This window comes from Anomaloglossus baeobatrachus, chromosome 10 (genome assembly GCF_048569485.1).
Source record: "Anomaloglossus baeobatrachus isolate aAnoBae1 chromosome 10, aAnoBae1.hap1, whole genome shotgun sequence".
Classification (NCBI taxonomy): domain Eukaryota; kingdom Metazoa; phylum Chordata; class Amphibia; order Anura; family Aromobatidae; genus Anomaloglossus; species Anomaloglossus baeobatrachus.
Genome location: NC_134362.1, coordinates 68,184,553 through 68,256,641, shown reverse-complemented (window position 1 = coordinate 68,256,641; position 72,089 = coordinate 68,184,553). Strand labels below are relative to the sequence as shown.

General features: G+C 45.1%; 1 protein-coding gene across 1 annotated transcript; it reads right to left on the bottom strand.

The window, feature by feature from the left end:
* Positions 1 to 17,576: 17,576 nt before the first annotated feature.
* On the bottom strand, positions 17,577 to 71,722 carry TH (tyrosine hydroxylase). The gene is made up of 13 exons (XM_075326990.1): positions 71,619 to 71,722; positions 64,061 to 64,264; positions 57,062 to 57,236; positions 43,470 to 43,558; positions 38,069 to 38,136; positions 35,460 to 35,510; positions 34,683 to 34,828; positions 26,563 to 26,698; positions 25,731 to 25,800; positions 22,973 to 23,029; positions 21,577 to 21,672; positions 20,392 to 20,525; positions 17,577 to 18,079 (listed from the first exon to the last, which is right to left on the bottom strand). The coding sequence occupies exons 1-13, from the start codon at positions 71,706 to 71,708 to the stop codon at positions 17,920 to 17,922; spliced, it is 1,476 nt and encodes a 491-aa protein (XP_075183105.1). The 5' UTR covers positions 71,709 to 71,722; the 3' UTR covers positions 17,577 to 17,919.
* Between the last annotated feature and the right edge of the window lie 367 nt (positions 71,723 to 72,089).

The following is a 72,089-nucleotide window of genomic DNA, read 5'->3' as shown; positions in this document are numbered from 1 at the left end:
CTGCATTATATATGGAGGCCTGGAGAGGCTGCTTTATACATGGAGGTCTGAGGAGGTTGCTTTATACATGGAGGTCTGGAGAGGCTGCATTATTATACATGGAGGCTTGGAGAGGCTGCTTTATACATGGAGGCCTGGAGAGGCTGCTTTATACATGGAGGTCTGAGGAGGCTGCATTATTATACATGGTGGCCTGGAGAGGCTGCTTTATACATGGAGGTCTGAGGAGGCTGCATTATATATGGAGGCCTGGAGAGGCTGCTTTATACATGGAGGTCTGAGGAGGTTGCTTTATACATGGAGGCCTGGAGAGGCTTCTTTATACATAGGGGCCTGGAGAGGCTGCTTTATACATGGAGGTCTGGGGAGGCTGCATTATATATGGAGGTCTATGGAGGCTGCATTATTATACATGGAGGCTTGGAGAGGCTGCTTTATACATGGAGGTCTGGGGAAGCTGCATTATTATACATGGAGGTCTGGGGAGGCTGCATTATTATACATGGAGGTCTGGGGGGGCTGCATTATTATACATGGAGGTCTGGGGAGGCTGCATTATTATACATGAAGGCCTGGAGAGGCTGCATTATACAGGGAGGCTTGGAGAGGCTGCATTATACAGGGAGGCCTGGAGATACTGCATTATACATGGAGGCCTGGAGATACTGCATTATACATGGAGGCCCGAGGAGGCTGGGTGCATTCTTATACATGGAGGCCTGGAGAGGCTGGCTGCTACATTATACATGGAGGCCTGAGGAGGCTGGCTGCATTGTTATACATGGAGGCCTGAGGAGGCTGGCTGCATTGTTATACATTGAGGACTGGTGAGGCTGGCTGCATTATTATATATGGAGGTCTGGGGGGCTGCATAATACAAAATGAAGGACACCTTATACATGGAATATAGGGGTGCATTACGCATGGAGGAGTATGGGGCTGCATAATGCAATATGAAGTTTTATGGGGTTGCTTTATAATACATATAGGACTATGGGGGCTACATTATAATATATGGAGGACTATGGAGCCTACCTTATACATGGACTATGGGGGTGCATTATAAAACATTGGGGACTATGTGGTGCAGTATAATATATGGAGAACTATGGGGTGAATTATAATACATAGAGAACTATGAGAAATTCATGATAATAATTGAAGGGCTACTTAATACATGGAAGATTATGGGGGTGGAGTGTATTATAATATATGGATGACAATGTGGTGCAGTATGATATATGTAGTACTATGGGGGGAATTATAATGCATGGAGAACTATGGGAAATGCATTATAATACATGGAGGACTATGGAAGTGTATTCTAATATATGAAGGGTTATGTGGGACCCTTTATACTATTTGGAAGGCTATGTGGGGGCCATTATTGTATTTGGAGAACTATATACAAGGGGGGACAAAGATACAAGCAGGGGATGGGAACGTTTTGTGCTGAGGGAAAAAGGCTCTTTCCCTCAGCACCCAGCTTTCCCATGCTCTGCTATATATCTTCTCTCAGCACCCAGCTTTCCCATGCTCTGCTATACATCATTTCTCAGCACCCAGCTTTCCCATGCTCTGATATGGGAAAGCTGGGTGCTGAGGGAAAGATGTATAGCAGAGCATGGGGAAGCAGTCTGCCGAGGACAAGATGGATATCAGAACATAGGAAAGCTGGGTGCTGATAGAGGGATTTCAGATCATCGGAAACCTGGGTGCGGAGGGTAAAAGCCAAGTGTCAGCATCATTATCTCGTACCCCGAGTGTCAGTGTCATTATCCCGTACCCTAAGTGTCGGTGTACGTGGAGGGGAGGCCCAGGTCTGAACATTGCACCGGGGCCCATCAAACTCTAGTTACGCCACTGAATAGACCTTATATTATACTCACCTGTGGGGTGGTACTGGCCGATGGGTGTTGCTGATCTTGATCCAGCGCCTTCTATCTTTTTGTGATCGCTGTCCTACTTCCCTACTTTGTATGGATGACATGTCCTACATCATCCACACATTGTCCTCCTGCACACGCAGTTCTCTCTGCTTGCTATCACCATCCTACTTCCCTGCTTCGCGTGGATGATGCGTCTTATGTCATCCACACAGTGTCCTCCATTACACTCCTGCACACTTCTCTCTGCCCTGCTGAGGGCAGCGCAAAGAACTATAATGCCCAGGCACGGCTAAAGGTAAAAGAACAACCTGCACATGCGCACTACAGTACTTTGATCTGCTCTCAGCAAAGCAACGAGAAGTGCGCATGCGCATGAGTGTAATGGAGGACACTGTATGGATGACGTAGGACGCGTCATCTACATGGAGCAGGGAAGGAGGATGGCGATTGCAAGTGGAGAGGAGGAGCCTGATCAATGGCACCTATTGGACTGTACCACCCAGAAGGTGAGTATAATAAAAGGTCTTTTTTATATATACTGCTCAAAAAATAAAGGGAACACTAAAATACCATTGTGTTGTTGTTTAAGTGTTCCCTTTATTTTTTTGAGCAGTATATGCAGCACCCCACGGGGAAGGTGGTTAACCTACTCATTGCCGGGCCGTTGAGGGTCGGGTCAGGTGATGTCACAGGTGGCCTTGCCCGCTTCCGTTGTCCTGTGGCGTACAGTAAAAGCAAGGGAAAGTGGGGTGATTGGGAAAGTTTGTCGTGACGCCACCTGTGGTATGTGGCCAGGGAGTAGCCGCTGCTACAGAATTCCTCACCGGCGCAGGAGTTATGGCAGCCGGGATGGTATCGCTCCCCACAGGTGGAGCGGGCCCCGGGTTGGATGACGAATGTTGGCAGTCCCTTGGAAGCGCTGGAGCATGGGGCGACGGCATCGCTAAGCAGAGTCTGAGTCAGCAACTGCAGTTCCAGGTTCTTTCACTCACTGATTTAAAGCTGCACGCAGGTGCTGTTCTCTGCTGTCGTTGGCTCTGGTCAATCCCAAGCAAGTAAGGGGCCACCACCGGTGTTTGAAGAGAGAGTGTCCTTCCATTTCCTAGGATGTCCCCCTCAGCAGTTAGGAACCTGGGCTGAGCTCCCGCTCTAAGCCCCGGACCTAGTGAAGTCCAAGACTTCCAGAAGTGTCTTGTCCGAACTATGGTCCCGACTTGTCTGTCTCGTGTAAGTGTGTTGCGCCTACCTCTACCCCCAATGGTCCCCACCCCCTGGCGGTTGCCCTAGCGACTGGAAAGTCCCATGACTCTATATGTCCACCCCCCATCTGCCCCAAGACAGCTCCCCAGTGGGAAGCACATAACTATATGTGAGATGAAATATGATAACACTTATGGTTAACCCCCTCCCCCTTAAATGAGATGGATACCACACCTTAATTGAGGTGCAGTACCCTGTAGCGACCAGAGCCTCAGGGGTTCCACATATATATTATACACAGCGGCCTGGACTCTTATGTACAGTATTCTGTATATAAGGGCTCACTGGTGGTGACCAAAGTTTATGTGAGAAAAACTTGGTGACAAGTTCCCTTTAAGATCATGTCTTATGGATATAGGCAATGGATTAAAAAAAAGTTAAACTATCCTGGTAAACACTATACTAAAGCAAGATGTCATGAATGTCACATATTTTTTTTTCTTTTTAAGTTACGCATTTGAAAATAAGACATTTATAGCATCTCCGTGCATCTTATCACACACTCTAAAGAATTATCACCCCTTTAGGGGCTCATATGCTTTCTATTTTTGCAGCCGCACATTCTGTCTGAGGCTTACCAGCAATCAGATAGAAATCAATAAACTGGCCAGACCATGAATACCACAAGTCCCGTCTTACTGTGTTGTTCTTTATAAAAGTTTAATCGGCGACTACAATCTTAGTTTGCTTGTGCCAATAGCTATGTACAAACAAGCCTAGCCTTCCTGTCACTTGGCACTAGGCTGGGGTGGGCCTGAAATGAAGTAATGGTGTGGCCTCATTTGGACTTTGTAGAATGTGTCAACTTAACATTGTAGAGTTTACAGCTGCGAATCTACGTAAACCTTCAGCACTTAGGTAACCCTACAAGTCTGTTTAGGTAAATATCCAGCCAAGGCTGCGAGCGATCAGATCCCCGTATAAAATGGCTTGCCAAATGGGAAATCCGTCCATGTTCCCAGACAAAACTTGTTTGCGAGTTTTTTAGCAGAAAAAAAAAATCAAACATTACGATGAACACAAACGTTTCGTAGTTAATCGGAACGTCGAAATATTTAGCTTGTAGAACTGCTCCCCCTAGTGGTCATAAAAATGGCTCTCTAGAGATAATAGGATTTCTCATGGTAGAACAAGCAAATTGTCACACTTGCTTAATAAAATAGTTTCCCAAATAGTGTGGACATCTTATTTCCAGAAAAGAAATCCATGAAACTGTTATGTATGAAATGTAACCCCACTGATTTAGTATAGCTGTCATCATGGTATTTCCGCATTACTATACATACCAAAAATAGCATTAGGGAAAAATCGCTCTTAGATATGCCTGGGAATGTCCCACCCAACCCTAAACCACCCACTTTGCAGCAGTGTTTACCTGAACCGCATTGGTTTAAGACCAAATTTACAAGATCCATATCTGAAAATTTGAGCAAATTTAGAATAGTTGGCACGTACGCTTTACATGGGACTATCAAAACCAGAAAATAGCAATTTACAATCTAGTAAACATAATAAATGCCAATTAAAAGGGACTTTTTCATCAGGTTTTTGCTATCTCATCTGAAAGCAGCATAATGTAGAAAAGGAAACCCTGATTCCAGCGATGTATCACTTAGTTTACTGGGTGCATCAGTTGTGACACAATCAGGGTTTTTGGATGTAGCATGTAGCAGAGCTCAGAAAGATAACCCTGCCCACACCAGGCTCTCTGTTATATTGTCTATTGACAGTGAGCTGCTTAACAGAGGAGTGGGCGGGGTCAGACAACTGCTCATGACCCTTACAGTCCAGGCAGTGATAATCTCATGTTGATGATACCCTCATGGTTTGCAAACAACAGCACACAGCCTAATAAGTGACACATCCCTGAAATCTGTGTCTCGGCCCCTACCTCATGCTGTCTTTAAATTACATAGCAAAAATCTGCTGACAGATTCCCTTTAACAGATTTTCCTCTCCAATAACTTGCTAATTAAAAGGTTTGTCCAGTTTTATGTACATAAAGCTTACTAATTAGGTAATTAATAACTTTCTCCATGCTTTTAGGGGAACCGCGTCACTTTTTACTTGACTTTCTTGCACTTTATTTTGAAACAAATCTATCAAAGGGATTATCAAGATGAATGTTAAATTTAGAGTATTTCAATTTGGCACCCAAAACATAGAAAACAGTTGTTACATTTATAAAAAAAAAACAGCAAATATTGCATGGAAGGACCAGCTGTGATAGGCCTGCGACTGTAGAGTAAATACGGAGTAGGGACCCAGTGTCTCTCTGCTTTGCAATAGTTTTCAGCTGGAGTGGTGTCCCATACCGAGCTCCCTCCTACCCCAAGATCCCGGTCGGGGTCATACCCTCTGCGACTGCATCGTTACTCCCCTGGCCTGTTCCCACTGATCTTGTATTGATGGCCTATCCTAAGGATAATCTATCAATTTTAAAAGGCATATTCTATCCAAATGCATATTTTATAATGGAAAGAAAATGAAAATTTAGAAACCTCATCTTAGGATATCTTGGACATTGCAATAAATAGCCAAAAATCGAATAACAAATGTAACTTCATGTTGAGGAATTTTTCTGGTCTTTTTACGCCACCTAGTGAGTGAAGTGAATTTTTTGCAACATTTCAAAAAGTCACTTTAATACACCAAGGCTAGCGATGAGCAAGAACTAAAATTCTCGAATCGAGCAAATCAGACTGCTAACGAGTATAATGGAAGTCAATGGGAAACTCAAGTGTTTTTCTGGCAGACCCTCCCACGAGGGCTGGGGGGCAGTAAAATCGCTAAAATGGATGGAAAAAGTGCTCAAATTGAATGGGAACAGCATGGGGAAAACACCTGGCCACATCTCTGACTCCCAGGTAGCTGCTGGGAACAATGTTGTCAGAGTATTATGCCACTTTTGCGGTCTGACAATAAATTATACCAAACCGAAGATAACATGTATCTTACAGGAAAAAATGTTAGGAAACATTCTCACCTGTATAGTGACTTGTATATAAGGCAAAATAAAAAAAAGAGAAAAATAGCTTCCTCCACCCCTTAGGTTATGTTCACACATAGCATTTCTGGACAATTATTGCTTTCAATGGTTAAACCAAGCTGCAAAAATTGACATGCTAATTTAAAAAATGCAGTCATTTTTCTATTTCTGTCAGAAAAAAAGGAATTTTGAGCATGATATTTCTCACATTTTTTTCCAATTTGTAAGGCGTGGGACTCCTAGACTGGTGAAGCCTATACACTAAGTGTAAAGCCTATGAAAAATTGAAAGGTGAGATTGCAATACACCCTGGAATACATGTAGAGGATGGCCTCAGAATTTTTTTTTTCACCATTTGGAAGGAGTGGTTCTCCTAGACATGTAAAGCATACGCGCACTATGTGGAAGGGCTTCCAAAAAAATAGAAGAAGGCACTCCAATACACCTTGGAACATACGAAGAGTAGGACTTCAGAAAACATTTACATTTAGGAGTGGGACTTCTGTGGCTCAGGAGAAATCACACAACAAATTGTATAGTGCATATTCTCTTATATCCTTGTAAAAATGCAAAATTTGGGGCTAAAGTAAACAATGGAACTCCCCCACAAGTGACCCCATTTGAAAACTAGCCCTCAAGGAATGTATCTAGATGTTTGGTTAGCACCTTGAACTCCCAGATGCTTCACAGAATTTTATAACTAAGCTTTGAAAATGAAAAAAAAAATTTCTACCACAAAAATTTTCATTTTTACTAGAGTAACAGGAGGTAATGGACCATGCTATTTTTGTGCAATTCACCAATACCCCATAGATGGTCGAAAATTACTTTTGAGGCACAGTACAAAGTGAAGAAGGAAAGGAGCGCCATATTTGAGTTCAGATTTCTCCTGAAAGTGGCAATACCCCACATGTGACTTTACTGATTCTCCACACCGCAGGTCTTGGGAGGGAAGGAGCGCCATTTGATACTTGGAGCACAGATTTTCCTAGAATAGTGTCTGGAATCCATATACAGAATCCTTATGGGAATATGTCACAAGATTTTTGCCACCTAATCTGAGAGGAGCATAACGTAGGGGCAGAGATCCTGATTCCAGCAGTGTTTCACTAACTGGGCTGCTTAGTGTAGTTTTAATAATTCCCTGTTTAATCAGTAGAAGATTATCATTGAAGGACTACTTGGCGTGCTGCCAGGTAGTCCACCATATTCATGAGCTCTGTATAACTGCTAGATCTGCAGCAAAGAAAACATTGATTTTACCAAAATGACAGCAAACAGCTCAGTAAGGGCGGCGTCACACGATACGATCTATCGTGCGATCGCACGAGCGATCGTACCCGCCCCCGTCGTTTGTGCGTCATGGGCAATTAGTTGCCCGTGGCACACAAAGTCGTTAACCCCCTGTCACACGCACATACCTACCGGACGATGTCACTGTGGGCGGCGAACATCCTCTTCCTGAAGGGGAAGGGACATTCGGCGTCACAGCGACGTCACACAGCGGCCGCCCAATAGAAGCGGAGGGGCGGAGATGAGCGGGATGTAACATCCCACCCACCTCCTTCCTTATGCATTGCCGGAGGGACACAGGTAAGCTGTGTTCGTCGTTCCCGGGGTGTCACATGGAGCGATGCGTGCTGCCTCGGGAACGATGAACAACCAGAGCACAGAAGGAGCAACGACATTATGAAAATGAACGACGTGTCAACGAGCAACAATAAGGTGAGTATTTTTGCTCGTTCACAGTCGCTCGTAGCTGTCACACGCTATGATATGTCTAACGATGCGGAATTCGTGACCCCGACGACATTACGCCCGATATATCATACCGTGTGACGCCGCCTTTAGTGACACATTTCTGGAATCAGGGTCTCTGTCTCTACATTATGTTGCTCTCAGATGGGGTAGCTAAAACCTGGTGACAGATTCCCTTTAAGTTAAGTTACTACTCATCACCGGGCCGGTGATGTCTGGTCAGGGGATATCACGGGTGGTACTTGCCTGCCTTCGTGTCCCCAAGGTGTACAATAAAAGGGGATGGATGAAATGGAGGATGGATAGTGGATGGGATGATGAGGGTAGTTCTGAATTTGTCTCATGACGCCACATGCGGTACGCAGCCAGGGAATTAGCCGCCACTGCTGTCACTGTCCTCCGGGGCAGATGGTTATAGCAGCCAAGAAAGTTCTGCTCCCCACAGGAGGAGCGGGCAAAGGGGAGAATGATGGGGATGATAGTCGGCCGCTGCCGCCGGAGCGCGGGGCGTTGGCACCGGTAATGAAAGACTGAAGCAGCAGGTGCGGATCAAGATCTATTTACTCACAGTTCTGGTGCTGAACTCAGGGTTCCAGTCTCCGCCGTGATGGGCCCCAGCCGATCCCTGCTGTGAACCGAGAGACCTTCCTCCTTGCGCTTGGTGTTGGATCCCCGTGGCCTGAAGCTACTTGGGGACCCCAGTTCTTGTAACTCAGCTTCCGTCCCGTATGCAGGTGATGCAGGTCCACTGTGGGGCCTGACCATAATCCCGACCCCAGGCCCTATGTGCCACTGTGCTCCGGGAATTGGTGGTGGACAGAGGGACGTACAATTCCCTTGTCCTGCAGATTCTGGTAGTCCAACATGGAGTATGTTCAACCCTAGGGCTCTGCACCCTGCTCTGTGCCGATTCCGAGGGAGAAATGAAGCTCTCCCCTCAGCAACCATGTTTCTCCTTTGTCGCTCTCGCTCACCCGGTCGTCTCCTGACTCTTCCAGTCGGGCCAGGCCTAGCTGGAGAAGTTCTTAAGCACTCTCTCCAGCGACTATTCTGAAGTGATCTGCTGTGTGTTCTGTATCTTCCCCAGTGCTGCCCCACCTTCCAGGCCATTACCCTAGTAAACGGGAATTTGCTAGGCTGGCTGACTTCCCGAGTTGTGTAACTGACTGGCTCACTAACCGGGTGTTTGTGTGAATGTTGTATAAGTGCTAAACACCAGCGATTAACCTTTTTATTACCCTGGATAAGTACTGCACCTTAAGTGAGATGCAGTACCCTGTGGCAACTGAAGTCTCAGGGGCGCCACACTTACACTAGAATTTCCATCTACATCTCCAAAATACGTAGCTCAGGTGAAACCCCGGACAGATCCATTCACTATAATGAGGCAATAGAGTTAATCCGGACTCGGTTTGGCTACAGTTCAGCTGTTTTAGGGTATTTTCCCCCAATCCGGATGACTCTGTGTTGTAGACGCTGTGTCATCCCTCCTGCGGAGACGTGAGTGCTCTCCGGAGGGGGATGCAGCATCCATGCCCACAATCAGGGTCTGGGCACTGCAGACTTTTGCTGTGTTCTCCCCACTGAAAACACTTGCGTCTCCGCAAGCATAAATTGACATGCTGCGGCTCGGGAAGCCATGCCACATGTTAGTTTGTACTTCAGAAAGAAGAAGCACAGTGGGCATGGGATTTCTATAAATCCCATCCACTGTGCTTGTACTGTACAATCATAAATAAACAAAAACGCAAGTCTGGAAACATATATGCGGCAATCTTGTGACCGCACAGAGCACGTCCTTAAAATACAATCTATTGAGCACAAAAGAAAAAAGGACTCGGCGTGCAAGGAGACTCGCTTTCCGCTCGCGCTCGGTCTCTATGCGACCTTCTAGAATAAAAGTATGATATGATTCTATCCGGCCCAGCCTTCTCTTTTTACAATCGGATATTGATTTATTCTCCCTAGTATATGGTGTTTTTAATGATTCTTTCCCTTCATGTTTCCTTATTTGTTGTTTGTGTGCACTGTTTTTAATTCATGTTTTTCTTGGATTATTTATAGGTTCCATTGATTTCTATATTTGCCAGTTGTGAGGCACTTTTTGGTCTAGAACCAGTCCAGTTATACATCAAATCAAGCCCATCTCTACAACACAATCTTCTGGCTACTATTATGTATCTTGGAGAGACTCTAGTGGTTGTTCTAATTGTGGGATATTTTTTGGAGTTATGCACGAACTGTATATTTGTACGTTGGGAGGATTGATGGTCGTATGGCCTCCCTCTCTCTCCTGGTATGAACATGTATGCGCAGAGATATATGTATTACTGTCTATCCTCCACTATTGTTCTTTGCCATTCCTTTTATTTGTTGTTCTCTCCTTTGGGCATATCTCCTTATTGTTAATTTTTATGTACATCCATATAATTCTATATTGAGACATGTCATATATAGAGCCCTGTCCAGCAATACGGTTATGTTATTTTTTTGTCATTAAGATGATCGTTGGAGTGGTTGATTACGCAAATGTGCATGCGCTCATCCATTCCCTCGTTACTTCTATGACGTGACGTTGTCCTGTGCACGCTTTCGTATTTTTCCTTCCCTGCGCCCGCTCCCGATGGCCTCCTTAACACTGACAACTTATGTCATTGCTGGAGTGCCGGAAGTGATGCGGGCGGGGGCGGAGACATGAACACGCGCGCTGTCATCTGGACATAAGTGACATTTCGGTTCACCTATTAGCTGGAGTGCTGGAAATGATGCGGGCGTGGGCGGGTTGCTGAGCACTCGCATCATAACCTGGGCTTGATTGATAGTTCCATTCACCTATCAGCTCTGGCGATCTGATTTAAAAGCCTCACCTGGCTAGGTAATTTTCACTGGCACTTTTTCCTTTACACATCCCCCTTATGAAGCTTTAGGCGAGACGCGTAGGGGCACACGACTCTGCGACCTGGCTGGCACATTTTGATATATGGGTAAGTGTGACTTGGCTGATTAGATGTATTTGAAATATATTCCATTTGTTATCCTTGTCTTTTGGTGGGTTCATTACCTTGAATATATGATCTGATACACGGAGCCCCCACCTGCATGGATGAGACGAACTCCATTTTTTGGTTCATCTAAGCTGCCTAGTCTATCTTGCCCTCCCCATGGGACATCGCTCTGATTGTTATATGAGTAATTTTGATGTCCCATTTGTGATTTGATGACCAGCCCTTTTTCCATGATTTGGTTAATGTGCTGCTTATCCTTGTCCTCATTTTTCATAATGATAATCCAACCTATCTTTTATCTGATCTTATAAATAAAGATAATTTTTATATGCAGTATTTGAGGTTGTGGTCTTGATGGTTTATATTATTTCCTTGCACGCCGAGTCCTTTTTTCTTTTGTGCTCAATAGATTGTATTTTAAGGACGTGCTCTGTGCGGTCACAAGATTGCCGCATATATGTTTCCAGACTTGCGTTTTTGTTTATTTATGCTTGTTTTTCTGTGTGTATTCACAGCTTCTACAGCAAGGATGGATCACAAAGCCCGTGAATCCACGTGGCAGAATAAACTTGATCAAGTTTTTAATGAGGACATGGAAGTAATTTTAGATGCACCGACTAGGGATAACAACATTTTGATTGATAAATTGAAATTATTGCTTAATCGCAAAACTAGGCTCTGGTGGAATAAGGCCTTTCTCGAAAGATATCTGGAGAGGGGTCTTATTCCAAGAGGTCTCAGAGTCAGGGTCTTCCCTTCCTATGTCGTAGAAGACGACGATTTTAAGAAAAAATGGGAGGATTTTTCCAATTCCTGCTCCAAGGGCCATATGGGCCTTTTAATACAGGCCAATCTTAAATCTCTCTCGGAGATTGAAGGAGATATTAATAATATTCAAGAACAACTTACCGGCTTACTGTCAGGGGAGGCCATGTCCAAGCTCATGGAGGAGCTCGATAAAGAGTATCAAAAATGGGAGAAAGAAATCATTGCCACGAAAACAAAGAAATACAAGAGGGATTTGAATGATTCTAAGAGCGGCATGGTATATAGGTGGAAGTCCTTTGGGCAAACTAGGAAGAGGCGAAACTCCAAGTTGCGCTCTATGTCATTTTCATCATTGTCATCTATGGAGGAGGGAGTACAGAGGTGCACCGACCCCCACGCATCTTTTAGCGGTTTGATTGGATTATCCTAGAAACAACCTAACCAGGGCGGTGTAAAACGCACCATCACACCACCCCAGATGGTAGAAAAGAAAAAGACCAAAGGACGCAACTTGGAGGTGATTAACCTCTCTGATTTGGTGCTAACCAAATCTCAGATTGAGGTTCTGAGTTTGGGTTTGAGCTTTGTACCTAATTATGATTTTAATTTGTTTACAGCAATAAAGGACTTACACCTATTCTCACGAAAACTTGTGCTGAAAAAATTACATGCGAAAAAGAGTTTGGACGTATCCCCCTGACGGATACCGAAATAGAGGCCATTTCTATTCTTGAGGAGCTGGATGAATCCCCCACGCAAACGGTAGGAAGCCCAGAGACTCATTTTCCCACCTCAATATACCCCCGTTCCACCACCTTCCCCCCCTTTCTCAATTTGCCCTGAGGTTGAGATTTTTTGCAAATTAGTCTCTGAGGACTTTAAAAATCTAAAGAAGGGACATGCAAAGGATAATCTCACCTCTGAGCAACGTAGGGCTTTAAAAGAATTGAGAAAGCTGGACGATGTTATCATAAAACTGGCCGATAAAGGGGGGAACGTGGTGGTATGGCCACGTCACATGTATGAAAAAGAAGCGGGCCGCCAACTCCGTGATCGTCATACATACATCCCCCTGACCTATAACCCACTCGGGGAGTTCATGGTAGAGTTATATGACATCCTTGATAAGGCCTTTAGACTAGGTATCATTACGAAGAAGGTACTGGATGGCTTGACTACCAGATGCCCTGTAATACCAACCTTCTATTTACTCCCCAAAGTCCACAAGGACCCAGTCTGCCCCCCGGGGCGTCCGATTGTCTCGGGCATTGGAGGGATGTGCGACCCAGTATGTAGGTTTGTGGAACACTATTTACATCCACTGGTGGAAACACTGCCCTCCTATGCCCGGGACACTCTTGACATCCTACGGCGGGTAGATGGTCTCTTTGTGGACGATGGGACCCTCCTCGCAACCATCGACGTGGAGTCATTGTATACGTGCATTGACCATCAGCACGGACTGAGGGCTGTAAACTTTTTCCTGAACATGAGTCGTCTGGATGCACAAATGTGCCAATTGATTCATGACTTATTGGAATTTATTCTGACGCACAACCTTTTCACGTTCAGGGATAAGTTCTTCTTGCAGAAACGGGGGACCGAGATGGGGGCAGCCTATGCGCCCTCCTACGCTAACCTCTTCCTGGGGTACTGGGAGAGGGAGATGTTTGGAGGTGATGCACAGACCGACGCCCCCATACAACAATGTATAAGGTATATTGATGACGTGCTGATTCTGTGGAGGGGCACCACACATGAGTTGGAGAGTTACATCTGTTCCCTCAACAAGAATCAGTACGGCATCAGGCTTACCTATAAGTGTCACCCGACAGAGATGGACTTCCTGGACGTGAAACTGGTGGTGCATCCGGACCGCTCATTACAGGCGGATATGTTCAGGAAGGAGACCTCAGTTAATGCGCTTCTCCATGCCACCTCCTGTCACCAGGCCTCTACGATACGAGTGATACCGGTGGGACAATATCTCCGTGCTCGGAGGATATGTTCGACAGAACAGTATTTTGAAGACCAAGCCATGGATCTGAGGATCAGATTCCGCGAGCGGGGATATTCCCACCGGTCCATTAAAAACGGGTATAATCACGCTAAAAATGCTAAGAGGCCTGAGTTGCTTATGGGAGGTAGGAAGAGAGAACAAGAGGAGGGTTCCTTAAGGTTTATTACCACCTTTAATAATCAATGGGATGACATTAGAAAAATCCTTAATAAACACTGGGCTGTGTTGAAAACCGATAATGTGCTGGGTCCTAAATTGTCAAATGCACCCTTAATGACATCTAGAAGGGGGGAAAACTTGAAGGACCAGTTGCTACAGAGCCACTACGTACCCAAAATTCAACCTCTTTTCAACATGCCCAGGACTAACTGGGGCTCCTTTCCTTGCGGGTCGTGCTTAGCCTGCCGTAATATGACACGGGCCAATACTTTTACATCATCAGACGGAAGCAAGACATTCGAGGTGAGAAATTATATTTCTTGCCGAACCTCGAATGTCATTTATTACGCTAGATGCACATGTCATCTCGTCTACATTGGACTCACATCGCGTGAGTTTCGTAGACGTATAAGAGAACACGTCAGGGATATTGTAGCGGCTCGTGAGGAAACAAACATCCATCTCCTCAAGACCATACCTCGCCACTTTAAAATCCATCATAGGTGTAACCCCGATGAGTTGAGGTTTATGGGGATTGATGTCGTACATCTGGGGATACGAGGTGGGGACTATAAGAGGGCGCTGGCAAGACGCGAGTGCGAGTGGATAGTGAGATTGGACACGGTCTCTCCTCGTGGATTCAATGAGAAGCTTAGCTTCTCTTTTTTATAGAGACTCGCTTTCCGCTCACGCTCGGTCTCTATGCGACCTTCTAGAATAAAAATATGATATGATTCTATCCGGCCCAGCCTTCTCTTTTTACAATCGGATATTGATTTATTCTCCCTAGTATATGGTGTTTTTAATGATTCTTTCCCTTCATGTTTCCTTATTTGTTGTTTGTGTGCACTGTTTTTAATTCATGTTTTTCTTGGATTATTTATAGGTTCCATTGATTTCTATATTTGCCAGTTGTGAGGCACTTTTTGGTCTAGAACCAGTCCAGTTATACATCAAATCAAGCCCATCTCTACAACACAATCTTCTGGCTACTATTATGTATCTTGGAGAGACTCTAGTGGTTGTTCTAATTGTGGGATATTTTTTGGAGTTATGCACGAACTGTATATTTGTACGTTGGGAGGATTGATGGTCGTATGGCCTCCCTCTCTCTCCTGGTATGAACATGTATGCGCAGAGATATATGTATTACTGTCTATCCTCCACTATTGTTCTTTGCCATTCCTTTTATTTGTTGTTCTCTCCTTTGGGCATATCTCCTTATTGTTAATTTTTATGTACATCCATATAATTCTATATTGAGACATGTCATATATAGAGCCCTGTCCAGCAATACGGTTATGTTATTTTTTTGTCATTAAGATGATCGTTGGAGTGGTTGATTACGCAAATGCGCATGCGCTCATCCACTCCCTCGTTACTTCTATGACGTGACGTTGTCCTGTGCACGCGCTTTCGTTTTTTTCCTTCCCTGCGCCCGCTCCCGATGGCCTCCTTAACACTGACAACTTATGTCATTGCTGGAGTGCCGGAAGTGATGCGGGCGGGGGCGGAGACATGAACACGCGCGCTGTCATCTGGACATAAGTGACATTTCGGTTCACCTATTAGCTGGAGTGCCGGAAATGATGCGGGCGTGGGCGGGTTGCTGAGCACTCGCATCATAACCTGGGCTTGATTGATAGGTGAATGGAACTATCAGCTCTGGCGATCTGATTTAAAAGCCTCACCTGGCTAGGTAATTTTCACTGGCACTTTTTCCTTTACACATCCCCCTTATGAAGCTTTAGGCGAGACGCGTAGGGGCACACGACTCTGCGACCTGGCTGGCACATTTTGATATATGGGTAAGTGTGACTTGGCTGATTAGATGTATTTGAAATATATTCCATTTGTTATCCTTGTCTTTTGGTGGGTTCATTACCTTGAATATATGATCTGATACACGGAGCCCCCACCTGCATGGATGAGACTAACTCCATTTTTTGGTTCATCTAAGCTGCCTAGTCTATCTTGCCCTCCCCATGGGACATCGCTCTGATTGTTATATGAGTAATTTTGATGTCCCATTTGTGATTTGATGACCAACCCTTTTTCCATGATTGGGTTAATGTGCTGCTTATCCTTGTCCTCATTTTTCTCTATGATCCTTATACATATATTTTTTGTAACTAAATTATAATAATGATAATCCAATCTGTCTTTTATCTGATCGCATAAATAAAGATCATTTTTATATGCAGTATTTGAGGTTGTGGTCTTGACGGTTTATATTATTTCCTTGCACGCCGAGTCCTTTTTTCTTTTGTGCTCAATAGATTGTACTGTACAATGCAGCATTTTGGAAGCAGAGAAAACACGCGTCCAAAACGCAGAAGACACTAAGGCTATGTGCGCACGTTGCGTACAAGCCCTGCAGAAATTTCTGCAGCGATCTGAAGAGCACATGTGCGCTTTAGATCGCTGCAGAAATGTCCGTAGTGAGCGCCGATTCCATGCGCTCTGCCTGCAGCTCCTGCCATAGACAGAGCAGGAGCTGCCGGCAAAGCGCAGGAAAGAAGTGACATGTCACTTCTTTTTGCGCAGCGCTTCGGCAGTAGCCGAAGCGCTGCGCTCTTAAACGCCACGTGCGCACGGCCCCTGCACAGTCTCCATAGACTGTGCAGGGGACGCAGGACGCATGCAGTTACGCTGCGCTACAAAGCGCAGCGTAACTGCATGTTTTTACGCGACGTGCGCACATAGCCTAATAGTGTGGACATACCTTTATACTACATTGCAGAGGATTGTAAATGTTTACCTTTAACTTGTAAGCAAGGAAGAGTTCAGAAAGCAAAGAGAAGGAGAAGAGGCTCCTGTAGCTGCTGTTGAAGGCAGATGCCAGCTGCATAGTACAGATGGCACCTACCATTTATGTAGTGGGATACACCCGCACTTTTTGAAAAGAGCTTAAAAGGTACTCTGTCAGCAGATTTCTGCAATGTAAACTGAAATAGCATGTTGCAAGTGTTAAAACAGAGATTTCAGCCCTTTCTCTGTTAACTTAGGGGTACTTCTCACATAGCGAGATCGCTGCTGAGTCACAGGTTTTGTGACTTACCAGTGACCTCATCAGTGATCTCGCTGTGTGTGACACTAAGCAGCGACCTGGCCCCTGCTGTGAAATTGCTGATCATTACATACTGTTCTGGTTCATTTTTTGCTCGTTGGTTTCCCACTGAGCATCATGCATCGCCGTGTTTGACGGCGGGAGACCAATGAGCACCGACTCTGTGTAAGCAGCGTACGCTGGTAACCATGGTAAATATCGGCTAAGTAAAGTGCTTTGCTTGGTTACCCGATATTTACCCTGGTTACCAGCGTACGCTGGTTACAGGTTGCCAGCGCTGGCTCCCTGCACACGTAGCCAGAGTAAATGTCGGGTAACTAAGCAAAGCGCTTTGCTTAGTAACCCGATGTGTACCCTAGCTACGTATACAGGGAGTCAGCACGGGCAGCCTGTAAGCGGTGTACGCATGCAAAATCTGAAATCTTTCACTGTGTCAGAACAGCTGCAGCCACTAATCTAAGTTATACATCATTGAACTCAAGGCCTCTTTATTTACATCATGCTGAGATGAGGTAGCAAAAAACCTGCTGATAGATTCCCTTTAACACCAGTAGTGGAGCGCCATGATATTTGTAAAAGCCCTAAAATTTACTTTAAGCTGGCATTAAGTGATATGATGAAAATAAAAAAAAATCCTATAATTTTCTTATAAGTTGTATATTACTATTTATTGCATCTTTTAAAACAATATAGACACACAATAAATATATTCAAGAACAGAAAGTGAGGAGCAAAAGTGAGCAGGATGTCATGCACAATAGCGTTTCCAGACCATAAAGCATGATTTGCGGATATGTATAAGCCATAACATATCCAGTATATACTCATATTATTTATCAATTTATTCAAAATGCAGATTGATTCATATTTATACATAATGGTGAACTGAATGATTCCCAGACAAAAAGATGAGCTGACCACAACGAAGAAACTGAGATGGTGAAGACCGGAAATCACGCAGGGCGCCCAGGAAGCCTCCGGAGGGTAATAGATGTCGCCCGCTAGGAGAGAATGTTGAGGGCAGTAGTCAGCGTCTGTAGCTCATCTCTCAGCTCTTCAAGGGAGCTTTGAATTCGGCTGGGTGAATCCAGAACCTCGATGCTCAAAGTGTAGGGGTCGTACCGCACAGCAAAGGGCCTCTTTATATGAGACGCGTAAGTCCTGTGAGATTGAATGTAGGAACATATTATGGGATATCTCATGTAAACTATTAGGAGTAAGTACACCCCTCTCATTTTTGTAAATATTTTATTATAGCTTTTCATGGGACAACACTGAAGATATGACTCTTTGATGCAATGTACAGTGTCAGTGTGCAGCTTGTATAACAGTGTAAATTTGGTCTCCTCTAAACAACTCAACACACAGCAATTAATGACAAAACCGCTGGCAACAAAACTGAGTACACCCCTAAGTGAAAATGGCCAAATTGTGGCCAAAGTGTCAATATTTTGTATGGCCGTCATTATGTTCAAGCACGGTCTTAACTCTCTTGGGCATGGTGGTCACTAGAGCTTCACAGGAGCCGCTGGATCCTCTTCCATCCTCCATGACGACATCACAAAGCTGGTGGATGTTACAGACCTTGCGCTCCTCCAACTTCCGATTGAGGAGGCCCCACAGATGCTCAATAGGGTTTAGGTCTGGAGGCATAGCTTTACCCTCAGTTTCTTAAGCAAGGCAGTGGTCCTTTTGGAGGTGTGTTTTAGGGTCGATATCATGTTGGAATACTGTCCTACAGCCCAGTTTCTAAAGGGAAGGGATCATGCTCTGATTCAGTATATTACAGTACATTTGAAATTCATGGTTCCTACAGTGAACTGTAGCTTCCCACAGCCGGTAGCACTCATGCAGCCCCAAACCATGACACTCCTACCACCATACTTGACTGTAGGCACACTTGTCTTTGTGCTCCTCACCTGGTTGCCGCCACACAGGGAGCAAAAATGACTAATTGGGCACAATTTGGCCATTTTTACTTAAGGGTGTGTTGACTTTTGTTTCCAGCAGTTTAGACATTAATGGATGTGTGTTGAGTTATTTAGAGGACATCAAATTTACAGTGTTATACAAGCTGCACACTGACTACTGTACATTGTATCTCAGTGTCAGATCTTCAGTGTTATCCCATGACAAAATATAATTAAATATTTACAAAAAATATGAGTGATATACTCACTTTTGTGATGTACTGTAATGATTCAATTCCTTTTCTAATCTCTACATCTATAAAGTTATAGCAACATGATTTTTCTAACTTTTATTTAATATATACCAGGACTAAGGACCCCCATATACAACATGCGGCACCGCAGAGTGCTCCTATGTTCTCTTTCAGTGATCCAGGGCCAGAGTCATATATCAGCAGCTAGTTTTCAGGGAGACAAAAAACATGGCCCACTGGACATCAACACACTAGAAGCTTCTCTCTATATATCATCTGTCCAGGTAGAATCAGGAGGATTATGCACCTATTGACTCCCTCCTCTCGGTAATTTTGCTTTGCTGCCCCATCTGTGCCCTATATATGTTACCAGACTCTGCGTGTAGAGATATTTTTTTGTGTGACTTTTGTGTCTGTGATATTTTTATTGAATATCTAGTAAATTCACAAGATTTTTGTGAAAATTTTGTCTTGGAATTCTAGAGTCAGGAGGACCCCATACACATTGGACTGTTGGCTGATTTTGGCTGCTTTGGGCAAATTTAGTCTAAAATCCATGGGGGCCTTTATATTATACAGATATTTGTGATGAAAGAAGGCCAAAAGGTCCCTTTCTTAACTTATGTTGAGCTGATGTAACTCTGTGGTCTTGTTCAATGTGTAGGTCGGGAGCTTTTCCCAATGTGATGTGAATATAGACAAATATCTAAATACTGTGACCCCCAATGGAGTGAGCACATTCAGCTGTTTCCGATTTATCAGTTTGCATTTTCATCTTCTTACATGAATTGTGATGACTCGCGAACTCATTTAACAAGTATGGCCAAGACTCTGGAGAATGTGTATTGGCTGCTACTGGTATGATCAAAGTCTCAAGTAGAGAATGAAAGAGAACCAAGGAGCTCAAAAGGCAATGCAAAATGATTTTACCACTTCACCTGCTTTATACAATCAGGTATTATAATTTTCAGTGGTCAACATTAAAATCCTATCCTGGACCGTGGTCATTTCCTCTTTAGAAATCACAATGTGTTGAGTTGATGGCATTGGAAAACACCACTGTAAAGAGGGAATAAAAATGAACTAAGGAGACCAAAGCGGAGGAAAGGGCAAGAGTCACTGAAAGCAAAACCTACACTCATTCCTTCGGTCATCATGGCACATTTTAGCAAAACCTTTAAAACTTATGACTTACAAAATATTATCCTGGTATTGCATTATAGCCTAATTCGAGTTTTTTGGGTAAGGACCCATCCTTTCAATCCAGTACTTGTACAGTATGTATTTTTGGGGTTCTTATTTGTCATACCTTAGCTTTTCTTTAGCATCTGTGAAACTTTCTGATACAAAATATACAGACTGGTAATTCTGGTCCTGATACGGCTGAATTGCTGCTTCATCTGGATCAAAGGGTCGAATTTCTGGCTCGGCAGACAAAGAGTGCTTACAAAAAAAATGAGAAACGCATGAAGCATACAATAATAAATGATCTTTGATGGACATCAGCACTTTTTTTTCCGTAAAGTATGGTGTAAAAATTTCAGCACCAAATCTGCATCTCTTGGCAAAAAACCCCAGTTTTCTGCCAGGAGATGCAGGTCTGTGAACTCAGTGAGAGTTCATTGAGATCAGCTTTAATCAGGTTAGCTGCAATCACAGGTGGAGGACCGAGGGAACCTCCAGATAAAACCGCAACTAACCTGAGTGGTGTCACCGCTAATCGCATGGGTCACTCATTCTCTGCCTGAACCTCACAGCGGGCGGTCATGCTCTATGGTGCTCGCTGTGAGCTTTAGATGTAGCCAAGCTGAATCATCGTGGACCTTGTGTAGATTACATCGGACCTGCAGGGGTACTTTAGGGGTCAATAAAGTGATGAAAGCTGCTGTTTTTAGGCTAGGGGGCTCCCAATAATCATGGCTCTCCCCAGCCTGAGAATACCAGCCCCCAGCTGTCGGGTTTTATCATGGCTGCATATCAAAATTGGGGGGACGGCATGCTGTTTTATTTTTTTAAATAATTAAAAAAAATAGCCAAATTCTTTTATTTCTTTATTTTTACTGTTAATTAGACGCACATAGCGCCTTTGATTGGAAGCAGTAAAACGCTGTCACTCAGAGTGGGGGCGCATCTGAGTGCAACCAATCACAGACGCCAGTGGACGGGGAGCCGCTTGCAGTGTGTGAATGGCGCACACTGGGGGTAACAACAGCGTGATTGGATGTAGTGTGTTAAAAAAAATGAAAAAACCCTGCCTACTCGCCCCCAGAAGTGATCTGTTTATGGCTGGCTGAATGTGGGTAGAGACCCAAACTGCCCAATAAGTGACTTCCATTGGGGTTCAAGTCAAGTCCTGGTCTCAAACCAAACTTTATCTAAAGTCCAGCTGAACCTGTTGAACCGAATTTACACGGATCCACTCATCTCTAATTACAACCCCTGCACCCCCAATATTTCACTCATGTTACTTTTCCAATGGTAGAATAATCCATACCAGCAATTCGCCATATGACGATAGTAGTCCGGCACCGTAGGCTTTCAGTTCTCCATCCTGCTTGCAAAGACCAAACTCCACGGTAAACCAATAGAGCTGTAACAACATACAGGAGAAAACAAAAGGTTAAAACAATAAGCTTTATTTCTAGAACACCAACATATTCCGCAGCACTTTACACTTCAGATGTTCATATACAAACAAATATAAGTAACAGTTATAGGAGATACAATATTAAAGCAAAAATAAAGACAACCCTGCTCGTAAGAGTCTACAATGGAGTGAGATGGGGGTGATATAAGGTTCAAGTGCTTATTTATAATGACGGTCCGGCCATCTCCAAAAAATGGTGGGATAGGTAAAGGCTGCATGAGCCAATCATCAGCCAATTTTTGTGACACTTTGGGTGCAGTGGCATTTGAGGGAGAATTATGTTCTGAGAAATAGTGGAGGGCATATATATGAATTAACTTTGATTAAGGAGTATGATAGGCCACCCTAAAAAGATGTGTTTTAGGAAGTGTTTGAAGCTGTGTGAGTTGTGGTTCATCCTAGTTTGTTGGGGTAGAGCATTCCAGAGGATTGGTGCAGCTCGGGAGAAGTCTTGGATTCGGGAGTTGGAGATTTTGATTGTTGTGGCTGTTAGTCGAAAGTCGTTTGCGGAGCGTAGAGAATGGGTAGGGTGATAGACAGAGATGAGGGTGGAGATGTAGGGGGGCGCCATGTTGTGAAAAACTTTCAGGGTGAGAACAAGCAATTTTAATTGGATCCTATAAAACAATATCTCTTCCTATACAAATTATAGACAATTGCTTCATACGAGTTAGACAGGGCATACTATTCAAATATTCCTTCGGATGGGCAATCTCTCAGACCAAGGTCCCTGCGGATGAGGAGTTTCTGGACATTAATCCAGTACTTCACTTTATACTCACAGTTGGTTATCAACTAATTAAATCAATTAAAGCAGACAGTTCCAATAATTTGCCTGTGAACATCGTATCTACGTATCATTTTTTATCAATTATGAAGGTACACATAAAAATTTGTTTTGCGTATTATCAACTGAAATAGATTTATGCTATATTTACACGTTGCATTTTTGCAGCTTTTTTTGCAAATTAAACAAGAAAGCAGTAAAGCAGTATATAGCAAGTTTCCTCTACTGGTGATTACAAGCCACAAATGTATCATTGGTGATAAGTGTCTGATTGGAGAAGGTCCCACCCACTGGGAGCCACAATGATCCTCCCACGCCCAATGAAATATAGTCCATTGGTGAATACCTGGATAAATGTATATAGTAACCACTTGAGGGTTGGATAGCAGCAGCTTAATTTCTTGCCAATGGTTATACCACTGTTACAGATCATATACATCCTTTATTGGTTCTTACCGTGGCCAGTTTCTCTATTTCTTCATCTGTTGCTCCAAGCGATGCCAAGCCAATGTCCTTCATAAAACATATAGACTCATTAATAAAAAGGCTTATATATCTGAATTTTTTTTTCATATGCTGCCAGTATACATACAGTCATGTACATCTGTTTATATCTCTTCTATATCCATCCAGATGAGAACATGAATACAGTGTATGTCTTTTCACCATGACTCCTGGCACTAAATTCAATAGTTTCTACCATATGATGCCTCTTGACGAATGTTCATACAAGGTTTTTTCTCAGTGGGTCTAAAACATCTGCTTTTCTAGTTCTTTTTTTTCTCTAGCATTTTGTAGGCTTGAATTGTCTTTTTTATTTTTGGGGGGTCATTTCCTGAACTTTTTTTATGTTTTTTGACCTCCAACAGGTTTTTTAGGGCTTTTCCAGACTTTTTTAAATTCTATTCAGCAATGAAAACCTTGTTAGCAGTCTGTGAAGCAATAACGCTGACAAAATGATCATTAAGACATTTGGGCATCTTCTGAGCCTTCCCATTGATTTGCATTATAGAGTGCAGAGCAGAACATTCCCTGAAGAATAGTCCGCTCACTTCATTTATCTGCTTGGCCACTTTGGAAATTGGAAGAGGTTAAAAGACACTCAAAAGCCTGAACATATGAACAGCAAGTCGTTATCACATATAAATATATAATTTATATATATACTGTATATGTTCAGTTTTTTTGAGCGAATTTTAGCCGCTTCCAAAAATACACCAGCCGGTTAGAGTAGTGAGTGTTCCATTCTTCAAACATCTACTGCTTGCTCTATACTTTACGATACAAGTCAATGCAAATGTTGAAAACATGTCTGCAAGACACCCGAGCATGTTTTTGAGCATCTATGTGTTTGCTTGAAAAACTACTAGTAGTTTCTTCATTGGTAAGAGGAGTTTAAGAAAAGTTCTGGAAAACAGCAGTAAAAACGAATACCCAAAAAACTGAAAAGACAGAAAAATATTGGAAAAGTGCTCAGGAGATGACTACGGATGAGTGAACCAAAACGGTAAAGTACAGGGGTTCGTAACGGACACTGGGTGTTTGGGGCACAAACTCAAACACTGACTTTTAAAAAACGTCTGTACCCGAGTTCAGAGATCTGATAGTGTTTGTAAGTGTGACGCCCTGGACCCCAGGGGTCACAGTAGAACAACACACACACACACCCCCTCCCCTGGTAGGGAACACCCGTCAACCTAAAAATCCTTGTTGCCTCCCTCCAGGGGCTAATGTCCACACCAGGTGGGGCGGAGCCAGGTGGTTGGCCACGCCCACCGAGGAGTTCACAGGCCTGGAGGCGGGAAAAGCCAGTTAGTCTAGTTTTGGAGGTTGAAGTGGAGAGACTGTGTGTGTCTGGGTCGGAGCCCAGGCACCATCAGCAAGGTTGGCAGACGGTGGTGGCCGTCTGCAGGAGTTAGCGGACGTCTGCGGAACCGTAGGACCAGGGTCCGGGAGCGGAGTGAAGCTAAGCAGCAAGGCAGGGTACTCAGACCCCGACTAGGCTTGGAAGCCGTCGTAAAAGTCGAATTCTCTGATTGCGGTCTGGACCTCAGGGGTTCATTCCCACCCAAGTCCCGTTAGAAGGCAACCGTCCAACCAGTCCGGATAAGAGCCACCGCCAATGGTCAGAGATCCAAGAGCCAACGCCTGCGGGCAAAACGGGCTCTCCTGACACGTACAAGCCGGGGAGCGGACCACCCGTGGGAATCCATAGGGGTCAAACACATACAAACAGGTGCAGGGAAAGACAGCCGCCACCAACCCGCCCGGGAAAAAAGAAGACACAGCAGCCAGCTGCGGGTCCCGTCCATCCAGCTGTTTGGTTTACCAGAGACTCTGTTATTGACTATCTGAGTGAGTACACCAGTGCCATCCGGCACAACGCTGCACCGTAACGCTGACCCCGCTGCCGCGCGGCCTCCCCGCATCGGCACCTGCACCTATCCCCTACCCACCGGCTCCCAACTCCTCCCCAACTTGGGCCCCGGGACCAACAGCCCCTACCCACAGAGGGGCCAACACCTCAGCTGCTCCCCGCCATCGCTCCCGGGAACCCCTGTCACCAGCAGCAGTGGTGCCCACCATCACCACAACCCCGTGGGTGGCGTCACAACCGACATCCCACCACCAAACCTCCCCTTTTCACTCGTGGGCGAGGAGGCGCTGCTCGAGCCCCAGGTCCGGCCCCACTCGAGCCACCCAGCGGAAGCACCGGACCCGAGCGCCAGCGAATCCCCCGAGGCGAGCGGCGTTCCCGAAGAACCCCTCTCCGCCCGCGACATATGCTCATAATATGTGGTGAATCAATCCGCTAATCAGCAAACTTTATTGCATGCTGAAGATGTCTGTACGCTTCTGTGAACTGTAAAGATTAAAAAAAAATAACGCGGGCTCCCGCCTTTTTTAATTGCAGGGTAGACTGTCAATTGCAGGGGGGCTGCCAATTATGTGGAAAGCTGGCGATTGTATGGAGAGCTTGTGGGGTTGTAGGGAGGGCTGGCGATTGCACAAAAAGTTGGCATTTGCAGGGAAGGCTGGCAATTGCGGGTACACAGGAGACGCCCAACAGAGACCAGTGACACCCATCAGACCAGACCATGATAGTTTTATATGGAAAACCTGGTGACCGGTTCCCTTTAAGGAAATTAGCTGCACAACTCCATTTGTTGGATTCAGATCAGTGTTAATTTTTAGTAAAACTCTTGAAACGTACCTGTGAAAACTGAGCAAATGTTTTATCAGCCAACATAGGAACATGTCCGAGCAGCTCATGACAGCAATCCCTGCAGAGAAGGGTGTGAGAAGTGAAGTTGGATATCATATTCTGGTTATGCTTATATATGGACTCACACCGTCACACACTGAGTATTGACTTCATCTTTATCTGGTAACTCAATTGATGAAACCTTTTACAGTTATGGTAGACATAACCTAATTACACCGGTCAGATATTAGATCTTCATTGATTGTACTGCCATCGTTAATGTAATGTAAATACCTACAATGATGCCCCTGCCGAGCACAGCGATCGACTGAAGGAAATGACCATTAGATCTTAGCTTCACAAATCTTCTATGTAAAGTGGATTCTAGAGACGGACGACTGGATATATATCTATATGTACTGACAAAATACATTATAGCCAAATATTTGGTCTTACCTAATTCTCCATTGACTTTAAAGGACATATCATGACCTTGTTCCCCCAGGAATATGGACTTGGTGCTTACAGAGACCTCCACTCCTAATGATTTCAACTGTACTCTTTTGGCAAAATGGCTCATTGTTGCTAAGGGCTCTTTCTGACATCTGTGCAATTCGGTTCAATGTCAGATGGCAATGAGTGGACTGGTCGTGGCTCTCCAGACCTGAGTGTGACAGCTTCATATACTTTGATCAGGCTGTCATGGTTGGATCGGGAGAGCCACAGACACTGTGTGCATTGCGATCCAATATTGGACCAAATTGCACAAACTTCTGAAAGACCCATAAAACTAGTGCCAAAAATCTGTCAATTATGGTACCAACATTTATTTTTTACATACGGCTCTGGAGAGTGCATGGGAGACGAGGCATGTCGAATATACTGGGTGCACTGGAAAACACGAAAAGCCAAACTAGAGAGGAAGTCACGGGCAGATAGAAGGCCGGCCACCGGACGTAGCTGGAACCCAGTCTGTTCTGTGAGAAGGAGACAAGACACAAATCAGGATCGGTCCCGGTGGAATCAGTTCATTTATAAGGGTTTGCAAAACAGAAAGAAAATAACATCACCTAAGGCTGCATTCACACATCTGTGTGTTACTATCATAGAGAATGGAAAGATATTCATTTCAGGTATTCAACTGCCTAGTTGTATCCATTATTTTTTTTTCACTGAAGCAGGTAGATTGCCTGAACTTATTAAATGGATCAGTAAAAAACGTATGAAACACGGATGGAAAACTGAAATGCAAAGTACATCTTCATTGTGTCATCCATTCTATATTATTATTATTATTTATTATTATAGCGACATTTATTCCATGGCGCTTTTCAAGTGAATATATGAAACCCTATATTCCTAGTCTGATCTGCAAAAAGGATGAGACTAGCACATGCTCCCAATATCACAGACCAGACATAGATACAATTTTAAAACTAGTGTGAGTATGGATCAATGAAAGTCTATGCGTCGGTGAGCTGTCTGTGAATAAAAAGGGACAGTACACAGATGTTTTATTGTAGCTATGATGAGTGAGCACTACCATGCTCGGGTGCTCGATACCCATAACTAGTGATGAGAGAACACTACCATGTTCGGGTGCTCTGTACTCGTAACTAGTGATCAGCGAACACTACTGTCGCGGGCGGAGGAGGGGGCGCTGCGCTCACCCACTGCTCGGGTCCGGCTGCTGCTGCTGCTGCTCGGTGGATCGAGCGATGGGCCGTATCCCGGGGACTCGAGCGGCGTTCCTCGCCCATGAGTGAAAAGGGGAATGGTTTTGGGGATTGATTGTCCGTGACGCCACCCACGGTTGTGGTGATATTGGAGACACCACCGCTGCTCTGAACGGGGATCCCGGGAGCGATGACGGGGAGCAGCTTGGATGTTGGTTCTTCCCTCCATGGGTACGGGGATAGGTTGTCCCGGGGCCCGGTGAGGAGTAGGGATGTTTGGCAGGCGGGCTACGGAGCCTGGTGAGGTGCAGGGTCGCGGGGGCAGCGCTGTGCCGCACGGCACGGTGGTACTCACTCAGCCAGTAACGAATACACAGTCTCCGGTAAAACAAACAGCTGGATGGATGGGTCCCACAGATGGCTGCGGTATTTCTCCTCCCGGCAGGTTGATGGTGACTGCCTTTCCCTGCACCTGTGTAGTGTGTACGGTTCCAATGGGTTCCCACCGGTAACCCGCTCCCCAGCTTGGATGGGTGTTGAAGGAGCCCCTTTTGCCCGCAGGCTCTGGCCCTGGAAACTTTAGCCTTGGCGGTGACTGTGTTTCCCTTTTCGGTTTGAGCTGTCGCCTTCTATCGGGACTTGGCTGCTGGGAAACCCAGGAGGTTCCCTTCGCTAACGGATTTGACAAATTCAACGGCGACTCATAGCCTTGTCGGGGTCCGTAAGCCCTGCCGGATGGTGCTGGCTTCTCTTTGTTCACCGGTCCGGTACCGCCGGGCCACCGCCCGTCCACGGTCCTTACGGTTCACTCCAATCGGCCTCTCCTGCAGACGGTCACCACCGTCTGCCAACCTTGCTGTACCGTCCGGGCCACACACCCGGACCACTTTCTGTCTGCTCTCTTGCCACTTCACTCCTCTCCTTTCCACTTCAAACTCTATCTCAGGGCCGGCTCCAGGTTTTTGTGGGCCCCGGGCGGAAGAGTCCCGGTGGGCCCCATCCACACGCAGACACACACATACGTACACATACATATACATATTTAAAGACAAACTCACAAAAATACGTATAGAACTGACATATCTATACAGTCATATACACTGACATACATAGATACACATCATACATGCATACAGACACACACACACAGCTCTGCTGGATACATACATACAGACACACACAGCTCTGCTGGATACATACAGACATAGCTCTGCTACATACATACACACATAGCTCTGCTACATACACTCATAGCTCTGCTACATACACACACAGCTCTGCTGGATACATACACACATAGCTCTACTACATACATACACACATAGCTCTGCTACATACACACACAGCTCTGCCACATACACACACAGCTCTGCTGGATACATACACACATAGCTCTACTACATACATACACACATAGCTCTGCTACATACACACACAGCTCTGCTGGATACATACACACATAGCTCTGCTACATACATACACACATAGCTCTGCTACATACACTCATAGCTCTGCTACATACACACACAGCTCTGCTGGATACATACACACATAGCTCTGCTACATACATACACACATAGCTCTGCTACATACACTCATAGCTCTGCTACATACACTCATAGCTCTGCTACATACACACACAGCTCTGCTGGATACATACACACATAGCTCTACTACATACATACACACATAGCTCTGCTACATACACACACAGCTCTGCTGGATACATACACACATAGCTCTGCTACATACATACACAGCTCTGCTGAATACATACACACATAGCTCTGCTACATACATACACACATAGCTCTGCTACATACATACACACATAGCTCTGCTACATACATAGCTCTGCTACATACATAGCTCTGCTACATACATACATATAGCTCTGCTACATACATACATGAATCTGCTACATACATACACACATAGCTCTGCTACATACATACACACATAGCTCTGCTACATACATACACACATAGCTCTGCTACATACATACACACATAGCTCTGCTACATACATACACACATAGCTCTGCTACATACATACACACATAGCTCTGCTACATACATACACACATAGCTCTGCTACATACATACACACATAGCTCTGCTACATACATACACAGCTCTGCTGGATACATACACACATAGCTCTGCTACATACATACACACATAGCTCTGCTACATACATAGCTCTGCTACATACATAGCTCTGCTACATACATACATATAGCTCTGCTACATACATACATGAATCTGCTACATACATACACACATAGCTCTGCTACATACATACACACATAGCTCTGCTACATACATACACACATAGCTCTGCTACATACATACACACAGCTCTGCTACATACATACATGAATCTGCTACATACATACACACATAGCTCTGCTACATACATACACACATAGCTCTGCTGCATACATACACACATAGCTCTGCTACACACATACATACACATAGCTCTGCTACATACATACATGAATCTGCTACATACATACACACATAGCTCTGCTACATACATACACACATAGCTCTGCTACATACATACACACACACATAGCTCTGCTACATACATAGCTCTGCTACATACATACATGAATCTGCTACATACATACACACATAGCTCTGCTACATACATACACAGCTCTGCTACATACATACACACATAGCTCTGCTACATACATACACAGCTCTGCTACATACATACACACATAGCTCTGCTACATACATACATGAATCTGCTACATACATACACACATAGCTCTGCTACATACATACACAGCTCTGCTACATACATACACACATAGCTCTGCTACATACATACACAGCTCTGCTACATACATACACACATAGCTCTGCTACATACATACATGAATCTGCTACATACATACATAGCTCTGCTACATACATACATGAATCTGCTACATACATACACATATAGTTCTGCTACATACATACAGACATAGCTCTGCTACATACATACAGACACACACGTAGCTCTGTGGGGCCCACACACACAGCTCCAGGGGCCAGCACATACAGCACCGGGGGGCAGGGCATACACCTAAGGGGGGAGAAGCCCATACAGCTCCCCAGGGCCCATAAATCGGGGGCGGGGAGGGCACATACCTCTCAGGTCACGGTGGAGAGGGGGCCCACAAAGCGCCGGAGAGGGGGCCCACACAGCGCCGGAGAGGGGGCCCACACAGCGCCGGAGAGGGGGCCCACACAGCGCCGGAGAGGGGGCCCACACAGCGCCGGAGAGGGGGCCCACACAGCGCCGGAGAGGGGGCCCACACAGCGCCGGAGAGAAGAGCTGTGCTGGGGGTCGCTGGCTGGCACTGCAACTCCTTCATCTGTGGGACTGAGCAGGCCGGTCGGTAGCTCCGCCCACAGATGAAGTTCAAACCAGGAAGTCTGCGCGCCTTAAAGGGACGGCGCTGCAGATTCCTGCCGAGGACTGCGGAACTCGGCCCGGGGGCAGCAGAACTAAGGCGAGGGGGCCCCGGCCAAGGGGCACCAGAACTGACGAGGCCGAGTGGGCCCCCCCGGCTCTCCAGGGCCCCGGCATTTGCCCAGGTATGCCGCGTGCTGACGCCGGCCCTGCTCTATCTGTCCTCTTTCCTTTTTCCGCCTCCAGGACTGTGAACTCCTCGGTGGGCGGGACAAACCGCCTGGCCCACCCCCGGGTGTGGACATCAGCCCCTGGAGGAAGGCAACAAGGGTTTTGTGTTTGGCTTTGGTGTGCCTAACCAGGGTGTGGGGTGTGTTGGTGTTGTTCTGTGATGACCTGACTTGTCCAGGGCGTCACACTACCATGCTCAGGTGCTCAGTACTGGTAACTAGTGATCAGCGAACACTACCATACTCGGGTGTTCTGTACTCGTAACTAGTGATCAGCGGGCACTACCATGCTCGGGTGCTCAGTACTCATAACCAGTGATGAGTGATCACTACCATGCTCGGGTGCTCGATACCCATAACTAGTGATATGAGAACTACCATGCTCGGGTGCTCGGTACTCTTAACTAGTGATGAGCGGGCACTACCATGCTCGGGTCCTCTGTACTCGTAACTAGTGATGAGCAAGCACTACCATGCTCGGGTGCTCGATACTCATATCTAGTGATGAGTGAGCACTACCATGCTCGGGTGCTCAGTACTCACAACTAGTGATGAGTGAGCACTACCATGCTCGGGTGCTCGGTACTCCTAACTAGTGATGAGTGAGCACTACCATGCTCAGGTACTCGGTACTCGTAACTAGTGATGAGCGAACACTACCATGCTCGGGTGCTCGGTACTCGTAACTAGTGACGAGCGTCTTTCAGACAGATGGTGAAAGAGACAGACGGTGAAAGAGACAGTCAGAGACAGACCTGGAAAGAGACAGACATGGAAAGAGACAGACCTGGAATGAGACAGACCTGGAAAGAGACAGACCTGGAAAGAGACAGACAGACAGGGACAGAGACAGGCAGACAGGGAAGAGGAGACAGACAAAAATAGATGGGGAAAGAGATAGACCTTGATAGAGACAGACGGGGAAAGAGACAGAGAAATAGAGACAGAGAAGGAAAGAGACAGACAGAGACAGGCAGACAGGGAAAGAGACAGACAGGAAAAGACAGACAAAGAGATGGACAAAGACAGACAGGGAAAGAGACAGGAAAAGCGACAGACAGGGAAAGAGACAGACGGGGAAAGAGACAGACGGGGAAAGAGACAGACGGGGAAAGAGACAGACAGGGAAAGAGACAGACGGGGAAAGAGACATATGGGGAAAAAGACAGACGGGGAAAGAGACAGACAGGGAAAGAGACAGACAGGGAAAGAGACAGACAGGGAAAGAGACAGACGGGGAAAGAGACAGAAGGGGAAAGAGACAGACAGAGAAAGAGATGGAAGGGGAAAGAAACAGTTCTCGAAAGAGACAGATCTGGAAAGAAACAGACCTCGAAAGAGACAGACAGAGAGACAGACAAAAACAGACAAGGAAAGATACAGACTGGGAAAGAGACAGACCTTGAAAGAGGCAGACCTGGAAAGAGGCAGACCTGGAAAGAGATAGACCTGGAAAGAAACAGACAGAGAGAGGTGGGGAAAGAGATAGACCGGAAAAGAGACAGACCTGGAAAGAGACAGACGGGGAAAGAGACAGACGGGGAAAGAGACAGACGGGGAAAGAGACAGACGGGGAAAGAGACAGACGGGGAAAGAGACAGACGAGGAAAGAGACAGACCTGGAAAGAGACAGACCTGGAAAGAGACAGACCTGGAAAGAGACAGATAGACAGACACAGAGATAGAGAGACAGATAGACACAGAGATGGAGACAGATAGACTGATACAGAGACAGACAGAGATAGAAATAGACAGACAGATACATAGACACAGGCAGACAAGGAAAGAGACAGACAGTGACACACAGACAGAGACTGGGGGAGAGACAGAGAGACAGTTACTATCCCGGGCAAAGTCCGGGTACTACAGCTAGTTGTAGCCTAAAGATGGAATAATCCTAGATCTTGACTGCTGTATTTTTCTTCTAATATGTGCAAAAAAGATAACAGAATAATTTCAATAACACAGACATCACCAGCAAAGAAGATTAAGCCAACGTATTTGGAATAAAATAAATAGAATGATGCAAAAAAAGAATAATAACTTCATATCTCATAATATCACTGTGTTATATTTAAATGTATAGGAAAATGCCTGCATCATATATGCCATGCTATTTTTCCTTTACAATATTGGTTGCACTATGCTTTTTTAAAGCTAACCCAGATCAATCATACTACAGTACATAATTGACAATTGCAGTTTACAATATTACCAGCAGGTGGTGCCATATTCCAGTTTATAAGCGGTACATGCCGCTTTGAAAAAAAATTGAAAACTGAGGGATAAAAAAACTTTCTTCTAGTCTCTAAATCCAACTATATCCACTGATTACAACATGCATCAAACACAACAATAATTAGTTGTTTTTTTTTTTATTGGACCGAAGCTTTATCAGGTTACATTTCAATAAAATCACAGCAACCACAAAGACACGTTTTTAGTAAACCCAATGAAATACATGACAGGTCATAAGATGAAAGAAGACATTAAAAAGTTGTATATTATTTTATATAAAACATGTCAAGAAGAAAATATAATCTTTAAAAGAGCAAATTTAAAAGATTATCTTCTTCCCTGAAATGTTTTGACATTTGACAAAATGCAGAAATGAATAATGACAAATAAATAAAAAAGTACAGTGGTCAATGGCAAATAAAAAGAGTTCACCCAGCAATATACACTTATATGTGTTGTGGGTGAGACACATGGTAATCATAGGTGTTTGTTTATTCACTATTTCATGGATGTGCATTTTCTCATTTTCTTGACATTGCTGGGGGGTTTTTTATCTACAGATGTAGCAAACATTAACCTTACACTCAAACCTAAACTTGGTATTTTAAAAGCAAAAAAAGGTTACAGTCAACACTGAAATGCCAAAATTGTCAACTTTCAAAACACATCTAATAATTGTTTTTTAGATGTTTAGCATTTGAAAAATGGCCATTTTACATGCCTGCCCAGTAGCCACGTCAAGGCAACCTAATTATACTGAGTCCTACTCTTTCTTTCTGCCTCTAATTGGGTTTTTGTTTAAAAAAAACTACTAAATGTTTGGGCAAAGATGGACCCACTACTAAATGTTAAAAACCTTTTTTTGCTTCTGTATTTTATGAACAGATATGCACCTGTTCACATGGAGTGCTGTAAGTCTTGTTTTTTTCTTGTATTCATATGGAACCATGTCCATTAGACTGAATATGACCCAATCCCCCTCCCCCATTAGCCACAGGTGCTTTTATTATTTAGTAGTGGGTCTATCTTCACCCAAACATGTAGATTTTTTTTTAAACCCAGTCAGACGCAAAAAAGTACAAAGAGTAAGACCCTGTATAATGAAATTGCCTTGACGTGGCTACTGGGCAGGTATGTAAAATGGCCATTTTTCATATACTAAACATCTAAAAAAATTATCTGTTGTGAAAGTTGAAAATGTTGACATTTCAGTGTGCGGCTGTAACCTTTTTTTGCTTTTCTATGACATGAACAGATATGCACCTTTTTACATTGAGTGCTGTAAGTCCTGTGTTTTTCTTATCTATCTATCTATCTATCTTTTACTGTTCTAGAAGAGCAGGGATGCATGGACAATCAGCTGAAAACTCATTATATTACATATTTCCCATCTATATCACCTTTTAGAAAGCAGGACACGTCCTGTAGCTGTGGGATGTTGTCCTCGCTGTATCCGCTATGGGTCTCTAGCAGATGAAAAGCTTGTAGGTGCTCCTTACATGCATGTGTTGGGTAAAGACTTTTCAGCGTAGAGTACACCTCCTTCCTGCCAATATTAGAAGAAGAAACATAACTAATTCCCAACGTATTGTTACCCCTCTATAAATCACTTGTAAGGCCACATCTGGAATATGGGATCCAGTTTTGGGCTCCACATTTTAGAAAGGACATTCAGAAGTTAGAGTCAGTTCAAAGGTGGGTAACTAGATTATTACAAGGAATAGAAGGCCTCCGATATGATGACAGGTTGGAAAGTTAGGCTTCACGTTTCACAGGAGATATCATTTATATGCATAAATTCATGTGTGGTCAATATAAAGGACTGGCACATGACTTATTCCTTCCAAAGACAATACTAAGGAGCAGGGGGCATTCACTGCGAGTGGAAGAAAGGCAATTCCGGCAGCTAAATAGGAAAGGGTTCTTTACAGTTAGAGCAGTCAGACTGTGGAATACACTACCACAAGAGGTAGTAATGGCAGATACTATAACAGCTTTTAAAAAAGGGCTGGATGATTTCCTCAGTACATACAACATTGTTGGTTATAAATGACTTAGTGACAAAATATATAGTTGGTGGAGGAAGGTTGAACTAGATGGACCTAGGTCTTTTTTTCAACCTTATGTAACTTATTCCACAGCAATGGAATATATTTATAAATGTATTTTCAGCTTACCAAGTTGCAATTTCCTCCGGCAGGTACTCCACCCGTTCTATGGGATCACCACTGTAATGATAAAACACATGCATAGATGAAATACCTACAGAGATGTACAGTTATGTGTAAGGACTTAAATCGCATGCAACTAACATCAGGGTTATACAAAGAGGTCAGGGGGAGCCATGAGAAATCTATAACCGCAACCCCTGGTCACATGCATCCTAACTTTTCATCTTCCACTTTTAGCGCCACTTCAAAGAATAAAAGACTGGAAACAAGTAGCATTTTGCAGAGAAAGGAAAGGATTAGTCCCAGTATATAGCAATAGCTCTAATTCATGTGCTGATTAGCTGCTGTGCAAACTGCAAATCAGTCTCCGATTTTAGCCCTTCTAGAGTGATTCATCTAGATTAAGGGAGTGTGAGTATATATATGTGCCGCCCCCGTGGCAGCAGCCGAGCTGCTCGGATCCGGGTTCGCTGTGGCTCGAGGGTCTCCGGACCCGGGGTCATGCGGCAACTCAAATGAAAAGGGAATATTTACAGGTGAGTTGATGTATAGTTCGTGACGCCACCCATGGTGTACGGTAATTTGGGGAGTACCGCCGCTGCCGTTGGGAGTACCCGGGGTGATTAAGTGGGGCAGCAAGGTGTCGTAGCCCTCCACGGGTAGGGAGGATGCCCCAGGACTCGGTGAGGGGTGCCGTGGTGATGCAGGGGTCACTCTCATACTCACTCAGTTCATAAGTAGACACTGAAAACCGGGTAAACCAAGTCTCTGGGTACTGGTGCCGCTGAGGGGAGCTCTTCCGGGTCCCATTCCCTATAGTGTTGCCTGGTGATCCGTGACCTGCCTCCTGGCACTAAGTTTGACTTCAACTTAGTGGCCCAGTAGTATGGAACTGGCTGGGCCCCGCTCCCCACTATGGCTAAGTGTGGGAGCTTGCTCTCAGGGCTCACGCTTGGGATTTTCTGGACCGTTTGGATTGGAAAGTCCTATCCCCCTCGTTGCGCTAATGCCCCGATTCTGGAGCGGGTGGGAAAGAATCATAAAGGCTTCGTTCTCCTCAGGTGAATTGTCGGGTTGCCTGAAGCTACTCCCCGACCTAGGGTCCATGCACACCGTCGTGCCTTGGTGCCCAGACCAGTGCCAGTGCTAGGCTGCCGGCTGTCCTCCTCGACAAGTCCAGACACCTTACCACGATCCCCTGCAACCGGGAGTCCGACTCCTCTAGGCCCAGACCACCGTCTGCAACCTAGACAGTTTCTCTAGGAGCCACCGCTCCCGACTTCCTCTGAGCTCCTCACAGCTCGAGGGCTACTTCCCAACTCTCTCTCAACTCACTCACTGACTACACTCCTCACCTCCCCTCCCTGACCCCCCAAGTGGGCAACTCTATTCCACTCAAGCCGTCCGCTGGTGTGTCTGGTGGGTGTGGTGTAGGGTGTATCTAGAATTTGATTTTCTGTTGGAGGCAACACTATTAGATAGGGACCCAGAACCAAGAGGGAGGTGGATACTGCACGGGAGGGCAGCTTGTGCAGTACCCTGTGACAACCTGATAGTCCAGGGGCATCACATTTATTTACACACATATATATATATATATATATATATATATATATACAGTACAGAGCAAAAGCTTGGACACACCTTCTCATCTCTAGAACAACTGTTAAGAGGAGACTTTGTGCAGCAGGCCTTCATGGTAAAATAGCTGCTGGGAAACCACTGCTAAGTACAGGCAACAAGCAAAGGAGACTTGTTTGGGCTAACGAACACAAGAAATGGTCATTAGACCAGTGGAAATCTGTGCTTTGGTCTGATGAGTCCAAATTTGAGATCTTTGGATCCAATCACCGTGTCTTTGTAGAAAAGGTGAACGGATGGACTCTACATGCCTGGTTCCCACCATGAAGCATGGAGGAGGAGGTGTGATGGTGTGGAGGTGCTTTGCTGGTTAAACTGTTGGGGATTTATTCAAAATTGAAGGCATACAGAACCAGCATGCCTACCACAGCATCTTGCAGCGGCGTACTATTCCATCCGGTTTGCGTTTAGTTGGACCATCATTTATTTTTCAACAGGACAATGACCCCAAACAAACCTCCAGGCTGTGTAAGGGCTATTTGACTAAGAAGTTGAGTGATGGCGTGCTACGCCAGATGACCTGGCCTCCACAGTCACCAGACCTGAACCCAATTGAGATGGTTTGGGGTGAGCTGGACCGCAGAGTGAAGGCAAAAGGGCCAACAAGTGCTAAGCATCTCTGGGAACTCCTTCAAGACTGTTGGAAAACCATTTCCGGTGACTACCTCTTGAAGCTCATCAAGAGAATGCCAAGAGTGTTCAAAGCAGTAATCAAAGCAAAAGGTGGCTACTTTGAAGAACCCAGAATATAAGACATATTTTCAGTTGTTTCACACTTTAAGTATTTCATTTCACATGTTTTAATTCATAGTTTTGATGCCTTCAATGTGAATCTACAATTTTCAGTCATGAAAATAAAGAAAACTCATTGAATGAGAAGGTGTGTCCAAACTTTTAGTCTGTACTGTATATATCTATCCATGATCTGTATACAATTTCATATCAAATGTGTCCACTCAGTTTAATCATCTTACTGCCTGTAGGAGAAGGCTATGTCAGCAATCATCTTCCTCCTTTTCCGGTACTCTTGGTCAGAGAAACCCTGAAAAAGGGAGACAAGGAACTGATATAATCAATATTATTAAACGTCTAAAGGAAAAAGGTTTTGCAGAGGGTCTAGCCTCTCTACTGACTGAGGAAATTCTTAGAATACTTTGAAGAAAAATGAAACTGTTTAAGTAGAATTAAATATTTTCTTATAATTGGGTTGCTCTATGAGGACATATACAGGGGAGTAATGACTGCGGTTGCAGAGAACGTGATTGTGACTGAGCCCAGGCTGGAGGGGGGCCCACTGACCCCAACACCTACTTCAGGTGGATGTGCGTCAAAACGCATTCAGCTGAAGTGTATTGCGGTGCAGAGACCCATTTTGTCCCTGCTCCACAATACACGCCACTGGCCAACTAGAGGCCAAAAAATGACATTGGCATGCCAAGCATTAGCGTTGCATGGTAGTGATATCATGTGTTACCATAGCAGGCACGCCAATGACAGCTATCGGCTTGTGCGCTGGCCAAAGGGGAGGATGCTACGCGTCATGGGAGCAGAGTAAGGTGAGTAGAATGTTTTGTTTTTTTTTAATGTGTGAAAGAAGAGCAGCATAATGGATATACCAGGATGGAAGCCATATATACCAGGAAGAGGCCCAGGATGGAGGACATATATACCAGGATTAGGGATATATATACCCAGATGGAGGACATATATACCAGGATTAGGGATATATATACCCAGATGGAGGACATATATACCAAGATGGGAGCCATATATACCAGGAAGGTAAGAAGCTGCCACCAGGAAGAAATTTTCTTTGATGGGACACTTAATTTTAACATAAAACAAAGTGAAGTGAAATGAAATAAAAGACACAGAAAAGGACACACATATATCTGAAATGCATTGTGTCAGGAATGAACTTATTTTAAGCATTAGAGACAGAACAGGGGCTATATATACCAGGAAGGGGCCCAGGATGGGGACATACATACCAGGATCAGGACATGTATACCAGGATGGGGACATATATATCAGGAAGGGGCTGAGGATGGGCGCATATATACTGGAATGGACCCAGGAGGGGCCATGTATACCAGAAAGGGGCCTAGGATGGGGCAGATATACCAGGATGGGGACATATATATCAGGATGAAGGCATATATACCAAAATGAAGACATACAGTATGTTCTCTGTTCTGCCTCTCCATAAACACTCTACTCACCTTGTTTCGCTCCACCACCACTTGGTGAGTGTCCTTTTCTACATCCAGCACATGAGCCAGCAGCTTACATGGGAGCGCACACCATGGCGCAAGACGTCATTGCCATGCACCCCTAGTCACGGCACGACCACATCAGCTGCCAGTCACTCAGTGACTATATCACGATGCAGGGACCTGACAGGTCTCTGCACTTCTATACACTTCAGCTGAATGTGAGTCCCCAGATGCATATCCAGCTGGAGTAAGCAGTTGGGTCAAAGGACCCCCTCCAACCCTGGACTCGATCATGGTCGCGATCTCTGCAACTACGATCATTACGCCCCTAGACTCTAGGTTCATGATTACACCAAGAATTCTTTTTGAATCCCCAAAAAAACAGTATTCAGATAGAACCCCTGACAAAGCCATTGAGTACATTGAGGCAAAACTGCAATTTTGGACTCCAGTATCCCCTCATTCCTGACAGAAACTACATTTTTATGCAGACACACTATCATAGTCTCTACAGCACTTTGCCTCTTTGCATGTAAAGGATTTGTTGGGATGTTTTTAAGGATTCAGATGGAATCCCTGATGGAGTGTTGAACATGTAGCAGATATGTGTGTAAATCCAGCCTAATCCTTTTTGGGAATACAGTATATAACAAAAGTGAATACACTCACAAAAATGTGAGTATTTTATTACATTGTTTCATGGGACAACCTGAACATATGATATTTTGATGCAATGTACAGTAGTCAGTTTGCTGCTTGTATAATAGTGTAAATTTGGTGTCCTCTAAATAAATCAACATACAGTAAATAATATCTAAACCGCTGGCAACAAACGTGAGTACACCCCTAAGTGAAATGGCCAAATTGTGCCCAAAGTGTCAATATTGTGTGGCCACCATTATTGTCAAGCAGTTCCTTAAGTCGTTTGGGCATGGAGTTCACTAGAGCTTCACTGGAGCAACTGGAATCCTCTTCCATCCTCCATGACAAACATCACGGAGCTGTGGATGTTAGAGACCTTGCGCTCATCCAACTTATGTTTGAAGATGCCTCACAGATGCTCAATAGGGTTTAGGTCTGGAGACGCTTGGCCAGTCCAGCACCTTTACGTGAAGTTTCGTTAGCAAGGCAGTGGTAGTTTTGGAGGTGTGTTTGCTGTCGTTATCATGTTGGAATACTGCCCTGCGGCCCAGTTTCCAAAGGGGATAGGATTATTCTCTTCTTCAGTATGTCACAGTACATGTTGGCATTCATGGTTCCCTCAGTGATCTGTAACTCCCCACAGCCGGCAGCATTCATGCAGCCCCAAACCATGACACTTCCCCACCATGCCTGACTTTATGCAGGACCCACTTGTCTTTGTTTTCTGCATCTGGTTGCCACCACATACACTTGACACGAACGAAAGATTATCTTGGTCTTATCAGACGACAGGACATGGCTCCAGTAATCCATGTCCTTAGTCTGCTTGTCTTTAGCAAACTATTAGCGGGCTTTCTTGTGCATCAACATTAGAAGATGCTTCCTTCTGGGACAACAGCCATCCAGACCAATTTGATGTAGTGTTCTGCATATGGTTCGAGCACTGACCGACTGCCCCCCCATCCCCGTAAACGTCTGCAGCAATACTGACAGCACTCATGTATCTATTTTGAGAAGATGACCTCTGGATATGATGCTGAGCACGTTCACTCAACTTCTTTGGTCGACCATGGAGAGGCCTGTTCTGTCTGGAACCTGTCTTTGTTAAACCGCTGTATGGTCTTGGCCACCGTGCTGCAACTCAGTTTCAGGGTGTTGCCATTCTTCTTATACCCTCGGACATCTTTATGTAGAGCAACAATTCTTTTTTTCAGATCCTCAGAGAATTCTTTGCCATGAGTAGCCATGTTGAACTTCCAGTGAGCAGTATGGTGGAGAGTTTGCGAGCAATAACTTCAAATTTAACACCCCTCCTCCCCATTTACACCTACTTTGGCACAATTTGGCTATTTTCACTTAGAGGTGTACTCACGTTTGTTGCCAGTGGTTATGACATTAATGGCTGTGTGTTGAGTTATTTAGAGGGCACCACATTTACACTGTTATACAAGCTGCACACTGACTACTATACATTTTATCAATGTGTCAGATATTCAGTGTTAATCAATCAAGAAATAATGTCTAGAACTCCATTCTGAGTGTGAACTGGGTGCAAAAACCTAAAAAATCTACACTATATGGAGAGAAGGTATGCACACCAGTGACTATGCAAGGGGAATAGATGAAAAGCAGAAACTGCTGTGTGAATACTGACATGAAAAATCCAATAGCTATATGTAAGAATGAAATGGGAAAAATGGAATCTGCATTACTGCCATGAATATATGAATTAAGAGAAATTTAGCTACTGAATTGATCAATGCAATAGAGCCCCAACACTACGCCAAAGTATTTCTCTACGTTGGGGTCCCTAGCTAATGTGTGTCCTCTCATGCAGTTAAAAAACTTACCGTGTATGGGAAGCTGAGACCCAGGCTATATATACGTATAATGTGGACTGGCAATAGGTGTGAGTGGGGAGGGTTCACAAACAAAAGACTACAAATCAATCAAGAAATAACGTCTGGAACTCCATTCTGAGTCTGAACTGGGTGCAAAAGCTAGAGACCCCAACGTAGAGAAATACTTTGGCGTAGTGTTGGGGCTCTGTTGTATTGATCAATTCAATAGCTAAATTTGTCTTTATTCATATGTTCATGGCAGTAATGCAGATTCCATTTTTCACATTTTCATTCTTACATATAGCTATTGGATTTTTTATGTCAGTATTCACACAGCAGTTTCTGCTTTTCATATATTCCCCTTACATAGCCACTGGTGTGCAGATCTTCAGTGTTGTCCCATGAAAGATATAATAAAATATTTACAAAACTGTGAGGGGTTTATTCACTTTTGTGATTTACTTTGTATGCTCGATCTCCACCCACCTGACCTTACTGATAGCTCTTCAGGGTCCTTCCATGCTGCGGAGATCCCTCACTGCTCAGTATAAGCTGCAGTTATCAGTTAGATTGGGAGGGTAGAGGTTGAGTACACTTGGACTCATGAGTTCTTTCTTTGCTCCTAAAATATTATTTTTAATATCAGGATTATTAAGTCATTGTGACAAAGGTTTTCAAACCATGTACACCAACTCTATCAGTTCTAATAGATTTATTTACCAATTTATAGAGTTTGTATTTTTAAATTTAACAGATCTGCTTTAATTTAAACATTCTATCTTAGATTTAGAAAAGTATATTTTCCAATAAAAGCTTTGGTGGTGGAAAAAAAATACCCGGTGTCCTAGCTTGATTATATAGATGGTATTATTATGGAACCTAACCATTAACTATCACCTTTTTCATATATTTTGAGTTCAAATTCATGTAGCATAAAAGTGATCTTTCTATAGATTTTGTTACGTCACCACCAGAGTCCGTTCTAGCGGCTTCTACTTCAATTACCAGGCGATGCCGTGTCCCTGCTGTGGATAGTGCTGGTGATAGGAGAGGAGTCGATGCCAGCGGCGCTGGTGGGCGCAGGCTCCGCTCATCCACTGGGCTGGGTTTCCTTGGGATCTGCAGTACCACTGGCTGACTGTAGCTGGCGCGTGTCTTCCAGCTGAGGTTGCCATCATTCAGCTACAGCCAATTGGAAGACACCACACCCTTCTTAATTCCCCTCACGTCTGATGACCACTGCCAGAGATAGTTCTGTTTTCATGTTACCTGGCTCCCTCCCTGTTTTGCTTACTGACCCCTGTGTTTGGACTTCTGCTTGTTTTCTGACTACCCTACTGCCTGCCGTTTCTGTACCTTGCCGCCAGTCCCGGATTTGACCTCTGCTTGGTTTCCTGATAACGTCCTTGCCTGCCTGATTCTGTCCCTGTTCTGAAATTCCTGGTTTGACCCTGCTTGACTTTTACTCTTTCAGACTGCAGCCTTCCACAGGTAGTGATCTCCAGGGTCCTGTGTAATTCCAAATCCCTGTATAGGGGTTAAAGGGTTTCAAGGTCCTAGGGGTCCTGCTTGGTGAGTGGCTTCCCTCTAGCCTGTCCATTACAGCCAGTCTGAGTCTGTGGATCCAGGCAGGCATTATAGATTAATAATTTAAACAAAACAGATATCTCACTTACCGGATGTTCCAAGTCTAGATCTGGATCGAACTTAGTGACCAAATGATGACATTTGTCTAGGTCCGCAATTTTAGTAGGAAACCAGTGAACTGTATATGTCAAAAGAAAGACCTTTATTTAGTTGAGCGATTCAGAGTAGGAGATGTGTTACCTATGGGTCATATCATCCTCCTGCCCAAACAACTTTTACACATGCATGTCAGACAGGGTTATCAACTTTCTTTTTCTTTTTTTCCTGGATAAACTTATGAAAAGCCAACATTTTTATGGACACATTGTAAAATGATAATAAACCCTTAAAGGGATGTTCTGAAGGCCAAAGTACAGTAATTTTTATTCTAAATCCCTATATATTTAGTGCCATAATCAAAACTATTTTCTAATATACTTGCATTAAAAATTCTCTATCCTTCTCGAACTACACTATCTGACTGGTATTCCATTTTTTCCCCTACTTCCTGTTATTCACTCGTAGTAACTCACCCGGGAAACTAGAGCTCTGAACTGACACACCTGACCCAACCACTTCCTGTACAGACTAAAGTTCCTTGTGGCGCAGTCCCTAGGGGACTCTACGAAGATTGAAATAACCCTAATGGCAAGACTAGGAGTTGACCTCTCTGACCTGGCCTCCTAATCGGTTGTCAAGTGTAAGGCTGTGTGCACACGTTGCGTTTTTTACCGCGGAAACGCTGCATTTAGAACCGCAGCGTTTCAGTGGCAAATTGCATGCGTTCAGCTTTCCCAGCAAAGTGTATGAGAAAGCCGAAAAATCAGTGCACACGCTGCGTTTCTAAACGCAGCGTTTTGGATGCCAAAAATCGGTGCGGAAAGAAAAGCAGCATGTCACTTCTTTTGTGCGTTGTGGCTGCGTTCTCTCCCCCATTGAAATCAATGATGCGGGTCAGAACGAAGCTACAACGCAGTGAACTGCTTTTTTGTTGCGGTCCGCGGGCTTTGTCGGCATGCCAGAACGCAGGCATTTACCTGGAAAATGCCCCCCAGGCCCTGCCAGGTCACCCCCTATTCCCCCCGGTATTCCCCCTTACCTGTCCGGTCGCAGCGCTGATCCCCCGTGGCCCCCTCCTCCTTCACTGCAGACGCCGGTCAGTGCAGTCACATGTGCAGATCAGCTGACAGCCAGCACTGTGTTCAGAGAGCTGTGCTGGCTGCTCGGCAGTCTGCAGCTGTGTCTTGGGGAGAGTGGTTGCAGATTTTTGGCACCCACTCTCCTCAAATGGAGGGTCTGCCCTCCTAGAAAATGGGGGATACATTCCCTGAACGTGCCCCCATATTCTAGAAGTTCCAGAGCCGACGTGGGATGTCCAAATGGATTTCTGCGGACCCATTTTTTAAAAAAATTTTGATTAAATTGGTGAACGAGGGAATGATTTGGGGAGTGTTTTTTCTAATAAAAATTTTTTTGTTGTCATTCTTTTTTGCTTTTGTTTACTGTCAATTAGTTATGTCTGGTATCAAATAGACGCCGTGACATCACTAATTGCTGGGCTTGATGCCAGGTGACATTACACATCTGGTATCAACCCATTTATTACCCCGTTTGCCACCGCACCAGGGCAACGGGATGAGTTGGGGCGAAGCGCCAGGATTGGCGCATCTAATGGATGCGCCACTTCTGGGGCGGCTGCGGCTTGCTATTTTTAGGTTTGGAAGAGTCGAATAACCATGGCTCTTCCCACCCTGAGAATACCAGACCCCAGCTGTCAGCTTCACCTTGGCTGGTGATCTAATTTGGGGGGACCCCACGTTATTTTTTTTTTAATTCTTTATTTATAAATAAAAAAAAAAGCCTGGGGAGCCCTCCAAATTCATCACCAAACAAGATGAAGCTGCCAGCTGTGGTTTGCAGGCTACAGCTGTCTGCTTTACCCTAGCTGCCTATCAAAATAGGGGGGACCCCACACCATTTTTTTCATTGTTTTTTGGGGTTTTTTTTGGGATAAATACTAGGCTAGGCACCCTTTAGTGCCACATGAAAGGTACTAAAGGTGCCAGCTTAGAATATGCAGGGGGGGTGGGACGTTATATATATATTTGACATCCATTCATCCATTGACGCTTTTTGGCTGTGTGCCCACAATTAGGTTTTGCAGTGGTTTGGAGGCTGAGTGTTTTCCCTGCGTCCATAACGCTGCGTTGTGCAGTAGAAGCACAGTGGAAGGATTTTTGGAGATCCCATGCCCACTGTGCTTCTTTTCTCCGCAGCATAAACTGACCGGTGGTGTGGCTTCCCGAGCCTCTGCATGTCAATTTATGCTGTGGAGACGAGAGTGCTCTCTGCAGGTAGAATAGAGCTAAAGTCCACAGCAGCCTGAACCCAAATCGTGGGCATGGGCAGCTGCGTTCTCCCGTGGACAACACTCACATCTCTGCAGGAAGGCTGACACTGTGTACTAGATGCCGTGTTGCTGGATCACGGCCACATAGCCCAACAGTGAGAATATTGTTGCTACAGCAACATTTTGGGTGAAGTAGCTGTGGATTCAAAATGCTTAATATACTCCTGAATAAAATCCTTGAGGGGTGCAGATTCCAAAATGGGGTCACTTGTGGGGGTTTTCTGATGTATAGGTACCCAAGAGGCATGGTGCACGAAGTTTATTTCAACTTTTCCAAAATTCAAATGGTGCTCCTTCCATTCCAAAGGTTTTTTTTCCAAAGGTCTGTGTTCAACCAACTTTATTAACACTGAAAAGTCTTAAAAAATGCACCTAAAAAACGCATGAAAAACGCATGAAAAACGCATGCGTTTTTGATGCGTTTTTTTTTTCAAAAAGCATTGTTTACAATTCTCCCTTCTGCCAGAGGGTGTGTTTTTTTCCGCGCTGAAAAAAACGCAACGTGTGCACATAGCCTTACTCATTTCTCCTAAAGAACTGTGGAAAGAGATAAAAAAAAAATCCCATAGTGAGAAAACATAAACCACGAAAACAGAGTGAAATAGTAAAGTACTACTGCTAAAAATAAATACATCCTACTTCTTAGCTAATGATAGCAGAAAGGAGTAGGATAGAAAGAAGAAACAGCAAAGATAAATAACCTAAGTGATCTCTATCTTACTGTCAGAAATTTAAAACAGGAAAGATCAGCAAAGGAAAGCTTAAAATAGCCGTATCTGCAATGTGTTGAGCAGTCAAAATTAATAAATGAAAACACCTGGTGTCTAAAAAAGAAAGAAACAAGAGCAAAAAGTTAGTTAGCACCTAGGCAGAGACTGAATCAGCTGTGAAGAAGGAAGCCAATCCCTGAAGATGGAATCGCAGGATGGAATCCTAAGGCATGACAGTACTTTCCCTTCCACTAGACCCAACGAGATCAGCATATTCTGACGTCAATGATAGACCTCTCTTACCAGATGATCCACATGCAGATTTTTCACATGAAACCAGGAGTTGTCCTCTGGACCATAACCTTTTAATTAAATCAGGTAATGCAGACGGCATCTGACACCCTAAACTCGCTCTACATCATACCTCAAATCCTTCACTAAATCTACCTCAATTATGTCCCAAGGAGCAGGTATCCCTTAAAATATTTTAAGAAGAGAGGAATGAAAGCAATTATTGATCATCCATGCCATTGCGAGTTGGAGTTGACCGCTACAGAATTAAGAATCTTAAATACCTTATACGGACCAAAACATTTTGGGGAAAAATTTTTAAATGGCACTTTGAGATGTACATTTTTTGAGGACAACCAGATAAATTGTCCTACCCTAAAGACAGGTGACTCCTACATTTGCAGTTCACAGTTCTCTCAGCCCAGTCACAAGTTACCAAAAGACCTTTTTCAACCTCCCTCCAGACCCTAAGCAAAGGGTAAGAAAATGTCTCATCCTCTGGAACACCACCACCCACACTACGGTATCAGTGATGAAGTCCATGTTCAAGTAATTCCTAGGCTGACACAAGACCTCGTTAGGCAATTAAGCAAGAGGAAACCCACCGGGGTTTGGTGAGATTCTTTTGCCCTGGCACAAACTCTGCATTTAATGACATATTTATCAACATTGGACAATGTGAGGACCTAGAAATAGCTTTCCTTGTGGCAAAAGAACCTTGAGCCCTGGCCAACACAGAATCATGCACTTCGTTAAGAAAATCTATGCATAAAGAGGATGGTACAAAAAGCTTGTTCTGGTGCACTATTCTGAGTATCCTGAATGCACTGTCTTAAATCAATCCCCAGAGCACCCACCGCTACCACTATCCCTTCACTAAGAATTTTGACAGGATTTTCATCTCTCAACTCCAGAATAAAGCTATGTGACAGCACATCAGCCTTAGCATTCTTAGATCCAGGGAGATAAGCCACAGAAAAATTAAACCGAGCAAGGAACAGGACCCACTGGGCATGTCTAGTATTTCAGCATTTAGCTGTGTCAATATACAGTAGATTTTTATAATTGGTAGAGACCGTTACCTTATGTTTAACCCCCTGCAACCAATGCTTCCACTGCTCAAATGCTCTAGTTCTCGGTCACCTCGGTCAACTTTTGAAAACGTCGGAGAGAAAAAGGCACAAGGATGACGGTAACCATGTTTCTTTTGTGAAAAGACAGCACCCATCCACAAAGACCACAAAATGCAAATCGACTTAAGGGTTGATTGAGGACCGAAACCTTAGAGAAGGCTGTCTTGAGAGCAGCAAAAGCATTAACAGCCTTATTAGACCAGGAGGAAAAGTCAGTACCCTTCTTGATCATATTAGTAAGAGACTTAACTATGACGGAGAAGTTCTTCATGAACTTTTGATAGTAATTTGCAAAGCCTAAGAATTTCTGCAATCTTTTAAAATTAATAGGTTGCACTCAATCAAGGACGGCTTGTACCTACTGATGCAGGACAGCCGGCGGCTTTGCACCATCACCGGGCTGGGACCAGGGCACGACGGGGTACGTGGACCCTAGGTCAGGGAGTAGCTTCAGGCAACCTGACAATTCACCCGACGAGACAGAGCCTTCAAGATCCGTTCTCCACTCGCTCAAGAATCGGGGTACTAGCGCAACGAGGGGGATAGGACTTTCCACCAAAACGTTCCAGAAAATCCCAAGCATGAACCCTGAGAGCAAGCCCCTCGAGCCTCTGTGGATCCGGATCCAAGCAGCCCGCCTGCTGACGTGGGGGCGGCACAACATCACAAAGTTTAATCTGCCCAAATTCTAGAGTAAGGTAATCTTCTCTGATGAGCCTAATTTTCAGCTTTGCCCAATAGTTGGTTGTCTAATGGTTAGACGGAGACCTGGAGAGGCATACAAGCCACAGTATCTTGCTCCCACTGTGTAATTTGGTGGAGGATCGGTGATGATCTGGGGATGCTTCAGCAAGGCTGGAATTGGCCTCATGTAAGGTAATCCTGGAAAAACAGTTGCTTCCTTCGGTACTCCACCTTACCACACACCACGGGTGGCGTCACGAACTTTAACTATGCAACCCCCCTGTAAATACATTCCCCCCCCCTTTAATTGGAGTGGCCTCACGTCCCCCGAGCCGGACGCCCCTTGAGCCGCCGCGGATCCAGATCCGAGCAGCCCGGCTGCTGACTCGGGGGTGTCACATATGCATGAGAAATAATTTCAGATTCTTAGAACCTTTGGTCACTACACTTTAAAATCCTTTTTTTTTCTTTTAGAAATGAATTCTTATACTTGAAACGCTGAATGATAACAGGACCAGAACGACTACAGTACAAGCAAAAGCAAGCAGATGCGCCAAGTTCAGTTCTCTCATTGGATGGACTCTCTACAGACTCCCATTTGCATAGGCTCACCTGTGTTCACTGAATGAGAGGAAGAAGTCACTGGAACATCTTTAAATGTTTCTTTATCCTTTAAACGTCTGTACAAATGAACAGCCAATGACATAGCTTCCTCTAGAGACATCGGGGAGGTACTGTAAGCCATCATGTCTTTAATCTGGCTAGAAAGTCCCAGGAAAAACTGACTCCGGAGAACTGGGTCATTCCAGGAGATTTCCACTGTCCAACGTCTGAATTGAGAGCAGTAGTCCTCCACTTTATGATTTCCCTGAACCAACAAGCAGATCATAGACTCAGCAACTGCAACCTTATCGGGGTCATCATAAATAAGACAAAGTGTAGAAGAAAAAATCAAAATGCCCATGCCTGAAGATCCCCATGGAGCAAAGACCGAACAATATACGCACGCTGACATTCTCCTCCAGAGGAAACAGGACAAAGGCGAAAATACAGTATACAAGAGGAAAGAAAACTTGAAAAGTTACTTGGTTCCTCATCAAAGCAGTCTGGTAATTTGACCTTAGGCTCAGAAGAGTCCTTCGGTTTGCTGAATTCTCTGTAGCAGTGGAAGGTGCATGTTGTTGATGTAGCAGCACCTCCCCCATCTTCAAAGATTATGACCGTAGATACACGGCCAAGACGTCCACAGAAGCCATAATGACTTCTCATCACAAACAAAATGGAGTGGGCTTGTTAAAATGTTATGCACTGGTAGTAATTTACCTGGGAAACTAGGGCCTATCTCTGAACTGACACACCTGACCTAACCAGTTCCAAGACTGACTAAAGTTCCTCGCTGTGTAGTCCCTAAGGTCCCCTGCATGGGCTGGAATAACCCTAACCACGAGACTAGGAGATGACATCTCGGATCTTGCTTCCTAATCGGCCATTGAGTGTTCATCGTACCACCTAAGGAGCCATGGACATTGGCAGAGCATTATAACCTTAAATCCAGAAGGAGTGTAGAGATAGAAAAGATCCCTTAGTGAGAAAACATAAACCACAAAAATAAAGTGAAATAGTGAAGTACTACTGCTAGAAAGAAAAGCCTCCTACTGCTTAGCTAAAAGTAGCAGAAAGGGATAGGATAGACAGAAGAAACAGCAAAGATAAATAACCTATAGCCGCACCCACAATGTGTAAGGGCAGACTAAATTAACAAATGAAAACATCTGCTGTCCAAAAAAGAATGAAAGAGAAGTAAAAGATAGTCAGCACCCAGACAAACTGATCGAATCTTGAGGCATGACATTTCCTTTTTGATGATGTTTTGGTTGAGAATCCTAGTACATGTGTGACGCCCCTGGACTACCAGGTCATCACAGGGTTCTGCACAAACTGCCCTTCCATGCAGTATTCAAGTCGCTCGTGGTTCTGGGTCCCTATCTTAAAGTGTTGCCTCCAACAGCAAATCAAATCCCAGATACACACTGCACCACACCCACCAGGCACACCAGTGGATGGCTTGAACGGAATATAGTTGCCCACCTGGGGGGTCAGGGAGGAGAGGTGAGGAGTGTAATCAGTGAGTGAAGTGAAGGAGTGGAGAAATGAAGTAGCCCTCGAGCTGAGAGGAGGTTGGGAGTGGTGACTCCCAGGAGAAGCTGTCTAGGTTGCAGACGGTGGTCTGGACCTAGAGGAGTTGGACCTACGGTCGCAGGGGATTGCGGCTAGGTTCCTGGACCTGTCAAGGAGGATCGTCAGCAGCCTGGTCCTATCAGCGGTCCGGGACCGAAGGCACGGCGAGGTACATGGACCCTAGATCAGAGAGAAGCTTCAGGCAACCCGGCAATTAACCTGAGGAGAACACAGCCTTTATGATCTGTTCCCACCTGTTCCAGAATCGGGGCACTAGCGCAACGAGGGGGATAGAGCCTTTCGAACAAGTAACCCAAGAAAATCCCAAGCGTGAGCCCTAAGAGCATGCTTCTACACTTAGCCACAGCGGGGAGCGGGGCCCGGCAAGTTTCAGGCTACTGGGCCACTACATTGAAGTTTTGTGAACTTTGTGCCAGGAGACAGGTCTCGGATCACCAGGCAACACTGTAGGGGACTGGACCCGGACGAGCTCCCCTCTGAGAGACAACGGCAGTCAGAGACTTGGTTTACCCGGTTGTCAGCGTCTGCTTAATGACTGAGTGAGTACCTGAGTGACCCCTGCATCCCACGGCATCCCACTGAGTCCCAGGGCCTTCCACTACCCGTGGAGGGCAACGACACCTTGCTGCCCCACTCCACCACCCTGGGTACTCCCATCGGCAGTGACAGTATCCCTTCATTACCGTACACCATGGGTGGCGTCACGAACTATAACTCCCCTGTAAATAACTCCCCCCTTACATTTAGAGTGGCCCAAAGCCCCCGGGTCAGGAGACCCTCGAGCCACAAGTAATCACACGGATCCGAATGGTTCGATCCGCTGCAGGGCTGGCACACATGCTGCGATACTCAAACAAAGCGTCATCAAAGCAGTGTCAGAATACCCAATGTGCAGAGACCAGTGATGCTAGTCTCTGCATGTCGTGAAGTATTCTCAGATCGCTCTGTCGATACGCTCTGCTCTGATGCCCTCTCATTATTGGTGATATGAGCCAGCAACAGAGAGAACACTGTCATTGTGCACATTGCACATGAACAGAGCAGGGACCAGACCAGACCCTGAAACTAGCGTCACGTAATGATGCTTCATTTCAGAGAGGTGGCAGAGGCTGCTGTAGAAATCGCAACCTCTGCCCCCTGATGATGCTTTGTTTGAGTATCCCAGCATGCCCCGGGATTCTCAACAAAGCATCATCAATAAGTTAGATACTGTAGTGAGGGAAGGATAAGGAAGTTTTAATTCTAGAATACTAGAAAATAGTTTAGATTATGACACTAAATAAATAAACTTACATTGCCTTCGGACACCCTTTACAGGTTTACTTGATACATGTCCACAGTTAATAATTCTGATTGAAGAATTTTACTAAATTCACTATGAACTGTAAAATGATGATACAGTCATAATAATATGTACAACCTACACTAGCTTAAAAATAATCACAAACACATAAAAAGAAAAATTACATATAAATATAGTATATTATTTTTACTTACCGAGTGGGAATTTCTGGATGGTTGACAACCCTGATATAAGGATTGCATGCCGGTTTACGCTTAATCCCTGTAACAATGGCCCCTAACCTTTAGCTTTCCAGCTGCTGGAAAACTATTACTCCCAACATTCAACGACAGCCTGTGCTGCGTGTGAGTTAAGGGGCACCTACACAATAATAGAATAAAAAAAAAAAACAACAACAACAATATTCAGGGAAGCAGTAGGACTAAAACGACAGCAAAAACTGGCCACTTTTGACCTGGTGACAGGTCCTCTTTAAAGAAGAAAGTTCACAAAGTTTTCATGTTGAACTGCACACGTGATGTAATAGTGGCTGCTGAGCAGATTGAAACGTTTTGGTTTTTTTTAATTTAGCCTCTCCTTTGTAATTATTAGCAATCAATGTATTTGGCATCTAATCAGTTCATTTTCATTAACCCCGAGTGGATGTTATCAGATAGTTTTGTTTTTTTGGGGGGGAGTGGACAGACAGCAACACACAGGAACAAAAGAACACACCCCATCACAGCTTAGAGCTGTTTTCTTAGTATGTGAGATATAAGGATAGAGCCATGGTCTCCTGGGCTAACCTCCTGCATGATTAGAAAGCGATGGCAGTAGAGCACAGATAAGGTCCCAGCTGTCAGTATAAAGGTAGGGGCAGCACAGCTGAATTTAGCTATGTCACATTGTAAAAACCTCTATCAGTTCTCCTCCTTTTATTCCACTCGGCAGCCACTTTTAAATCGTGTGCACATCAACATGAAAAATTTGGTCAAAGGTTCTCTTTAACTACTTCATGACATGTGATGTACAGTTATGTCACATGTCGTGTCCCTGACTATGATGTGGGCTCGCTCCGCCTGTGGCTATTATACTGTTAATTTCTGCTATCAATTTCTCTAACAGCAGCAATTACCATGTGCCGGGAGGATGATGCATCATAGGCATGCCTCCACGTGATTATGGGGCTCTGATTGTTTGTCAAGACAATCAGGGGTTTGCTAAAGTGAAGACCCCCATGCATGCCGTTATGCTACTCCTGCGAAAGTCAGCCTGTAGCTGGTGTTCATAGGAGACCATGATTTTTGCCATACATACACAGCTATGTATAGCACAAACAATCAGATGATCTCAAGTTCAAGTCCCCTAAGATGACTAACAAACATCGAAGAAAGTGAAAAATAATTTCTAAAAAACACAAAAGATCAAATCACCCTCTTTCTCCCCCACTAAAAGTAAAGCAATTAAAAAAAAACAACAGACAAATATTTAATATCACTGTGTTTGTAAAAGTCTGAGCTATCAAAATATAACATGAAATAATTTGATCGGTAAACGGCGAAGTGAGAAAACAAAATCAAAAAGCCAGAATTACTTTTTTGGCTGCTGCAATAAAAAGCAATAAGAGGTGAACAAACATCAAATCTACCCCAAAATGGTATCAGAGAAAACATTGTCTCAGGGCACAAGAAACAAGCCCTCCCGAAAATTGAAAACATTATCGAACTTGGAAAATGGTGACACAAGTGTGACGCCCTGGCCGGGCCAGGTAGTCACAGATAGGCCCCTGCACTACAACTGTCCCTCACAGGTGACATCAGCCAACCTTTAAAACCCTAGTCACCCCCATCAGGGTTAGATGGACACACCAGGGGGTGGAACAAGGCGGTTGGAAGACACCCACCAAGAAGTCTAGACAGCCGGGGGGTGGGAAAGTAGTCAGTTCAGTTTAGAGTTCAAGTTGGAGAGGAGTGTGGGCTGGAGCTGTGTGCAGCTCCAGCAGAGGTGAATACCCCAAATTGAACGGCACCAGGGTAGGAGCCCTGGTGCCTTTGGCTAGGAGGCAGACGGCGGTCTCCGTCTGCAGGAGCCGGGAAGATGGCTCGGTGGAACCGAGGTGGACCAGGAAAGGATAGTGGCCCGCCGGTACCGACCCGGGGAACCGACTCGTAAACCGGAGTACACAGGGGGTACTCGGACCCTGAAGCCAAGTCCAGAAGCTACTGGAACTGGTTAATTCACCGATTGAGGCCAGGACTAGAGGTCCTGTCCCACCCAAAGTCCCTATTAAAAGACAACAGCCCACCGAGGGGGATAAAAGGCCACCGCCAGGGCTCAGAGATCCCACGGGCCAGCATCTGCGGGCAAGGGCTCCTTAGGCCACATCCAGCCGGGAGCGGACTCCTGAAGTTGCAAGCACAGGCAGTCCACAATTACACAAAGGTGCAGGAGAAAGAAAGAGACCACCAGCCGGGTGGGGGACCAGAACGCAGCCGGCTGCGGGCACCGACCACCATCACCTTGGTTTACCAGAGACTCGTGTGTTTCCTTCAATAGTGAGTACACCAGTACCCTGCGGTCGCCCACCTCCCTGCACCAATCCCCAACGGGTCCCGGGGTCACCATCCCTGCCCATGAAGGGGTTAACAACTTGCTGCATAACATCTCCCACGGGTGCCCCGTCACTGCAGCGGTGGTGTCCAACCTCACCACATACCGTGGGTAGTATTACGAACTTAATACGGCTCAGCCCGTACATATACGTCCTACATCCACCACTACAAACCCCCCCCCCCTTTTGATCGAAGTGACCGCGAGACCCCTGGGGCCGGAGATCCTCGAGCCACCCACAGAAGGTCCGGAATATTTTTTCACCACTTAAATTAAAAATACTATACATGTTTGGTATCTGCGTACTTGTACTGACCTGGACAATCATATTACCAGGTTAGTTGCACCATAGAGTGAACATGGTAAACAAAAAACCCAAAAAAACGAATGCGGAATTACACCTTTTTGGGAATTCCAATTCACTTGGATTTTTTTTTCACATTTTTTTTGTACATCACATGACAAAATGAATGATGTAATTAAAACGTACAAATTGTTTCACAAAAAAAACAAGCCCCCATATGGCTATGTGGATAGAAAAATAAAAAAGTTATGGCTCATGATAAAAGGTGATTAAAAAAAATTACAAAAATGGAAATTTGACCGGTCGTAAAGGGGTTAAGTAAAAGAAATGCTAAGAAGTTAGTTCAACTTTTTAAATACTTTAAATGTTATTTACAATATACTCACAACATCCTACCCCCCCCCCCCCATCCCCGGGTCAGTATTAAGCGTGTAACCAGCATTATATAACATGTAGTTGCACTATATAGTTATCATTATGTGGCACTGCTGACACTTTACAGGTATGGTGTTTAGACTACTGTATGGAAGTGTTATTTGATAAAGTCGTTTGGTCACTATGCTGGATGATGTTAATATATAAGCACTAAGGTATTGATCAAGGCCAGGCATAATCAACAAAGGAAAGTTTCTAAAAACAGCATATGATTCCCTAGCTCTGTAGCTCCCATCATAGAACATCTCCAAAAATGGTTTAATTTCTCTAAGGCTGGAGTCACACACAACGGTATTGTGTCTCACATGAGGATCGCATCTTGCTGTCCGGACTGGCCGGCGGCTCTCCTGATCCGAGCTTGACAGCCTCATATATTTCTATGCAGCTCTCGCTCTCAGGTCAGGAGAGCCGCCGGCCAGTTCAGGCAGTGCAATGCAATCCTTGCGCGAGTCATATAACCGTGTGACCCCAGCCAAATTACACCAGTAATTGTGAGCTATACAATTAAAGCCCGCTTTACACACTACAATATATCTTACAATGTGTCGGCGGGGTCACGTCGTAAGTGACGCACATCCGGCATCGTAAGGTACATTGCAGTGTGTAACAGCTACGTGTGATTGCGATTGAACGGTAAAACGTTCATCGCATGCACGTCGTTCATTTCTCATGAATTGAACGTCAGATTGTTCATCGTACCCGGGGTAGCACACATCGCAGTATGTGACACCCCAGGAACGATGAACAGATCTTACCTACGTCCTGCGGCTCCCGGCCAGCAATGCGGAAGGAAGGAGGTGGGCGGGATGTTTACGTCCCGCTCAGCTCCGCCCCTCCGCTTCTATTGGCCAGCTGCCGCATGACGTCGCTGTGACGCCGAACGTCCCTCCCACTCCAGGAAGTGGATGTTCGCCGCCCACATCGAGGTCGTATGGACAGGCAAGTACGTGTGACGGGGGGTTACTCGTATGTGCGGAACGTTCAACAAATTGAACGTGCCGCACATACGATGGGGGCGGTTACGATCGCATACGATATCGTATGCAGAATCGTAACATGTAAAGCAGGCTTAAGAAAATCAGTCCAGTACATGCAATATATTATACTGCAGAGAGCTGCTTTTCAGATGCCAGTGTGTCCCTAAAAATACTAGTTGCACATTACAGGTATATGTACACGTTACACAGTGAAATCCACCACCAGGGATTGGTGGATATTTATTCGAGAATTCCTCTGATGTTCAATTTTTCTCAGTTCCACTGTTTCCATTTAAAATGGAAACGACTCAGTGGTTAACACTATTTGGTGACTCAGTGGTTAGCACTGTTGCTTTGCAGGGCCGGGGTCCTGGGTTCAAATCCCACCAAGGATAACATCTGCAAGGAGTTTGTATGTTCTCCCTGTGTTTCTGTGGTTTTCTTCTGGTTTCCTTCAACTACTAAGTGATAGGGAATTAGATTGTGAGCCCCAATGGGGACAGGGATGATAATGTCTGTAAGGTGCAGTGAAATAGGATGCCCACGTGTGTCTGCCTTTCTTGACATGCTCCATGTAATGCTATACCCAGGTTTGGTCGGCACATACCTTTCACTTCTTTAGTGGTCCTTACGTCTTCGGATACTCTTCTAATGGAGCTCATTAATGTGTTAAGGTCTGACCGGTGAACCTCACAGCGTATAAAATACTCCAAATCTGAGCTTGCTCCACTTCCCTTCTTTCCAGGCCGAGTCTCCATATGCTGGATCTTGGCTTCAAATGTCTGCGAAAAATTACCAATATTTCAAGATATAACTATTCTAGTCAGAAGCGTTGTAGTTAATGATGAGCGAGCTCTGCGATGCTCAGGTGCTCAATACTCGTAACCAGCAGCTGGATACTAGTATCCGAGTATAATGGAAGTCAATGGGGGATGCAAGTATTTTTACGGAAGATTTCACAGAAAAATACTCGAGTTCCCCAGTGACTTCCATTATACTTGGATACTAGAGTTGTGCTCATCGGAGTGTCCAACTGCTCTTTACGAGTACCAAACACTTGACCATGGTAGTGTTTGGTCATCATTAACAGTAATGTTTCAATCATGCAAAAAAAGAATGAAGAACTCTGTCTTCTTCATAGAAAACAATGGAGCAAAACGACCCAATAGAAGTAACACCCCATTGTGGGGTATAAGCGAACCTTGTGTTGTACTCCTCACCATAGCCCTCCAGTGGAGTGAATATGGCCAAGGAACTTGGTGGAAATTGCTCTGTTATTCTAACTCTTCTCTCTGGCTCTAGCTCCTCCCTCTGCCTCTAGCTCCTTCCTCTGTCTCTAGCTCCTTCCTCTGTCTCTAGCTCCTTCCTCTGCCTTTAGCTCTTCCCTCTGCCTCTAGCTCCTCCCTCTGCCTCTAGCTCCTCCCTCTGCCTCTAGCTCCTCCCTCTGCCTCTAGCTCCTCCCTCTGCCTCTAGCTCCTCCCTCTGCCTCTAGCTCCTCCCTCTGCCTCTAGCTCCTCCCTCTGCCTCTAGCTCCTCCCTCTGCCTCTAACTCCTGCCTTTAGCTCCTCCCTCTGTCACTAGCTCCTCCCTCTGCCTCTAGCTCCTCCCTCCTCCTGTCATCATAGAATCTCTTCAGCACCAACAGTCATCTCCTATTTCAATAATAGGAAATTTTTCCCTGAATACAGATTTTACCTCAGAATTGAGAATTTTGATGATGACTGATCAATTCTGTCAGAAAGAAGCAGATTTCTTTGATAAGATATATTACAAAGTTGGTTATTTTACTGTCTACTATTGATTTATGAAATAAAAATGAAAATACCTAATACACTATAAAGGCTGGTACCGGGCAAAGATAAAATAACCTCTGGCGGCAGAGGCTAGGGAAGTGCCCGGTCACGCCCATTGCATATAACACTTTATTTGCATATGAATGAAAATGCTAATTACCTGGGAATGCAGCAACAGACAGAAGATATAAAACTGTCAATGGATTTACATTTTAATCATCTAAATACTCATATATGCAGTTGGGGGGTTGATCTTACTGACAGAATCCCTTTAATGCTAAAAAATGTAACTTATTTTGGCAAAATAGTTAGGCCAAGCAGGGTACCCACCATTAAAGATACTAGTTGCTCAGGCACTTGGCACTGGAGCATGGATTACCATTTTCTTAAATGATTTCAGTTGCAATGTGTACTGGTTTAGGCAGGGGTTTGGCAGTAATAAACTTGTTTTCACCCAGCAGAATATCTTTTTGGAGAAGTTAAGTAATTTTCTAAAGCCAAGCTTTACAGAAGGCAAGGGTTAATAGAGCCACATATTGTGCCGGTGCTTGAGGCGGTGAAGTGCTGCTCCTGCTGCCCTATTTGTGTGGCAGGTATCTGCACATCAATGCATTAACGCTAATGTGACAGCGCTGATCGCATTACCACAGCGGGGGCAGCAGCAGATAGCTGGCACATCCACAGGGAAATTACATTACCACTGTCTGTCTCCCAATCCCAGCCAGAGGGCACATCACGGAGCATCTCGGGGACAACGCAGAATATCGTACACCCCAAGAGTCACATCTCCTTCTCCGAGCAGCGACGCTATGTGTGGTACCAGGATGTTCATCAGCTTCTCTTTCCTACTCTTGATTGTATCTAAACACTTTCTTTTGATTTGAGTTCACTTCTTTTATTTTATTTTTCAGAACTCCCATACAGATGAATAGGGAGAGCGGCACATGAGCCGAAGCAATGACCGAAGCATGCTATGGGACCCGGCACATGAGCCGAAACAATGACCGAAGCACACTATGGGGCCCAGCACATGAGCCGAAGCAATGACCGAAGCACACTATGGGACCCGGCACATGAGCCGAAGCAATGACCGAAGCATGCTATGGGGCCCGGCACATGAGCCAAAGCAATGACCGAAGCACACTATGGGGCCCGGCACATGAGCAGAAGCAATGACCGAAGCACACTATGGGGCCCGGCACATGAGCCGAAGCAATGACCAAAGCATGCTATGGGACCCGGAACATGAGCCAAAGCAATGACCGAAGCACACTATGGGGCCCAGCACATGAGCCGAAGCAATGACCGAAGCACACTATGGGACCCGGCACATGAGCCAAAGCAATGACCGAAGCATGCTATGGGACCCGGAACATGAGCCAAAGCAATGACCGAAGCACACTATGGGACCCGGCACATGAGCCAAAGCAATGACCGAAGCACACTATGGGGCCCGGCACATGAGCCGAAGCAATGACCGAAGCATGCTATGGGGCCCGGCACATGAGCCGAAGCAATGACCGAAGCACACTATGGGGCCCAGCACATGAGCCAAAGCAATGACCGAAGCACACTATGGGGCCCGGCACATGAGCCAAAGCAATGACCGAAGCATGCTATGGGACCCGGAACATGAGCCAAAGCAATGACCGAAGCACACTATGGGGCCCAGCACATGAGCCGAAGCAATGACCGAAGCACACTATGGGACCCGGCACATGAGCCAAAGCAATGACCGAAGCACACTATGGGGCCCGGCACATGAGCCGAAGCAATGACCGAAGCATGCTATGGGGCCCGGCACATGAGCCGAAGCAATGACCGAAGCACACTATGGGGCCCGGCACATGAGCCGAAGCAATGACCAAAGCATGCTATGGGACCCGGAACATGAGCCGAAGCAATGACCAAAGCATGCTATGGGACCCGGAACATGAGCCAAAGCAATGACCGAAGCACACTATGGGGCCCAGCACATGAGCCGAAGCAATGACCGAAGCACACTATGGGACCCGGCACATGAGCCAAAGCAATGACCGAAGCATGCTATGGGGCCCGGCACATGAGCCAAAGCAATGACCGAAGCATGCTATGGGGCCCGGCACATGAGCCAAAGCAATGACCGAAGCACACTATGGGACCCGGCACATGAGCCAAAGCAATGACCGAAGCATGCTATGGGGCCCGGCACATGAGCCAAAGCAATGACCGAAGCACACTATGGGGCCCGGCACATGAGCCAAAGCAATGACCGAAGCACACTATGGGGCCCGGCACATGAGCCGAAGCAATGACTAAAGCACACTATGGGGCCCGGCACATGAGCCGAAGCAATGACCGAAGCACACTATGGGGCCCGGCACATGAGCCGAAGCAATGACCAAAGCATGCTATGGGACCCGGAACATGAGCCAAAGCAATGACCGAAGCACACTATGGGGCCCAGCACATGAGCCGAAGCAATGACCGAAGCACACTATGGGACCCGGCACATGAGCCAAAGCAATGACCGAAGCATGCTATGGGACCCGGAACATGAGCCAAAGCAATGACCGAAGCACACTATGGGACCCGGCACATGAGCCAAAGCAATGACCGAAGCACACTATGGGGCCCGGCACATGAGCCGAAGCAATGACCGAAGCATGCTATGGGGCCCGGCACATGAGCCGAAGCAATGACCGAAGCACACTATGGGGCCCAGCACATGAGCCAAAGCAATGACCGAAGCACACTATGGGGCCCGGCACATGAGCCAAAGCAATGACCGAAGCATGCTATGGGACCCGGAACATGAGCCAAAGCAATGACCGAAGCACACTATGGGGCCCAGCACATGAGCCGAAGCAATGACCGAAGCACACTATGGGACCCGGCACATGAGCCAAAGCAATGACCGAAGCACACTATGGGGCCCGGCACATGAGCCGAAGCAATGACCGAAGCATGCTATGGGGCCCGGCACATGAGCCAAAGCAATGACCGAAGCACACTATGGGGCCCGGCACATGAGCCGAAGCAATGACCAAAGCATGCTATGGGACCCGGAACATGAGCCGAAGCAATGACCAAAGCATGCTATGGGACCCGGAACATGAGCCAAAGCAATGACCGAAGCACACTATGGGGCCCAGCACATGAGCCGAAGCAATGACCGAAGCACACTATGGGACCCGGCACATGAGCCAAAGCAATGACCGAAGCATGCTATGGGGCCCGGCACATGAGCCAAAGCAATGACCGAAGCATGCTATGGGGCCCGGCACATGAGCCAAAGCAATGACCGAAGCACACTATGGGACCCGGCACATGAGCCAAAGCAATGACCGAAGCATGCTATGGGGCCCGGCACATGAGCCAAAGCAATGACCGAAGCACACTATGGGGCCCGGCACATGAGCCAAAGCAATGACTGAAGCACACTATGGGGCCCGGCACATGAGCCGAAGCAATGACTAAAGCACACTATGGGGCCCGGCACATGAGCCGAAGCAATGACCGAAGCACGCTATGGGGCCCGGCATATGAGCCAAAGCAATGACCGAAGCATACTATGGGGCCCGGCACACGAGCCGAAGCAATGACGACTGAAGCATGCTATGGGGCCCGGCACATGAGCCAAAGCAATGACGACTGAAGCATGCTATAGGGCCCGGCACATGAGCCAAAGCAATGACTACTGAAGCATGCTATGGGGCCCGTCACATAAGCCAAAGCAATGACCGAAGCACACTATGGGACCCGGCACATGTGCCAAAGCAATGACCGAAGCATGCTATGGGGCCCGGCACATGAGCCAAGCAATGACCGAAGCATGCTATGGGGCCCGGCACATGAGCCGAAGCAATGACCAAAGCACGCTATGGGGCCCGGCACATGAGCCGAAGCAATGACCGAAGCCCACTATGGGGCCCAGCACATGAGCCAAAGCAATGACTGAAGCATACTATGGGGCCCGGCACATGAGCCAAACCAATGACGACTGAAGCATGCTATGGGGCCCGGCATATGAGCCAAAGCAATGACCGAAGCACACTATGGGGCCCGGCACATGAGCCAAAGCAATCACCAAAGCATGCTATGGGGCCCGGCACACGAGCCGAAGCAATGACGACTGAAGCATGCTATGGGGCCCGGCACATGAGCCAAAGCAATGACGACTGAAGCATGCTATGGGGCCCAGCACATGAGCCAAAGCAATGACTACTGAAGCATGCTATGGGGCCCGTCACATAAGCCAAAGCAATGACCGAAGCACACTATGGGACCCGGCACATGTGCCAAAGCAATGACCGAAGCATGCTATGGGGCCCGGCACATGAGCCAAGCAATGACCGAAGCATGCTATGGGGCCCGGCACATGAGCCGAAGCAATGACTACTGAAGCATGCTATGGGGCCCGTCACATAAGCCAAAGCAATGACCGAAGCACACTATGGGACCCGGCACATGTGCCAAAGCAATGACCGAAGCATGCTATGGGGCCCGGCACATGAGCCAAGCAATGACCGAAGCATGCTATGGGGCCCGGCACATGAGCCGAAGCAATGACCAAAGCACGCTATGGGGCCCGGCACATGAGCCGAAGCAATGACTGAAGCACACTATGGGGCCCGGCACATGAGCCAAACCAATGACGACTGAAGCATGCTATGGGGCCCGGCATATGAGCCAAAGCAATGACCGAAGCACACTATGGGGCCCGGCACATGAGCCAAAGCAATGACCAAAGCATGCTATGGGGCCCGGCACATGAGCCGAAGCAATGACCGAAGCACACTATGGGGCCCGGCACATGAGCCGAAGCAATGACCGAAGCACACTATGGGGCCCGGCACATAAGCCAAAGCAATGACCAAAGCACGCTATGGGGCCCGGCACATGAGCCGAAGCAATGACCGAAGCACACTATGGGGCCCAGCACATGAGCCAAAGCAATGACTGAAGCATACTATGGGGCCCGGCACATGAGCCAAACCAATGACGACTGAAGCATGCTATGGGGCCCGGCATATGAGCCAAAGCAATGACCAAAGCATGCTATGGGGCCCGGCACATGAGCCGAAGCAATGACCGAAGCACGCTATGGGGCCCGGCATATGAGCCAAAGCAATGACCGAAGCACACTATGGGGCCCGGTACATGAGCCGAAGCAATGACCAAAGCACGCTATGGGGCCCGGCCCATGAGCCGAAGCAATGACCGAAGCACACTATGGGGCCCGGCACATGAGCCGAACCAATGACGACTGAAGCATGCTATGGGGCCCGGCATATGAGCCAAAGCAATGACCGAAGCATGCTATGGGGCCTGGCACATGAGCCGAAGCAATGACAAGCATACTATGGGGCCCGGCACATGAGCCAAAGCAATGACGACTGAAGCATGCTATGGGGCCTGGCACATGAGCCAAAGCAATGACCGAAGCAAACTATGGGGCCCGGCACATGAGCCAAAGCAATGATTGAAGCATGCAATGGGGCCCGACACATGAGCCGATGCAATGACCGAAGCACGCTATGGGGCCTGGCACATGAGCCGAAGCAATGACCAAAGCATGCTTTGGGGCCCGTTCTCGAAATAGATGAGTGTCCTATTAGCGGGTGATGCAGTGATAAAAATATAGAAATTTCAATTTAATGTAATATAAATATAATATAGGTCTCGTTGACCATCCAGCTTTTATTTTGTTTCTCTAGATTTCTGGTATCCAGAAAAATAAAGAACTGGAGGCTCAATGGCAATAGAACAACTCTGGGGTTATAGGGTTAACTAATGAGTAATCCCTGTATCATCTTTATGACATTTCTTACCTCAAACACTTTCAGAGTGCGGGATAAGGAAGATGGCTTGTTTCCTTTAAGGGAGAAGAGCAGGTTGACAATGGCCTTTCCATCCTTCTCTTCAAATACCAGGGGGTCAGTACATTCCCCAGCCTCTGCAGCTGCTGCTGCTGCCTCGCGTTCCTTCCGGGCATCTTCTATTAAACTCTGCCTTCTGCCCAAAAACCGCGGGGACTGAAAAGGTAACAATCACCGTGAGTGACAAGACTTAGAAAGGTATAGACTTCATCATCCAGTGAAGATTCTTTAAGGATTAATGGTGGCTAATATTTACAAACATATTTCATGATGAACCTCCTACCATGGATCCTGTCATTGAACATAATTACAGTTGTGGAGTTCTTTTTTTTCTCTAACATGAAGGCACTCAGATTTCTTCCTCTGGATCAACACTTTAGTTCAATAGGTGGATATGTGCCTTTTTCCATTCTACTATACATTTTATATTAGCCTCATCTATAAAGACATGGTCTTCTTCATTGTGGACATTATAGAGCAATGGGGGGGGGGGCATTATGAACCAGTGGGGGATATTATGGAGCACTGGGGGCATTATGGAGCTGTAAGGGATATTATGGAGTTGAGGGGACATTATGGAGCTATTGGGGACATTGTGATGCTATAGGGGACATTATGGAGCTGTAGGGGACATTATGGAGCTATGGTCGACATTATGAAGTTGTATGGGACATTATGAAGCTATTATGAATAATATGGAGCTATTTGGGACATTGTGGAGCAATGAGAAACATTAAGGGAGCTTTGGGTGAAATTATGGAGCTATGGAGGGACATTATAGAGCTATGAGGGACCTTATGGAGGTTTTCGGGACATTATGGAAAGGGGCAGTGAGGTGGGATTCTTTGTAGAAGGGCAGTGTGAGGGGATATTTTGGAGAGAGTCAGTATGAGCAGGGGCATTATTTAGAAAGACAGTTTGTGTGGGTCACATTATTGAAAGAGGTAGTGTCAGACAACATTATAGAGAATGGATGTGTGGGTGGATATTATAGGGAGGGGATGTGTGGGGGGATATTATAGAGAAGGGCACTGTGTGGGGGAGATATAAAAACAAGGGCTGTGTGTGGGAGAAATGTTCTGGAAAAAGACAATGTGTTGGAGGATATTATAAAAAGGGGTAGTTTGGGGGAGATATTCTAGACAGGGACAGTGTGTTGGGGAGATTTATATAGGAGCAATGTGTGAGGGAATATTTTGGAGAAGGGTAGTATGGGGGAGATATTATAAAGAGGGGCATTGTGGAGAAGAGCTTTGTGTGGGGAATATTATGGAAAGGAGTAGTGTGTGGGGGAGATATTATGGAGACGGGTATTGTGTGGGGGGATATTATGGAGATGGGTAGTGTAGGGGAGATATTACAGAGAGGGATAGTGTGGAGGGATATGATGAAGAGTGGCATTACGTAGATGGGTATTGTGTGGGGGATATTATGGAGAGGGACAGTGTGTGAGGGACATTATGGAGAGCTGCAATATGGGGGGAGAGTTTTGTGCAGGGAGCACAGTGAGGTAGAGCATGGGAGATATGTATGTGCTGTCAGTTGTTCTGATGCTGCATTCAAGTACTGATGGTCCTACTGGTTCCGCATACATGTGCTGACGGTGGTTCTGATCTTGTGCAATCCATAACATAGTTCCTAGCTATGTTGTGATTTAAATTCCTCAAAATGTAGAGATTTGAGGTAATGAAGAGAATTGGTGAGCGTCTACACCATAAACTTAGTGCAAGTTAGCATGTGTTCACTCTAATTTTTTATGTAGCAGAAACTCTCCAAATCCTCCTCAAATACTCGAAACTTGCTACTGGTGATGTATTAATGTATCAATAATGGTTCTGGTGACACATTCATGTACATACACCTTTAAAACTTTTACAGTCCTTGGAACTGGTTCAGTAAGGCGATGTGGCTCTTGGACCAAAAAAAATGTGCACTGTTGGTCTAGGGCTTTCCATACCGTAATATTCTTCAACCTGTGGTGTTGCAGAACTACAACGTCCAGTATGGCTTGAAAGCTGGAGTTTTGTTACATCTGGAAATCCACAGGTTGAAGACTCCTGTAAGGTTTCGTGCACATGGAATCTTTTTGTGGAGCATTTGGAGCAGAAACTGACAGGAAACATAAAGTTTTTGAGGTGCACACGCTGCTGAATTTTCTCTGGTGAAGCCACTTTCCGTTCAACTTCATTAAGAGAGCTGAGGGTTTCCAAGTGGAAGTCGCTTGAACAATGAACATAGTAACAAAAAATTAGACAGTTGAACTCTGTATTTCTAAGATATGTGTAACAATGAATATAGGAATATAGACATGCAATACTGCTATGAGAAACATGTAAAAATTGAGATACTTAGCACACAAAAATGACCAGTTTTCTGTGAGCCCAACAACCAATGCCAAGGTGACCTCTTATTGTTGGGTCTCTGCCTACTCTAATGCCTTTCTTTGGGTTAAAAAAAACAAAACTCAATTTATGAGCAGACAGGAACTTGCAAATAAAGAATTAAAGGCTAAAGACTAGAGCAGTAGTGTCTTTTTTGTTACTATGTTTCATGTTCGATATGCACCTGTTCACATTAGGAGGTGCCATCAGTCTTTTTCTGAAAAATGAACATGTTGCTTCTTTTAACCACTCTGAAACTCTGAAATAGGAAAAATAATTAACAAAACACTGCATATGTGCACAGCAATGTCGTTATTACATTGCTCTACATACTGTTCCGACACATTACAGACGGAATCCACCTGAAAAAGAAGCCATTTGCTCGTAGACATTTTGAGATTTGGAGAGTTTCCACTCAGTTTCAGCTTAGGTTCCCCTCCAAAATATTTGTGTGCACATCAGATAGTATTTTGCGTTTTTCAACATAAAGTCTCCTTCGGACAAATATATTTATAGGGACTATATTGTACCACTTTATCAATGAGAATATATTGTTTGCCCAATACAAGAGACTTCCAGATATCCGTCACTAAACAATGCTATTTATGGACATATTGCATTTAAAGTGTGTTTTCATTGAAGGCAAATTTTGATGATCTGATCATGCAGAAAAAGATACTTCTAATACCATATACAAGGGCCAAAACAAATTGTGACCTTTTAGGAATGAACATGACAATATCTGACATTAATTATACTTTTCAATAATGACTAAATGAATTTATAGAACTAATTGGAATTTCTAGTTTCTTTCCAGAAATAGCCAAGTTGCAGAAAATGGAAAGCGCAATAGGGTCTTAACCGATAAAAACACTTAAGCAATAAAAGAAGTCAACTCACCTATAGAGCCCAAAAGGTGCTCAGCTGCAGCTCCCCGAGGATGATAATTCAGTGTATAGGAGAGAAAAGGGATTTTTGCCGCGCTCACACCACAATGCTCGTATAGATTAAATTTATGTCTTTTTATTCCATGCAGGCACAGGTCAACGCGTTTCAAGGGACTCAGCCTTCTTCATCAGGACAGCAGACTAAATGAACATAAAAAAATATAAAAAAAACCCATAAAAAATATAAAAAAATGTTTATGTTCTTTCGGTCTGCTGTCCTGATGAAGAGGGCTGAGTCCCTTGAAACGCGTTGACCTGTACCTGCATGGAATAAAAAAGACATACATTTAATCTATCCGAGCATTGTGGTGTGAGCGCGGCAAAGATCCCTTTTCTCTCCTATACACTGAATTCTTTCCAGAAATGAAATATATGAAAAATAAGAAATGGGAATGTTGTATATTTAGACAATCAATTGGGAGAACAACCAAAAATGGCCAACCCAACCGAAAATGGTCTTGAAATTTGGTCTTCTCAAAAAGATGGTCAATGTACAGAGGATATAAGGAGATTGAAAATGCATCCAAATAAAATCTGGTCTGGATCAAAGATGTAATCCCATTTCAGACATTTTCCCTGACTCTTCTTTCCAGGCTGCTACATCTAATTCTCAGAAACTGTAAGAAGGGGACCTCTTTCTTGAGATATGAGCTGGTCCAAGGGATAGGACTCAAAACTATGAAACATCTATGTTTAGAGATTGAGTGGACCCATGGATGTTCGATTCGGCGGGTTCATCCGAACTTTAATTAAAGTTCAGTTTGGGACCCGGACTTGACCTGAACCCCAATGGAAGCTACTGATTGGGCAGTTCGTGTCTCTGCCGACATGCAGCGAGCCATAAACAGATCACTTCCAGGGGCGGGTGGGCCCGTTTTTTCCATTTTTTTTGGTGCACACTACATCTGATCATGCTGTTGTTACCCCCACTGTGAGCCGATCAAACACTGAAAGAAGCTCACACTGGGCTGAGCACCGAGCGTACCCGAGCACAGCGATATCTTGTGAGTGCTCATCATACGTAAAGCACCCGATCTCCGAATCCGAACTCTTTTTGTAAAGTCAGTGTTTGGTACAAACAACATACACCGAACCTCGGGTTCACTCATCTCTATCTATACTTTAAATCCCAAAAGAAAATCCTATAAAATCATCCCAAGACTTATTTTCAGGGTATGTCTTGTTTTTGGGGAAACACGGTGTTAAAATTTACAAGACCAGTAAGTTAAGTACAGATTCATATGTTAAAGAATTACAAAGTATCCTTATGAATTGGATGCTATATAGTCGATCTGATGGGATCCTATTTTTTTTGAGAACCTATTCCATAAAAGGAAACTGTCACCAGGTTTTTGCTCTCCCATCTGAGAGCAGCATAATGTAGTCACAGAGACCCTGATTCCAGTGATGTGTCACTTACTGAGCTGTTTGCTGTCATTTTGATATAATCAGTGTTTTCTCTGCTGCAGATCTAGCAGTTATGCAGAGCTCATGAATATGCTGGACTATCTGCAGCATGCCATGTAGTCCTCTAATGATAATCTACTGCTGATTAATCAGTGATTTTATCAAAACTACACTAAGCAGCCCAGTAAGTGACACATCGCTGGAATCAGGGTCTCTGCCTCTACGTTATACTGCTCTCAGATTAGGTGGCAAAAACTTGGTGACAGATTCCCTTTAATTAGGTGACTCTTATCCAACATACGGAAGAAACTAATACATACTATGTTTTGTTCCACAGAGAAAAAAAACCACTCGTCTGAGCAGCCTAATCAAATAACATTGCTCCTTGCGCTGTCTGTGTGATGTTATTGTTTTCAATGATAGCACCGGGACTTGACAATACGACCGTGTGAACTTGGCCAAGTGGCCTCCAAGATGATGCTATGTAGCTAAAGAAAATTGTGCTACAAAGTTACAAGTACATTTTCCATAGCAAAAATTGCGGCACAGCTAGAATTTATTGATATCTACTGTATAAGGTCATTTAAACTCAAAATCTTCCCATTCACAAGATTTTCCCCCCTCGTCCACCCTAATTTAGGCTCTATCAAAAATAAAGTAGAAAATGGGTGTTTGAGTATTGAACGCAAAACCACAGTTTTTGCCCAAAGGGTCTGTAACTTTAGCAACAGCTGTCAACAACCAGTGCAAAAGTAGCTGGGGCCTCATTTATAAAGATTGCCTCACAGTAAGATCATCTGGATGCCTATAGCCACCGCAGAAGAAACTGGTGACTTATCTATGAAGGTTGTCACACAGTAAGTTCATTCTTTTTGCCTATAGCCACTGCAGAAGAAACTGAGGACTCATATATAAAAATTGTCGCACAGTAAGATCGTTCTGGTTGTCTATAGCCACTGCAGACGTAACTGGAGCCCTATTTATGAGAATTGCCTCACAGTAAGATTGTTCTGGTTGCTTACAGCCAGTGCAGAAGTAACTGGGGTCTCATTTATGAGAATTGCCTCACCATAAGATCATTCAGGTTGCCTGGTGCCACTGCAGAAGTATCTGGAGCCTCATTTATGACTATTGCCTCACAGTAAGATTGTTCTGGTTGCCTATAGCCACTGCAGAAGTAACTGGGGTCTCAATTATGAAGATTGCCTCACAGTAAGATCATCCTGGTTTTCTACAGCAACTAGAGTGCAGCTTTTAGCATTGAAGCTGCTGACACAGTCTTTGCCCAAAAGGTCTTGAAGAATTAAAGCCACGGAACCCCAAGAGTCGCTCCCTAAAAGGGGTAGCAACCGTATAGTTGCTAAGACGGGGGTAACCTGTTAAGTCACTCTAAAGTCTGTAATTATAGGAACGGCTGTCAACAATCAGTGCAAAAGTAACTGGGGCCTCATTTATGAGAATTGCCTCACAGTAAGATCGTTCTGGTTGCCAATAGCCACTGCAGAAGTAACTGGGGCTTCATTTATGAAAATTGCCTCACAGTAAGATTATTCTGGTTCCCTATAGCCACTGCATAAGTATCTGGGGCCTTATTTATGAGAATTGCCTCACAGTAAGATTGTTCTGGTTGCCGATATCCACTGCAGAAGTAACTGGGGCCTCATTTATGAAAATTGCTTCACAGTAAGATTATTCTGGTTGCCTATAGCCACTGCAGAAGTATCTGGGGCCTTATTTATGAGAATTGCCTCACAGTAAGATTGTTCTGGTTGCCGATAGCCACTGCAGAAGTAACTGGGGCCTCATTTATGAAAATTGCTTCACAGTAAGATTATTCTGGTTGCCTATAGCCACTGCAGAAGTATCTGGGGCCTTATTTATGAGAATTGCCTCACAGTAAGATCGTTCTGGTTGCCGATAGCCACTGCAGAAGTAACTGGGGCCTCATTTATGAAAATTGCCTCACAGTAAGATTATTCTGGTTGCCTATAGCCACTTCAGAAGTAACTGGGGCCCCATTTATGAAAATTGCCTCACAGTAAGACTGTTCTGGTATTTCAATATTTTTATGCTTACAGCAGTCATTTAGGACTAGAAAAAGCCATGGCAGCTCTTTTCCAAAAACAGCACAAGACCTCTACCAGATTGTATTGCAACTCATCCCAATTCACTTTTGCAGAGCTGAGTTGCAATACTAGACACAACCTAGGGACCGAGGTGGCGCTATTTTTGTAAGAAAACAGCTGTATTTCCCCGATCCTGTATAACTGTTTTAATGAAAAACGTAGTACAATTTTATATGTCAAAATATGGCCTTTTAAATTTGACCATGAAGAATTATATGGCACAATAGATGGACCATATATATATATATATATATATATATATATATATATATATATATATATATATATATATATTAATGAGGACCGTAATAAAAGAATAAAGCTTTTTTCTTACATATATTATTGTGGTTATATATATATATATATATATATATATATATATATATATATATAAAGCTTTATTCTTTTATTATGGTCCCCATAAATAATGATCAAGAACTAAATTTCACCGAAGACTATATGTTACATCAGTCTTGTAGATTATACAATCATATATACAACATTTTACATTCGAGAGCAACCACAATCTACTGGGACAATACATCCATGCATAAAAAGAATAATAAGTAAAAGTAAACTGTAATCTAAGTTACATGCACAAAGGGGAAGACTACACAGAGCACGGAAAGTAAAGTTTGAGTCTTCTTACCAGAATAGCCTCAGCCTGTCTGGGATCCAGCTCAGAGACAGCCCTTCTGAAGCTTTTCCCAGCAGATCCGGAGATGTTTGGCGTTGGCATCACTACTCTTTGTAGAAGTGTGTTCCCTGCACCTGCTCCAAGCCCAGGCTTTTATAATGCAAGTCTGACGTCACTGCTCCCCCCCACCACAACATCTCAGCCTGAGGGAGGAGGACAGACAGTGGTCCTTCACCACATCTCCCTCAGATTCAGCCCGAGTAACCTGCAGAGCATCACTTGATTTCTAAAGCGGGCTTTACACGCTACGACATCGCTAATGCGGAGTCGTTGGGGTCACGGAATTCGTGACGCACATCCGGCCGCATTAGCGATGCCGTTGCGTGTGACATCGATTAGCGATTTTGCATCGTTGCAAAACAGTGCAAAATCGCTAATCGGCGACACGGGGGTCCATTCCCAATTATCGTTACTTCAGCAGTA

Coding starts and splice junctions, on each gene's coding strand:
- TH (XM_075326990.1), bottom strand. CDS start 71,708: ATGCCAACGCCAAACATCTCCGGATCTGCTGGGAAAAGCTTCAGAAGG. Junction 64,265..71,618: donor GACAGGCTGAGGCTATTCTG/GTAAGAAGACTC, acceptor TTACCTTTTCAG/TCCCCGCGGTTTTTGGGCAG. Junction 43,559..57,061: donor GACCACTAAAGAAGTGAAAG/GTATGTGCCGAC, acceptor TGACATATACAG/TTCACTGGTTTCCTACTAAA.